A 72089-nucleotide genomic window follows, 5' to 3' on the forward strand; every position below is an offset into this window, starting at 1 on the left:
TGGCTCGCCTCGTCAGTTCGTGCACGACTCAGCGGGCTGTTGGTGACTGAGCCCGAATGGCGCCAGTTGCTTTACCAAACAACATTGGCCCCCAAGAAAGCTTGATTGGTGGAATGTAGTCCGAGGTTTGATTGGTCTGAATGACACATCCAAACGTTGTCTTTATTGGTTCGGTCTCCTTCTTGCCCCGACCAGAGTGAAGCTTCATTAACGTCCGTCTTAATGGGATGAAATATAATTAACTCTTAGCTCGCAGCATTGGCGTTAGCATCCCCTTTACTGTTTGAGCTAACGTTACCAAACTGAGTTGAAACCATTTCATTTTCAACGCTAGCTTGTGCCTAGCTACACTTTTGTTAACCCAAGCCACGCTTTGCATCTTTACTTTCGTCGCGTTTTGTTGTGAAATCCACCACTAAAGTCTTTGTTTTATTATTTTACGTCTACGTCGTTTGAACAACGTCAGAGCTTTGACGTATGCTGGCCAAGCCAAGGGGACCGCAAGGTCATGAGGATGATGTTTCGAGTGGCTTTACGTACAAGGTGCTTCCGATGAAACGGCGTAAAATGCAACCAAATGGGGAATAACGTATTCACAAACTGCAGTTAAGAGAAGGAATGGTGCTTAAAATGTAATGTATTATTATTAATATTTCTACGGGTGTTTTGTTCCAGAAATATTGCACCGTTTCTCCATGATGATCATAAGTAACGTAATACAACCCCAAACAGAAACATGAAGCATAAACCGGATAATTTGTCATAACGGGACAAAATACACTGGGAAGCAATAGTAAATGTGAAATAAAAGGACTAAAATATAACAAAAAAATCAACATAGGCAATAGAAATATATTATGAAATGAGATATAACCTTTATTCGTCTCATGTTGAAGGAATTTCCAATTCACAGCAACAAAGTTATGAAAGAAAAAAGAATCAGAATCATCTTTATTGGCCAATTATGTAAAACATACAAGGAATATGTCCCTGGTAGAACTTGTATCATAATAAAAAGAAGATATGACAAATAAGTATGGAAGGTAATAAGTAGAAAAATATCATATAATCAATAAGATATAGCCCGCTCTTCCCTGACACATTTTAGACTAAAACATTGCGATTCTTATTCTTGGTAAGAAATATGAACTAAAAATAAGAAAAAAAAGACAAAGATTCTAACAAAAACATAAAATATTACAAAATAGACAAAAAATGGAAATACACAAATTGAAAATGTTTTATGTGCTAATTGAAAAAATAAAACACGATTAAACTCAGTAAACGACTGCAATTTACATGTTTTTTTTCTTCCAGCATATCAAGAATGTATGTGAGGTTTATTGTGACATTGTTGCCACTTAGCAGGCTGATGGATTTTTGTATTGTGTGTTAGCATCAAGCTAGCAGATTTTAAGACTTGCAGTCTTTTATGGCTTTACCTGAAGTGTTAGCAGTTTTTCGGTCTGAATATGTGATAAAAGTGAGCAGGTGAAAGTCAGCTTTGCCTTCATAGTGTGTGTTTACCAAAAGGCGCAATCGGCCTCCTGCATGTTTATCTCCAAACACTTCACCGATGCAGGTCATGGGAAGGTCTGTCGTCCGCTGTGACCTTGACAGGTGCCTTTTTTTTTTTCGAATTGGGGGGGGGGGGGTCTTGGGAGTTTTTATTCCTTTTTTCCATCCGGTTTTCATACGTTAGTTTTTTTTCCCATATCTGTGTCTTTTTCGGTCCAATAATAACAAAAGTACTCCACTCGGTAACAAACTACGTCTGCACTCAAAGAAAGGTGGTGAAAAAAAACTAGTCCGCCAGACACCGTTGTGCTGTTCGACCTTGTCCTTCGTTAGCCAAGACTATATGCTGACGAATTTAATGTTCGTGAGGCGAAAAGTTCGTGAGCTCAAGCATTCATAATCCGATGTATCGCTGTACTGTATTTGCCAAACATTACTACAAATCAATTTAAAAAAAAAAAACATAAATATGGAATGCGATGACTGAAATATACAGCTAATATACCAAGAAAATACAAAATAAAATTAAATTATTGCAACAGAAAGAGAGGAAATATCACAGTGGCATTTTGGAAAAGCATCCAAAATATTCAACAGAAAAATAGACAGACCACTCCCCCCCCCCCAAAAAAAAAAAAAAATCAAAAGAAATATTAGATGGAAAAATAGACGAAATGCCACAAAATAAATAAAGAAATGAATGAATGAAGGAATACACGAAAACACAAATACATAAATAAATACATCAATAAATACATACGTAAATACATCAATACAAAAATACATCAATACATAAAAACATACATACATCAATACATAAATATATACATACATAAATACATACATATATAAATACATAAATGAAGAAATAGATTTAGATAGAATAAATAAATGCTTTGCCCAAAATGTTTGAAAAATACTTGTTAATTTCCAAATATTTGGCAAAAACATGATTAAATAATCCAAAATGTTGTCAAAATTGTGCAAGAAGAAAAATAATGTACACAAATCTCCATGTCAGTGGGAAAGTTGTGTGTTAAAGACATTTTTTTTCCTCTCCCTTCCCTCATTTCTGTATCATTGTGAGAATCTCTGCTGATGTAAATTCCACCAACATGAGACGCGCACATGAGCACCGCTTGGCCTCGCTGGCCTGAAGCGAAGGTCACCGCCTTTGAGGTGTGCTCGCCGGCCAACAACGGGCACCATTGTATACTTTGAAAGTTGCTATCAGGAGTCCTGAGTTTTTTTCTTTTCTCTTATTTTTTTTCATCTCCACACTTATGTTTCGTAATCTGCTTCGCCCATTAATGGCCTACGCACTCTAATGTAGCCTTTGATTTTATTGGCTTCCTTTACTCGCTGGAGTGTTCCAACTTATTTTGTTTTTGCGTCATCTCCATTCACGTCTCATTTGGGATTGAATTGGATCCTTTATCTGGCTGTGGCAAATAAGGACAATTGTTGGGTGGAAATAGAGACGAAACAAAATGAGGGGAGGAACGCAATATAACAGACCGATAAATCAATAAACAAAGACTGGAAAATAATTCAAGACAAACAGCCAACCCGGAAGTAAAGAGATAGAAAGATAGCTAGCTAATAATAATACTAATATATTTCATATGTAAGCACCCTTTAAAACTCTCAAAACTAGCTAGCTAGCTAGCTACCAGATAGCCAATAGATTGCTAATGGATAGCCAACAGATAGCCAGCTAACTAGCTAGTAATGCGCCAATAATAATAATAATAATAATACATTTCATTTATAAGCGCCTTTCAAAACTCTCAAGGTCACTTTACAGTCACAGGATCAGTTTTTCTGTGGAGGGGCAGTGGCAGCCACATGCGCCAGCATTCACTTAACCCGGAATAACTAAAAAAGCTAGCTAGCTAGCTAGCTAGCTAATAGATAACCAAGAGACATCCATCTAGCTAGCTAATAGATAACCAACAGCAAAATGTAGAGCTAGCCACCTTAGAGATAGCTTGTAGATCGCAAATATATAGCTAGCTAGATAGTTAGCTAATAGATAGCTCGGTAGGTAGTCATCTAGATCGCTAGCTAGATAGCCACAGCGTACAACAAATTAATTATATAATAATAATACATTTTGTTTATACGCCCCTTTCAAACCTCACAAGGTCACTTTACAGTCACAAGATGAGTTTTTCTGTAGGTGAGAAGCGGCAGCCACACGCGCCAGCGTTCACTCAACCCAGAAGTAACTCAAATAGATAGCAAGCTAAGACATATGGAGCTTACTGCGCAGTTGTGACCGTCTTCTTTGTGTATTTGTGAATACTCGTCCGATATCTTTATCTGCATCTAATATTAGATTATGTACAAAGTCCCCTGAAAATAAATATCGTCCTGCTTTTTTTATTATCTATAAAACGTGTACATATATCTGGATGAGTGCCATGTTGTACCTGCGTCGGCTAGCAAGGATGAATGAGAACGCAAGGACAAAGTGTGCGCGCGCGCGTGCGTGTATCGCGTGCCCCTGTACTTTAAATCATGCGCATGCAACATGCGGCGTCCCGCTCAAGACACCTGCGCCGGCCAATGAATGCTAGGCGCGACTACTTACGTCACTCTCTTCCCGACCAATGGGCGAGCGTGAGAGGCGGGACCACGGGGAGACGTCTAGTTTGACATTGTAAATAAGAGCGCAGACACAAACGGAGTAGCGTGCGGAAGCCAAAGGGACGAAGCGAGAGAGGGGGGGGGGGTAGGTCAGAGTGTAGAGGTCAATCCAAAAGAGGCAAGCTCGTAACCTCTTCGCCACGCCAAATTTTCCCTCCCACTTGACTTTTGTCTTTTTAACGCTTTTCTCTTCCTCTTTTGATTCCCCCTGACCCCTAACGCTACCGCTCAAGGTAACTTAGAGCAGGAAGTTGGCCGTCAGCGCAGGGGGGAGGGGGAGTAAAGGGATGGGCGGTTGACAGACAGGCTCGCTTCGCCAATGAGGCGCCGCTCTCCTTGGTGGGGGAGGCGGGGCCTGGGTGTCACCTAGCAGGCTAGATTGATTGCTGGGCCAGTGTTAAAGGCAAAGCGGTTTGAGTCGGGAGTCGGACTGTGACTGCTCTCTCGAACACCCCCCTCCCGGTTGAGTTTTTTTTCTTTCTCTTTTTCTAATTCGCGAGTTTTCATATGAAATTCGAAAAAGGGATTTAGTGAAAGATTAAAAGAAAAGATGTTTTAATTTCCTCCCGTGACGGAGCGACGATGCCTTTTTGGAAAGAAGTTCTTGCTGCAAGGAGACTCAAACAGCTTCCTGCCCCCCCCCCCCCCCCCCTCCTCCTCTTCCTCCTCCTCCATCAACACGGAAAGGACCATCCACCATGAAGGGCACGGGGTGAGTGTGACCACTAGAAGCAACACAGTTAAGACTAAAAGGGAAACAAGTGACATTTTTTGATACCTTAGCTATTCTTTTTGACGGTCACCTCTTGTAGTCAAGCCGCACTGTCCTGTCCTGTCCTGTCCTTGAGTTGTAGCAGCAGCCTGCTCTCGTCTCCAGGCTCTCACTTGTTGTGTAGTGATGTGATGCCACCCCATGCTTTAGTTTTAGGAATATTATTAAAAAATATAACAAGACACAAAACATGAGAGGAATAAATAGGCCATACACGGCCTTTCACCCAAAGTCAGCTGGGCATTGGCTTTAGCTCCCAGTTGACCCTCAACAGCAGAACATGGATGTAAATACACAAAAAAAAAACAATAAATTAATTAACAAAGTCAAATCAAAGTCAGCTTTATTGTCAAATATGCTAATATGCATGACATACAGCACATATGAAATCACTGTCCTCTCGGACCAAGCGTGCAAGGCACTGAGAATGACTTTAACAAACATAATAAACACGAAAATGCCAATTTGCCGGGAGGGAGAGGGGAGCCGCTGCGTGTTCACGCGCCGCCATCTTGGGGAAAAAAAAACAACAAAAATAATAAGAAATGTTTACAAAGATAAAAAATGGCAGAGAGGATGTCAAAAAATATGTGATAAAAAAGTGACCGAAAATATGGCATGAAAATGCAATGAAAATTGGTGCAAAATATTAGCCATAAAATGCAACAGTTAAAATAAAAATAACTCTTAGAGGACACTAGAAAACAAATGCATAACTCGTATAAAATATCAAATCATTCTGTAAAAAAAATAAATAAACAGGAAAAATATAAAATTTTGCAAAAATACAAAGCATTAAAAATAGTTGGAAACATGTCAGGGAATGTGTATGAACATATAAAAAAAAATAAAACCATATGAAATACAAATCTAATATTGGGCCATCGAAACAAATATAAAAATAGCAGAGTCCAGCACAGCCATGTCTGGACAGTAGGGATATTTATATATATAGGGCCGAAACTACCGGTAAGACTTTAGTTTGCTTACGAAGCTTTTTGGATAAGAAACAAAGCGTCCGACACCTTCAAAGAAGTACAGATGACGGCTGAAGAAACCTTTTCATCGATGGACCATTCCTGTACGACTGAAAGCTTACACAGACGTAAAAATAACAAATACGAAAGACAAACATCCAGAAATATACAAAGCTAGACAGTTCCAATAAAATACCCAGACTGTAAGATTAAAATAAAAAGTAGTTGACAAAAGCTGCCAAGTTGGCTATGTTGTCTCTCTCTGCCTTCCTTTATCGTCATTGTTGTTCCATCAAGCGGCGCCGATAATTACAAGTTGAGTCCGTGGGATATTTCCCCATGTCATGCTGGTTTCTCAGGACCTTCCAGTCGTCTCATGTCCTTGTTTACATGTTAGCATGAGCCGCTGACGCTGGGGCGCCGGCATCCATCTTGAAGGTTGGGGACGAGGGGGGGGGGGGTCTTGCGGGGTTGGAGGTGCAGCTGGTCTCCGTGACCTCCACCCCACATCACCCCAACCCCTTCCCCCCCAATGCTGCCAGCCTTCCAGATGGGCTGTGGAGCGGAGTGGAAAGTGTGTGTTTGTGGGAAAGCAGGGTGGGGGGGTAATCAGAGCAGAGGAGGCCAATGGTCTGATCTGATCTCTTGTGATGGAATCTTTTTGGAGGGCGCTGCTTTTCCTTACTTGTCGTACGTTTTCCCTGTCCTTGTTGAAAGTTTCCACTCTTTTATTTATTTCTTTCTTTTCTGACAGCAGCGAGGAAGACTAAAAATAACCCCTCTTAAGTCAAATCCTCAAATCACAGTTTTTTTTTTTTGGGGGGGGGGGGGGGGGGGGGGATTTGGAGGTTTGCGTCAACAGTGGCGGACCGCAACGGGAAGGTCAGTGCCGGTGCCGTGTCCCTTTGCCCTTGGCAGGTAGCGTAGCTTCAGTCCTCCTCCCTCCTCCTTTTCCCCTCAAAGGTCTCGCATGAGATGAAGGTCACAAGAATGTGAGGAAGTATGTTGGAGGAAGCGAAAGCCTCAAACGAGAGAGGCTCCATTGTGTGCTAGCCGCATGCTAACAAATAGCAATCTGGGTGCTGCGGTGCAAAAACCTGCACCACCTCACCCCCCCCGTATCACTCTCACCTTCCCTCGTTACGTTGTCCTCGTCCTCTGCCAAATGACCTTGACGGAGCAGCGACAAGCACTTCCTGGAGTTTTCTCCAATGCAGCAGCAAGAGCAAAGTTTGAAAATAGAGAATTTTTGTGTCCTAAAATAACCCAGATCCCAAGCAGGATGTCGCAGTTAATCTGTGAAGGCCTCATGGGAACTTGTTTTTCTTTCGGAGTAGATGATTGACCCCCCCTCCCCCCCCCCCATTCCCCCTGCATGTTGGATCGGATCGTCTATTTGTAAAGGACCTTTTCAAGGTCAACGTCATTTGCCAAAGATGGTCGCTTTAGCCCAAAGCTAGGACGCCGATCTCAACTCATTTCACGAGTCGCCATCGGGAAGGTCGACTGGAGGTCGAAGCGCCGCAGGAAGGAAGCCGTCCGTCTTTCGTAAAGAACTTGTCGTCCTTGTAAAAATGCGGCTATTTTCATCGCAGGTTTATACATTTCGCTCGCTTTGGCACTAGTTAGCCAGATCGGAAAATTAAACTCTAAAGGACATCGTCGCGCTCTGATTGTTGTGCTGCAGGTCAGGCTGACAGTTCTTACGCAGCTTAAGACAACTTGACTTGTCCTGACCTAAAAAAAAAAAGACCTTTTGTACCCCATGCTAGTTAGTTGCGTGGTCTTGTATTTAACTCATTCACTGCCGGACAGGGTTTTTGTCATTGTCACTCAAATTTCAGAACCCACAGAATGATAATTGAGTTTTAGGACGACATAAACTTTCAATGCAGCGTAAGAAACCTTAGATTCTCTTCCTAAATGATATGGGTCTGGAGTTATATGAGCTTGAAATGAGGGCGACTGCCCAAAATACAATCCATTACGTACATGGATTGGATTGGGTGTATTGGAGGAAAAATTGGAAAAGCATTTTTAATGTATTTAATAAAAATGAAAACTCCAGTCATTTGGGGATTGGGAAACATGATATTTATTGTGACATATTTATTTATTTCTATTATTATTTATAATTTATTAAGTAAAAATGAAAACTCCAAAGTAAAAAATCATTTGGGGATTGGGAAACATATTTATTGTGACTTCATTCATTCATTCATCATTCATTCATTCTGATTGGATTGGATTGGATTGGATTGGATGTGCCTTTATTCGTCTCGCAGTGGAGAAATTTACATTTCACAGCAGTTATGAAAGGAAGAGGAAAGGAAGAAGTAGAAAAACAAAATACAGGAGCTGCTGGAAAGGCAGCCACTCTCGCGGCGCCATCTTGAAGCCAAAAAAACTAAATAACACGACAAAACAAAGACACAGAGAGTCATTCATTCTTCAGCACTTGAGTACCCTCTTTGTGACATGAAGCAGTTCTAGATGAAAGAGGAGAGGATCAAAGCGCCCTTTTCAGCAGTGGATCAGGGACCTCATGGTGGAATGTGCACGTCTGCTACAAGCTAAATGTTGAGAGCAACCATGCAGCTGTAGCATCCATTGACGAAAATAAATTGCCTCGCATGTCCTGTCCCACATAAATACGCTTCAATTCCAAGCCGCGACAGTTCCACATACGTAGCGGCGCTCTGCGCTTGTCATGGTGGGCTCCTCACACACTCATTAGGAAGCCAATTAGCCGCAAAGCATTTCCCGTACCCCTAGAGCAACTTATTTTTACACCTGATTACAGTCCTCTTATGAAAAGAGTACAGCGCGCCGTACGACTTAGCGTCGTTATCTAGCGTTTGAAAAGAAAAACAAAACCGGACAGGCTAGCATGACACGACGAAAAGAGGCGAGCGAAGTCTCACTCGAAAGCAACATTAGCGCCGGTGCTGATTCAGCGCAAGCGGCATTGACTTTCCTTGGATGAGGGGGTGTCAGGTGAAAGTCGTAAAGGTTGAGGGAAACGTCAGCGGGACAGAAACGTGACACCGTCGTCCGTGGCTTCTGAGCATCCGAAAGGGCCATGATGACACCGTGTGTCCCCTCCACTGCCAGGGTTTTTGTCATTTTCAGTCAAATTGCAGGACACACAGAATATTGAGTTTTAGGACTACATAAACATTCAATGCAGCTTAAGAAACCTTAAAGGACCACCGACAGCATTTTTTTGTTTCCTAACTGACATCAGAAAAACGTTTTATAGCATCTAAAATACCCAAAACACACAGGCTGATATTTTTAGTCAAATGAAAAACACCAATAAAAATGACTTAAAGTGTCCCAAAACTACTTCAAAATGACCTCGGAAATGGGAGTTTCAGAAGGTCCCGCCCCCTTGTTCGTGACGTCACGTCAGGACGTCTTCGCCTTGCTCGAGAATCAAAACAATGGCTTCAGATTCGGAGAAGTTGCTTTCTTGTTACTCATCCAATTATGAATATGATTTAAATAGTTCTGAAGAGGAAAGCATAAATGTTTGCAATCGATTAAAGAAGTCCTTCCGGATCAATTCGATCCGTCAGGACTCCGATGGAGCGTTCCAGAAAATGCACAAGATGGCGCCCAAGCTAAATTGGAAATGGGTTGAAGCCATTGTTTTGATTCTAGAGCGAGGCGAAGACGTCCTGGCGTGACGTCACGAACAAGAGGGCGGGACCTTCTGAAACTCGGAATTTCCAAGGTCATTTTGAAGTAGTTTTGGGACACCAAGTCATTTTTATTGGTGTTTTGCATTTGACTAAAAATATTTTTGGCTATTTTAGATGCAATAAAACGTTTTTCAGATGTCAGTCAGGAAACCAAAAAATGGCGTCGCTTGTCCTTTAAATCAAAGTCCACAGCAATCGCCTGCGAGGAATGTCAAGAAAGTAAAAGTCTTGAACCGCTTTTGCCTTTTATTCCCCCCCGCCGCGTCATTGCCGTGACGTTGAAGTCCAACTCCCGACGCTAATGGGCTCAATTGTTCAGGTTGGGGCGAGTGAGAGCGACTCGCCCCTCCTGGCAAGCACGCTCGGGGACAAGGCCATCTTGTTCCGAGTCAGCACGGGACCACTTGCTGATTTAACCGCCCCCTTGCGCCCCCCCCGCCCCCGACAAACAAACTTGCCTTGTTAAATGTCGGAATCCCGGATGCCGGAAGACGTCGACAAGGATCGGCGGGCTTAGCGTTTCAATCGAGTTTGAAGTGGAGCGGATGAGCGGGCGTGCGCGGCGGGCTATTGTCAAGGTCAATCACTTGACTGTCATGGCAGCTACAAGCGACGCCATTGATCGCTACAGCGGCCTCTCTGTCGTATTCATTCGGACTGCCGCGACGTTCACTTCGGCGAGTCATCGGTCACCCGCAAAAAAAACAAACATTTTGCTGCCACTCAAGGAATCGGTTTTAGTTTTCTGTATTCCAATAATAATAATCAGAATGATTTGGGATGATTATTATTCGGTGATTTATCTTGTTTTTAGAAAATAACCTTTTTTTGGGGGGGTTTTGATAGTGTTATTCAAAATCAAAATTGGGATAATTTCGACCAGTCTCATGAATTCATCCCAGTCTTGGTTCTTGGTTTCTGCTTTCCAGCAATTGTGGCCCACCCGCCATGAAGTCCTATATTTCCGGAATGGTTTTGACCGTTCCTTCACGTCTTGTGTGGCATCATGCCAGACCACAATCCAGACACTCGGTATCTGTGCTTGCCCAGACTTGCCGCCCAGTCTTCACCCCCTCATAGCAGATTCCCGGCATGCCATAGTAACATGCTGGATCCCCTTTCAGACCCCCCCCCCCCACCTCCTACACTCGCCAAAATCTCCTTCAACTTCCTCCTTAGCTAGCTAGCTGCGCTCTACTACATGTTACTTGGTTTGTTTGTGCATGACCACAGTGGCACGACTAGCATCCTAAACACGCTAGGCGAGGAGCTCCAGCTATGTGTAAGATGATGACGTTCCTGGCAGAACCAGAATAGAAGCCCAATCAGGCCTTGGTTTTGAAATGAAGATGATAATAATAGTGTGTGATGGAATATGACCCCGTTGTGTTCGACATACCTGATGCCGCGCTTGGTGTTATATATAATAAGCCACCGAGCGCTTCGGTTCATTCTAGGCCGTCACGGTTTTAGAATGTTTGCGGCGGGATGGCGGCGTCCTCTGCATTCATAGTGTGGCGTCACACCAGTTCAACCGGGAGGAAGGCCAACGCCGTAAACGGCAAGTGAGGACATTTGTCATCTTGACACGAGGTGCTCAATAACAAGGTGACGATAAGCTTTAGTCCCTTTTTAAACTGCCCGTCAATGCTGACTTATTCTTGGGGTCGTTGTTCGGGGGTCTTGGGATTGGAGATGGTGGGTGTGTAGGGGTCAACCTGACCAAGTTGTGGCCTCTAGGTGTTGCGACCAATGCGGTGTCCAAGTATATCCTGAGAAGACAAGGCAGGGAGGCAAAGCTTTAACATCTGGGACCCACTCGGGTTTGTAAAAAGATACCGTCTCTCTTACGTGGACGACGTTTGACAACTTTCCAGGTATTTTTGGAAAGGGACTAACAATCTGGAACGGATTAGCAAAGTTACCTGTCGATTTAGCAGCTTTGGAGGTACTCTGACGGTCCTCCTCGAGAAGAAAATGTCTTTTAGGAGACATTTTGTATTTGGTTCTCGACCAACTGCTCCGGTTGCTAAAAGATGCTAACAAGCATGCTACGAATGGACACCGAACTGTACTTGAAGCACCATTGTTGTCTCCCCGCACAGCTTTCGAGATCATGTCCGCGGATTCGTTTGGCGCCGGCGGCAGCGATGCCCAGCAGGCTCTTCAGTCCTTCTGGCCTCGCGTCATGGAGGAGATCCGGAATCTAACTGTGGTATGTCCGTTTGAACGCACACCTTTTTGACGCTCGCTACGTGCTTGCTTTGTCACTCGCTTAACCCGTTTATTTGATTCCAGAAGGACTTCCGCGTGCAGGAGTTGCCTCTGGCTCGAATCAAGAAAATCATGAAGCTGGATGAGGATGTGAAGGTAAAAAGAGCAGAAGCCATACCGGAGTTTTCTCCAGCCAGCCAAGTGGCCTGGCGATGTATTTCTCTCGTTACCGCCAGATTATCGGCTCGGACCGCTAACGGGCCGAAACCCGTCTCGTGTCAAGAACACCGTCCTCTCTTGTTAAGAGGCGGCTTAAATGCAGTAAAGAGATCAAGAGATCATTGGCGTGGATGCGAGGACAACGAGACCCTTCTGGGAGCCGCAATACAGCGGCTCTTAACTGGTTCTTTAGCCGCTCGCTCACATTAGCAGCGGAGCTACCCAGTAACATAAACATAAACTGGCACAAGACTGACTTGAACACGTGCAAGGAAAGTGGCGAATTGGAGACTATTTACTCGCCTGATAAGAGCTGCTGTTTTGGCTAGCAACTCTTCACAGTCCTTTTGTGAATGACAGCATCTAAGAAGTAAAGGGTTTATTCGTTCTTGAGATAAAGCAGTTTTAAAACCTCGCATGTTTAACACGCAGAGTACAACTCGACTTTTTTTTATGCTGGGTAAGTGCTGCTGTTTTGGTTAGCAACAGAGTTCAAATGCGTTAAGTTAGCATACCCAATGTCCGGTCCGGGGGCCAAATGAGGTCAATTTTGTGAATGTATACATTGGGCAGTAGCGCTGTTACATGTGTCCTGTTAGCCAGCTGGCTAGCGGGCTGGTTATGTGTTAGCTAACTAGTAGAAAGTTTACGTGTGGCTGCCGCTGCTCACCCACAGAAAACCTGATCCAGTGACTGTAATGTGACCTTGAGAGTTTTGAAAGGCGCATAGAAATCAAATGTATTATTATTTTTATTATTAATAATAATAATATTAAGTGCTGCCATCTAGAGGCTCTATTAGGAATAGCATATTAGCATACAAGTATTTAATAGAATGAACCCCATCAATTTTCTAAAATGACGATTTTTCTAATTTTTATTTTTTCTAAAATGGCGACAATCAATAAAATAACATTTACTACTTTTCAACTGTTACAAAAAAAGTTAATTCAAGTGTTATAAAAGTGGAGTTATGTGAATATTCAATTTTTTTCAGTGTCAATTTTAATATGCGTGCATCAAATGAACCAAAACACATAGCTGAAATTAAAATTAAAAAAAGCAAATGTGAAACTCGTTGAAACTACCAATTGTTGAATATTCCTTTGAATAAGAATCCGAATATTATTAAATAATAAGAATATTTCGATGCGTTCAACAGGTGCTGCTGTTTTGGTTAGCAACAGCCTTTAAATGTCCCTTGTCGCTTACTGCGCAGATGATCAGCGCCGAGGCACCGGTGCTGTTTGCCAAGGCGGCGCAGATCTTCATCACGGAGCTCACTCTCAGAGCGTGGATCCACACGGAGGACAACAAACGACGCACGCTACAGGTTAGTTGGACTGTCCTTTATTTTCCCCCTCCCGTTCAGTTATATAGCGCGTTGATCTTTTCTTGACGTAAAAAGTCCGCGTTGCCACTTTGGGTCGTGACGGTGCAAAAGGGGGCCCTCATTCTCTGAGGAATGACCCTACCTTCACTTCTTTCTCCCTCTCCTGGCTCTGAAAGGCAGGCGGGCGTCCCTGACCCACTTTTTCAACGCCCCACGCTGCCATTTGGGTACCAAGTTGAATAAGCCGGACTCCGGGTGGGGGGTGAGAGGCGAAGGTGGAAGTCATGCTTGAAGGGCAGCAAGCAGTTGTGAAGTCGCTTCAGAGCTCGTCTCACCCGGCCGGAGATGTTAAGAAAGGAAAATTGTCAAGCAGAACATGAAAGCTCTTAAGTCCTCTTTATCCATTCACATACCTCGCGGAGATTAGCTAGTTTGCGTGCGCGTGTGCGGGTTTTTTTTTTGTGTGTGTGTGCGAGGTGATGCAGGTAACACCGTTATCACGTTCATCGGCGAGGAGCTGGAAAATGGAAAACTCCAGACCTACTTTGGAAGTCCTGCCCTTTTTTTTGCGCCATTCCTCTCCGTTGTTTTAAAGGGAAACTTAAAGGACAACCGACGCCTTCGGACAAGTTCACTTGAAATGACTTCTACTGAGCGTATTTTACAAAGATTCCACCACATATAGCTATATTTTTTTTACCTTTTAAGACTCGCGCTGAATATTCAGGAAGTCTTGTTTTCGAGTTGGTGACGATTCCAGATGTGACGTCACTGAAGGAACGCCCCTGACCGAGAAACTTGCTGACACACAATGCATTTTGGGTACTTTGTTTGGTGTGAAAACATCGTGTTGATCCGTGTTAATGGTGAAATTAGAAGGAAAAAACAAAAATAACGTGATAGTGAATCGTTGTGTGTGGCACCAAGACTACTATTTGATACTAGTTGACACAAATTCTCAGCAGACAAGTCAGCCCATTTCCAAGGGAGCTTGGGCGCCAGCTTGTGCATTTTCTGGGACGCTATATTGGAGTCCAGACACCTCAAAATGAGACGGAAGGACTCCTGTAATCGATTGCAAACACGTATGCTTTCCTCTTCAGAACTATTTGAATCATATTCATAACTGGATGAGTCACAAGAAAGCATCTTCTCCCAATCTCAAGCCATTGTTTTGATTCTGGAGCAAGGCAAGACGTCATGCCGTGACGTCACGAACAAGGGGGTGGGACCTTCTGAAACTGGCAATTTCCGGGGTCATTTTGAAGTCGTTTTGGGACACTTTAACTCATTATTAACTGTCGGTTGCCCTATAAAGCAAGGGCTAATGATGTAAAAGTCACTTTGACGTCATGGCTACCACAGCACATCTTGAGGGGTGTAGGGTAATGGAAACGTAATAGTCTGCACACCCGGCACAAGATGGCGCTGTGGCTAAAAACTGCCCCAATCGTCAATTTCTTTCACTCCAGATATCAAACCCCTTTCCTTTAAAATTGCTACAGGATTTCCTAGACACACACGGTACAGCGTCCAGGGTCGCCACGGCAACACATCAATGGAACAAAGTGTAGATGTGTGATCCGGTGTGGCCAGATATTAATCAAGTGACTATAAATAGCTCCCCTTACTGCGAGGAGGGTCACAATGGGGGGTGCGGGTGGGGAGGGTCTGACAGTCAATATCCTGTGGAAAATTCCACAGAGGCAGCAGCAGCAGCAGCGACTCTCTCGGCTGTGGACATGGGAAGAGATGTTTGGGAACTGAGGAGAGTTTGAATTAAGTTGGCACAAATTATCGGAAAGAACTTTATTTCTCCGGACAATTACGTTTTCTTTAGTCTGATTTGTGGCTTTCGTAGTCCCCACTGACTCGCACTTGCGCTAACATCCCGTGTCGAATAGCTAAATAGTCATTATTGCCAAATTAGAGATTTTTTCTTGTTGTTGTCGCTATGATTAACCACTTTTCATGTTTCCCAAAGTTATTAGAGGACAGTAATTTCATCTGTGCTGTATGTCATGCATATTAGCATAGTTTTTGTCATTTTCACTCGATTGCAGGAGCCACAGAAGATTGAGTTTTAGCACTACATTGACATTCAATGCAACGTATGAAACCTTAGACTCTCTTATTTCAGCAGAAAAGAAGAGTTAATTCCTAAATTATATGGGTTATCTGAGCTTGAAATGGGGGTAGCTGTACAAAAAGGCAAATACTGTCCCCTTGTGGAAAATTGCCAGAGGTCTAACCAGCGCTTTATCAGCACCCTCCGCAAGAAAAACCAAAACCCGAACAAATTCAGGAATGACACTCCACGTCATATTTTCAATCCCGGAATAAATTTGCGGAAAGCAGTGAATGAGTTAATTTTGACAACAACAGAAAACCTCACACAATTCCCACATTTACAGCGGAACGACATCGCCATGGCGATCACCAAGTTCGACCAGTTTGACTTCCTCATTGACATCGTCCCCCGAGATGACCTGAAGCCCCCAAAACGTCAGGTAGGAGCAAGTTATCTTGATTTACTTTTATTTCATCCGACGTTCCTTCTTATTGGCAACCTGAAGGTGCTGTAAACATCCTTGACTGGAAGCTATCAGTCAGAGAAACAAAAGGCTTTCAGTCGGATGTTTGCAGCGTCTTCTTGCTCCTGACATCACTGACGGCTTCCTCAGCAACCATTATTATTTTTTTTCTTTTTTGGGTGGGCATGGGACGGAGGGTCGGAGGCGGGGATCCAAACGCCTGACGAGAAGACGGACGTGTGAGCTCTTTGCATCTCTGGGCGTGTAAACATCCTACACTCTCAGCTGTGCTGTCATAAGAGCTGGGAGAGGGATGTTTACGCTCCTGGTGACAGCCAGGACACTGCGGTCAGCATCCATTCTGTGTGTTTTTGCTTTTGGGTACTTTACAGGGCTGGATTTGCACCAACGCACTCCCAAGAAGCCTATTTCAAGTCGTTCTATAGTACCAAGTGGTAGTTTGACTGGTCCGAGGAACTCGCACATTAATGAAAGTATGCATTTGTCGGACATTTTGCTTCAAGCGATTAAAAAAAAACACGTTTCCAGTTGCTGTATTTTCCGGTGTTTAAAGGACAATCGACGTCTACGGCCAGGTTGTATCCATAATTTGTAAAATGGCTCCAAATGACTTCTACTGAGAGTATTTTACAAAGATTCCACCGCATATAGCTATATTTCACGTTTTAAGACTCGCGCTGAATATTCCGGAAGTTTTGTTTTTGAGTTGGTGACGAGTCCTCACGTTACGTCACTGAAGGAACGCCCCTGACCGAAAAAAGGACACATTGTAGCAGTCCTTCCATCACGTCAATGCATTCTGCTGTACTTTTTTTGGTCTGAAAACTTCATGTAGCACCAAAAAGAGGAAGAGGAGGGCGACAAAGCTCCGTGTAAGGAATTAATCGGCATGTGGAAACGGGCTAATTCCTTACACGGAGCTTTGTCGCCATTTTCTGCCTATTTTTGGTGCTACATTCCCCCCCCCCCCCCAGATACCTCAAAATGGCACAGAATAAATTCTTTAATCGATTGCAAACTTGTATACTTTCCTCTTCAGAGCTATCCTGAATGAATCATATTCATAACTGGACGAGTATCAAAAAAGCATATTCTCCGAATCTGAAGCCATTGTTTTGATTTTCCAGCAAGGCAAGACGTCTTGGGGTGATACCACGAACAAGGGGGCGGGACCCAAAAAAAATGTTTTTTCTTACTATTGTGCTCATCTTATTCCTGTTTTTTTCTTCCTTTTGTATTTTAGGGCCGGGTCAATTTATACTCCGAAGCGCTTTGTAACCCAGAAAATAAGGTTTAAGAAAACAGTAAATGCAGTGGAGAAAATATATTATTATATAATATATATTGTTACCCTTTTAAACAGCAATGGCATATTGTTATTAGTTATTCATTAGCATAATGTGCTGACCAGCGTCCTTCTCTCCACTGCGTCTCCACACGTGTAGGAGGAGATGCGTCAGACGGTGGCCCCGGCAGAACCGGTGCAGTATTACTTCACGCTGGCGCAGCAACCCGGCGCCGTGCAGGTCCAGGGGGCGCAACCCGCACAGCAGGCCGGCGCGCAGACGGCCGCCACCATCCAACCCGGACAGATCATCATCGCGCAGCCGCAGCAAGGACAGGTACTGAAAAGATAACTGACAAAACAAAAGAGGACAAAAAAAAAAAAACACCTGATCTCCAGCCGGTCCCGGGCATCCTCGTTGCGGTTTGAGAGCAGGGAGAAAGAACTACCTTGCCTTGCCTACCTATTGCCTTTCGAACTTAATTTCACATTAGGTTTCACTTTTAAATAAATGGTTCGGTTGAGGGTTTCATCCTGGTCCTTGTGTGCATCGTCCTCTGTCTGAATCTCTCCCCGCCATCCCTGCTGTTTTTCATACAGAGACTTTGATCGTTGTGATTTTTTTTTTAAATTTAGTTTGCTTCGCATTGTGCCACCCAAAACATGTTGCCGCCTTTCTCACTCACACATTTCCTTTTCTCTCCATTTCCTCATCCCTTTTGTTCCTTTGGCTTGGCTTTTTTTTCCCCGCTTTGTTTGTCCTCCTCCTCATGGGCCGTCAGGTGCTTCAGGGGGCCACCATGCAGCAGTTACAGCAAGTGCAGGTGCAATCACAGAACACGCCCCTGACGGTAAACAGAACATGCACTTAAATATCCCTTCCATCGAGCCCGCATCCGTGCGCCTTCTCCTGGTTCAGCCAAAAAAAAAACACCTCCTTTATCCCCTTTCTGTTCCCCCTTTTACACCTCCATTGACCTTTGTGTGTTTATCTCTCCCCAGAGCGCCCCCGTGGCGATGCAAGTGGGTGACCAGCAGGTGCAGATTGTGCAGGCGGCGGGAACTCAGGCACCGACGGCCCAGGGCCAGACCATGCAGGTCATGCAGCAGATCATCACCAATACCGGCGAGATCCAGCAGATTCCGGTGAGAAAATGTCTACTTAGCTTGACGCTAACAAATAATGCCGGAAAACAGTTAAGCAAAAGCATTGCTAATCGGGTATTGTAACTGTTGTCAAAAATCATACGGACAGGTAATATAACATGACTTGTGTCTTATAATAATAAAAATAATACATTTCATTTATCAACGCCTTTCAAAACTCTCAAAGTCACTTTACAGTCACAGGATCAATTTTTCTGTGGGTGAGCAGCGGCAGCCACACGCGCCAGCGTTCACTCAACCGGGAATAACTCTAATAGATAAAAAACTAGCTAGCTAGCCAATAGATAGATAGCTAGCCAGCTAACTAGAAAGATGTTGCTAGCTAGCTAATAGATAACTAATAGCTAGCTAGATAGATAGTTAGATAGCTAATAGATAGCTAGCTAGGTAGCCAGCAATGGTGACCCCATTTAACCGGGAATAACTCATAGATCAAGTTAGCTAGCTAGCTAATTTTGCTTGAAATGTATGTTTCAGGCATACATAAGTATGTTTAAGGTTTATATATAAGTATGTTGTATTGGTTTGTTCTGAAAAATAAACATTTAATAAAATATATGCTCAATAAAGATATGTACATGTACAACTGGAGAGAATACTACATATGTTACTACAAACATATTCGTATGCACTGTTGTTCGTAACTTGAATGTTCGTAAGTTGGGGAGAGTAGTAGAAAGCATCACACATGAGGCTCACCAATATTATCAGTCTATGCTGGCTACCTAGCTAGCTATCTATTTGCTATCTATTAGCTGTCTAACTAGCTAGCTAGCTGACGATCTATTAGTTAGCTAGCTAGCTTGATCTATTTGAGTAACAGTATTCCCCTTTGAGTGAACGCTGAGAAATGAAATGTATTATTATTAAAAGAAAACCTATGAGCAGAACACTTTGCTTACTTTGACTTAAGCACAAATACAGCAAATATGTGAGTAACATAGATCTGGTTTTCAAAATGTAAATATTGCCATCTAGCAAATGCTAAATCTGGATGAAGCAGTTTTCCCGTCGTTAATCATGATTATCATCACACTGTCCTTATTGACTCTTTGTCTCCCCCCTGTGGTGTCCGCGTTCAGGTGCAGCTCAACACAGGCCAGCTGCAATACATCCGCCTGGCCCAGCCCGTTTCTGGCACACAGGTGGTCCAAGGACAGATTCAAACCATCGCCAACACGCAGCAGGTAGACGCCATTTGGTGTCATTTCTGACCCCATACTGAATATTTCCCCATCTGCTCACCGCACCGTGTTTTTGTGCTTCCAGATCACGCAGACCGAAGTGCAACCGGCACAGCAGCAGTTCAACCAGTTCACCGACGGACAAGTAATGACTCACCAAGTCATCTTAGGGTTTCACATTTTGGGTTTATGAAAGGGTTTGAAGTCTGGCCTGCAAATAAGGACTTTCCCCAGTGCATTAAAAGCCCAATATATCATTTTAAATGATGTTTTCGGGTTTGAAATTCCGTTTTCAAATTGTGGTGAGTGTTTAAAATGACCGCTAGTCATTAGTAAGGGTTTAGGTTTGAAGTTCTAGTTTTTGAGCCAGGGTTGGGGTTTCAAGGTCAGGTTTTAAATATAGGTTTAGGCTTTTATGACAGTATCTTAAACCTGAGTTAAGGTGGTTTTCAGTTTTAAAAATTGGGTCACAGTTTCAATTTGAGAATTCAAATTAGGGTTTCAAGTCTGGGTTTGGCTTTCGTTTTGGGGTTTGAGCCATTATTGGGCATTTAAATGACGTTTTCAAGTCTCCGTACAGGTTTCAAGATTGGGATTGTGAACCTGGTTTAGGGTATTAAAATAAGTTTTTGAATCAGCGTTAGTGTCACGGTGGTGGTGGTGGAGCCCAAAAAAGTCGACAGGAGGAAGGAGCAGGGGTCAGTTTGACAAATTGTCTTAAATAAAGTCGGCAGGAACAAAATCGCAAGAATTAAAACGTCCAAAGTAGCAAACAAAACCATGGATAAAAGGTGACAAGACGAAACAAAGCTGACAGGGTGAAACAAACAATGACCCGACGTTGGATGGTCCTGCCGGGCATCTTTGATTATAAAGACCCACAACTGTGCAGCTACACTGCCACCTATTGGTCATAAACCAAAACGTGACAGTTGCGCTTTCAAACCCAAAGTTAATGTCTCGAATTTTAGTTCTAAGGTCCGGTTTAATAATTTAACCTGTTGGACTTTGGAACAAACGTTAGCCTTTCCATTTTATGTTTGACTTTACCAAAGTTTTGTGCTTCTAAAGTCTCCCTTTTCTCTGTGTGTCCCGGCTATGCAGCAGTTGTATCAGATCCAGCAGGTGACTGTGCCGGCGGGTCAGGATTTGAGCCAGCCCATGTTCATTCAGTCCACCAGCCAAACGGGAGAAACGCAGGTCACGCAGGTCACCAGCGACTGAGCTCCCCGACTGACCACCTCATCCAAAAGCAGGACCCACCTAAGCCCCCCCCCCCTTTTTTTTTTTTGTACAGTAGCGCCCTTTCACACACTTTCAGCTGTGCTCCCAAAATGCATTGTGTGTCACTTTCTCGGTCAGGGGCGTTCCTTCAGTGACGTCACGTCAGGAATCGTCACCAACTCAAAAACAAGACTTCCTGAATATTCAGCGCGAGTCTTAAAACGTAAAACATAGCTATATGCTGTGGAATCTTTGTAAAATACGCTCAGTAGAAGTCATTTGAAGTCATTTTACAAATTATGGACACAACTTGTCCGATGGCGTCGGTTGTCCTTTAAATTTAAGAATTGAGATGTCAGGAGTGTCTAATTCAATTCAGAATTTTAGATAGCCTTGGCACGTAGATGCACGGAGGAGGAGCTTCAGCAGTTACACTTAATACCCTTTTTTTTGGGGGGGGGGGGGTCCTTTTTTTGTGTGGCCCCTCGTGCCTTTAACGGCATTTCATCTTTTTATTTCTTTTGTACAGTAATTATCATCGATTGTCCTTATTTGTTTTTTTTTTTTTGCATGTGGTCCAAACAGCCAGGCAGCATGCATGACGTGGTAAGATAGGTACCATTTTATTTTTTGGGGGGATGTTTTGTAAGCAAACTTTGTTGGCGACCAAAACAAAAAATTAAAAGGAAAACATGTTGTAAGACTCGTACGACTTTTGGATATTGTTCCTTTCAACTACTACCAAACCATGAATGCTTTTTGTTGCTATTTTTTTAGGCCAGTGCGGTGTACTTTTGTACTTGATGAGTGACTAGTGGAGACATTGAAAAGAATCCTGTCATGATCTTCAACTGCGCATAAAGGTACACGATAACATTTTGGTTAGTTACTTCAGATATTTATTTAAAAAAAAATGGGGGAAAAAATAACTGAAGCCGAAGCCTGGAGTTTCGAAAGTCCTGGAATCCTGTGTTCTTTAAAGTGACCACTTGGGGGCAGCATTTATCCAATATTGGACATTGACAGTATCCCAAGTTCCTCGTCACTATTTTTTTTTTCTAATCAATAGAAGTGAAGCGTAATTTCCGCGCTATAAAGTGCACCTTAAAAGCCTTCATTTGTTTCAAAAGCCGACCATACGCCTTGTAATCCAATGTGCCTTATACAGGGTGACCCAAAACCACGCGTACCCAACAACATTCCAATTGTGGCTTTGATTAAAAAGCTATTTATTTCAAATTACAACCACACATTTTTCCGTTTATGGAAGATCATTCACCAGAGTTTCCGCCATTTCTGTCAATTCTGACACTTATCTTTTAATATATTGCAATACAGTGATATCTGTGTTGTCTAAGCAGTGGTCTCAGGCAATAGAAGAGGTCGAAAAACATCTGTTGATTTGAATTAACGAAAAGCGGCTAGCAGGGAACAGTGTGAGTGATGGTATAATCGCCGATAAATCACGGCATCTTCACTCGGATATCAAGAGGCAACTATATCGACTATCACAAAGGTAAATAAAACGACTTTATTATATAGTGCAGTTTATTTCTTTAATTACAATACAATAGCACATGTATTATACATAAAATAAGGTCTATTTTGTGTAGTTTTAAGGCTTATTTAGTAGAAAATGATGTTTTATGGGGATCTGGGAACGGATTATTCTCATTTTAATGGTTTCCTATGGGAAATTAATTTTTGGGATAGACACTTTTCGCCTTACTGGGAACCAATTAAGTTCGTAGGCCAAGGTATCACTGTAGTTATTAATTATCTAGTTTTTACGAGATATTTCAAAGCCTTGGAAATCTTAGCGGTCATACGCAATGGCCTGTGTTCGTCTAACGGTAAAGATGATCTTTTTGCCCTGTTTTCATGTTCCTCCTGATGCAACAACAAGACGCACGGGTTATCCGACAACCCCTTTCAAATTCTCTGCCGAAGGGTTAATGACGTCGCAGCTGATACATGGCCCAAACATAGCTATCTTGTTCCCACCTTGTGACCTCGCGGAGCGCAACGGTAGTCGGCGCAGGCGGCTATTGCGGGTCGGGGGTCGTGGGGTGGGGTTACCGGGCGAAAATGTCGGGCGACTTAAATCTGGCATGAAGCGGGATTGTCGGCCGATGTTAGTCTCGGTCAAGTCTCGCGCTCACATCAAGCCAGCGGACGGTTCGGTCTGGATATCCACCCTCCCCGCCCGCCTGATTCCGGACCATGTGACCGTCCGTGTTGGCAGCTAAGAATGGACTTGTCCGAACAATAATGATGGTTTAGCACCTTAGTCTCCGAAGATCTTGTTTTTCACGGGTGGGCTACTTGCAACCGCTTCGTGCGACTGGAGTATTTTACATTGACTGATACCGTAAAGGTTGGAGTTATCAGCTTATTGATGGCCGCAATTAGCACACCATATCGGTCACGTGTTGCAGTAAAATGATAATATTGATCAAAGTTTAGTCATCTATGGTGGAGTGAGAACATAGTTTGTCACCTCAAATAGCTCCGCAATTTCTTTAGAAAACAAATTGTCAAAATCTTGTAAAAGGAAGGCTAATTTTTCCCTGTTATTCAAATCGTTTTTTTTTTAACATAGCATGTTTTTTGGTGGCTACCTAGCTAGCTATCTATTAGCCACAAATCTATTTAGCTGGCCAGCTATGTAGCTGGCTAGCTATATTGCTAGCTAGGTATATATCTTTCTAGTTAGCTGGCTATCTATTGACTAGCTAGCTAGTTTTCTATCTATTTGAGTTAGTTTAGGGTTGAGTGAACGCTGGCAAGTGTGGCTGCCGCTTCTCACCCACAGAAAAACTTATCATGTGACTGTAAAGTGACCTTGATAGTTTGGAAAGGCGCTTATAAATGAAATGTATTATTGTGATCAACTAAATTTGACCGACCTTGCTTATAGTTTTATGTCACACTTCAATTTTGGTGGCTCCGCTGTATTTTTGTATCGCATGTAGCTGCGTTGTAACGCCACCTCCGGTACCGCAGAGTGACGTCGCGTCTGCTAAACCTTCCAAGTTTAGTGGCTCCAAAAGCAAACGCTGGTAGATTCCAGGTCACAAAGGAACCTTTGATTGGCGCTTGCTTGAATTAAACCCTTACTCTGACTACCAAAAAAATAACACAAAATGGAGTCTACTCTCCAACATCCTGTTTTAGCTTCTCTTCCCTTTTGCGTAGCCACACCTGCTTGTGCATTAGAAGCCCGGTGCGTTTACTTGATCAATGAAAACATTAAACGATCAATCATGGATTAATAATTCATTATTTATTTATTTAGATTGCGGTCAGTTGGCAGGAACCAGTAAGGAACATCTTTAGTCCAAGGTGAAATAATATTCCTGAGATTGTCTGAGTAGCTTGATGTGAATTGATTGATGGAACTGAGAAAAAATAAAGTGCCGCGGAGCTAAATTATAAAATGAATAAAGAACTCAAGTTATAATGTCATCTTGTGAAATTGCATACATGTTATGAGTTATGAAGGAGGCTAATTTCATGTGGCTGAAATGTGTCCAATTTGAGCCTTTTCAAATTGATTTGCAAGTTAAAAAATAAACAAAAGTCAGCATGAAATGAATGAAAAAGCCGTAAAATACAAAATCATAGGAAACATGTGGACAACGTAAAGTGAAACACACCAGGCAGTGACACAACTCTGTATTCACGATACATATGTGCAGTTTTTACTTAAAGGACAACCGACGCCTCCGGACAAGTTGCGTCCATAATTTGTAAAATCACTTGAAATGACTTCTACTGCGCGTATTTGACAAAGATTCCACCGCATATAGTTATATTTTACGTTTTAAAACTCGCGCTGAATATTCAGAAAGTCTTGTTTTCGAGTTGGTGACGATTCCTGACGTGACGTCACGAACAAAGGGGCGGGTCCTTCTGAAACTCGCCATTTCCGTCATTTTGTCGCACTTTTGGGACACTTTAACTCATTTTTATTGCCGTTTTGCATTTGACTAAAAATATCAGCCTGCGTGTTTTGGGTATTTTAAATGCTATAAAACGTTTTTCTGATGTCAGTTAGGAAACAAAAAAAAATGGTGTCGGTTGTCCTTTAAAAACCTTTTTTTTTAATTACATAACTTTGATTTCGATGACTGCCACAGCCTATTTAGTCAGGCGACAAGCCGGGTTTGAATTGCACAATTCGAAACAAGACACACGTGACTTTACAACTTGAGCTTTCCATGTTCTCTGCATCATGTCAGCTGCAGCCCAGCGACAAAATTAGTATTACTCCAGTATTCGCATCTGTCATTTTTTTACTCCCCTTTTGTTTTGATTTCTCCTACCGTCCATTTAGGCCCCAACCCCTTCCAAACACTATGCTAATGGTCCGCCACTGTGCTGTATCAACTCCCCATCACCTCCATCTGAGCTTCTCCAGACACTTTCAGGAACAGAACGTCAAGGAAAAGGTAGTAAAATAAGAACCACGACAGGCCATTAAGTGGCGGGAGAAAAGAAAGAAATAAATAAAAGTTTGTTGAGGGGGGGGGTTGACCGTAATGTGCACATTTGCTGACTGGAGTAGTTAAGTCCCTGTAGACCCCTTTCAGAGTTCCTTTCCCTTTAGTAGCTCCCAGACTGGAGTGGAAAAATAGCAGAGTGGCAGAGAGGGTGTCCCCCTCCACCGTCCCATGCCCCCTCAGGTTCTCCCCAACTGTTATTCCACACCATTTTGTTGATGATGGGGATTAAAAGTCCTCCCGTCTCTATCAGGGAGACCCCTCGGTACCCCTTGTGGGCCCCCATCGGTTGTGGAGGGGGGGGGGGGTCAGAGGGAGGGTAGCTGTCAGCCAACAGAGGCAGGCTTGTAGTAGGAGATTCCCACACCAGGGAGGGTTTGTGTTGACTTTTAAACACTTCTGTTTTTATTTTGCAGTGGTGGGGCGGGGGCATAATTTAATGCGCTGTACTCTACACCAGAGATCCCCAACCCCCGGGCCGCGGACTGGTACCGGGCCGCGCAGAAAGAATAAATAATTGACATAATTTCCGTTTTATTCATTATCTGAGTCCGAACTATCTTTTATTTTGAAAAATGAAAAATTACCAGCTTACATCCGTCTATGATTTACGATTGACGTATTTTTCATGCGCTTTGCACTTGTTTTGTTCTTATTTTGAAGGCACGTTTAAACATTACCATGGTGACCATCGAGCGTTAAGGGGCAGAGACGTTAAATACGTTGTTGTTGGCGCGGTGTTACCGACACTCTGCTAATAAAGTTGTATAAAAATACACGATGGATTCACGTTTATTATTATATTTAAAAGAAAGACAACAAAAAAACAATTTCCAGGCCTGTCGTATCATTTTATTTTGTTGTGTCCGTGAAAATAGTGTCTGACATTAAACTGGTCCGTGGCGCAAAAAAAGGTTGTTGACTACTGCTCTGCACGATTTTCATTGGATAATGCAGTATTTTTAATTTGGACCAGATTCTTAAATTAATGCTGTATTCGTCTAAAGGATTGGCAAAATGTTATTGTATTGGATAATTTACACAAAATTTAAATCAAGGATGTCAAACTAGGGTCCTGAATGTAATTTGTCGTCATGTATTTGTTTCCCCCCGAAGGTTCCTTTTTGCAACACACTTGATTCAAATGGGCCGATGTTCTGGTTAATTTCAATCAGGTGTGTTGCAAAAGGGAGACTTGGAAAACATGCACGACGTCGGATTTTAACAACTGTGGTTTAAATGGTAAAATGCCCAAACACATTACATTTTAGATTACATTTACATTTTGCTGTTTTTTTTTATGTTAAATGTGTATTTTCGGGGTAAATATGTATCCATTTTATCGTATGTAATGATGAATTTATCGTTTCAACATTTTATTTTGGTTTATTTTATGCTCGTCTAGCTTAACTGACTAGTTCTCTTTATGGTTGTTTTTTTTTTTTTTTGTCAAAATGCACTCAATGAAATGACACTATTAGACTAATTATTATCTTCTTTATTTGTTTAAAATAATACTACCAATAACAATAAATCGACCAAAACAGTAGTGTATTCGTAACAGTCTTCTTCTCGTGCTCGTAATCAAATCCGGTGTTGTGTAGTGTATGTATGTGATACTGTCCTCTAGTGGCCAAAGACTGAACAACGGCCACACAATCTAAATTGAATTCATCCATGAAATTGGAATACAAGAATAATTTAATTTTTTGACATTGTGTTGAGTTTTTTTTTTAATTAAAGTTGGGCATTGAAGAGTGATTTTCCAAACAATGAAAACATGCATTTTTCGTCTTTTTTTAAGGGCTGGAAAAAAAATTAATGGCATTTCTCTTCAGTTCAAGGGTCAAAGGTGAAAAATGTTTTTTAACAGATTACCCACGTCAAAATCCGCGCCACAAGCACACTCTGGCAAGATTATAAATCCGGATTTGTAACTTGTGAGAGATTCCAGCCACATTCCCGCATGTCAACTTCATCAATGTGAGCGCCCGGATCCCACCGTGAATGTCGGCGTAGTTCAAGAGCACCTCGTAAAAAAAAGCTTTCACTGTGCTTTTTGATTGCAGGATGAACGACTTGACCTTTGCTGATGTCACCTTTTGGCGGTCAGATGACAAAGTGAGGCTGGTGGGGGAGGGGGGGTAGGCTACACAATACATTCCCCGGAGGCTCACTTGACAGGTCATCTCATGGCGAACAGCATTGAGAAGGTCCTCCAAGCAAACTGTTGTTTTATTCTGTGTGTGTGTGTGTCCCCCACCCCCTACTCTCCATTAATACCCCCAAGATAACCACCCAGCAACTGTTTCTGCTGCTTCTGTCGCAACCAAGCCCATCAAAGTAAAGGTGAAGGTAATGTTCTTTTGATGAGAATAGAAAGCGGGTGATTTTCACATTGCACACCTCATAAACGCGCACCAGATCACTTACTTCAACTAATAAATTACAATCTCATCTATTAATAGTCAAGAGTGACCCCTCCAGTAGGTTTTTCAAACTCCTGCTCCCGAAGTCACTTTCACACGAGAACCTGAAACTTGGGAGGCATGTTTCTCATGCGTTTCCATCCACCCATTAGCCTCACAAAGGCGTTCCGGAGCTTATCCCAGCTGGGTACAACCTGAACTGATTCCCAGCCAATTGCATCGCACACCATTGGGACAACAAGTCAGCCATTTGAAGGCTCGGACCCAGAAAGATTGTCTTTTACTGCCGGCAGGAGACGCAGCCATTCATGACGGACGTCTGAATTCTGCAGCCCTCTGCCAAGATATTAAGAGTATATCCAAACTGAAAGTGATACAAGAGGCAGAATTAAGGATGTAGCTTCAACAATCTAAAAATGTTTGTTTCCTAAAAACATCGTTTTCTTGATTAGAATACCACGCCTCTTGAGTTCTAAGCACAAACAGCTGTAAGCAATAAAACATTGTCTCTTCCATGAACTGATAAATTTGTAACCTGGCTCATGAGCTCTTCCTGTGAAGGACTTTCAAGTCGTCAATTGCTTCAGTGATAAAGGAGTTTCCCAAGTCCTAAATTCTGTCCGAGACCAGATCTCCTCTAGATGAAGATGACAGTTTAACTTGCCGTGTCTGTTGACCTCAGATTGACCCCAGGTTGTCTGTGCTTCAATTGTGTATTTGAGTCACACATGTTGGCGAAGCATGAAACTTTTAAATATGATAACTTCTTATCCTCCATCAGTAGTCCTAAAACTCAATCATCTGTGGGTCCTGGAATTTGAATGACTATGACCAAAACCCTGGACATATTTTTGCACATCATCTGGCAGTGAGTGCGTTAAAGCGCTATAGAAATCAATATGTATGAATTGTATTATATATAATTTCAAAAATTGCAGGAGAGGCGGAGCGACGGCTCCTTCCAACCTCCCCTCCTTCCCTCCCTGTCCTGCACCACCTGGCCTGGACGCCCACTCGCTCCAAAGTGAACCGCAAGCGAGCACCATGAAGTTAGCAGGTCACGTCACGCGTGTCCGGACGCTTCCTTTTGCCACCGTAACTTGACTTCAAGTAGCTGGGAAAGAAAATCAAAACAAACTTTGACGTGTGTTATTTTGTCTTTGTGTTTGGGGTGTGTTTTGTCGACGGAGCGTTTCAGGATGGATCCCAACTTGGCACCCCGGAGAGGTTAATGTTGGGGAGCCCGTCCAACAACGGCGCCGTCCGAATGTTGGGCGCCGCCGCCGCCGCCGCCTCCTACGCCGCCCGCCGGTGACGAGCGGCGGGTTGAGTTCGTGGCGCTCACCGCTGTGCACACGGAGCGTAGCGAGCCTTCCACCCCCGAGCGCGGCTTGCCGTCACACCGCACGGGACTTCTGGGAACGCCGCTACCGGGGGGACCTGGACCTCGCGCCGGTACGTCCCAAACCGGCAAGCGATTCCGCAAGCTCCAGAACTACTTGTACAACGTTCTTGAGCGTCCGCGGGGATGGGCCTTCATCTACCACGTCTTCATGTGAGTCTATTTTTTTACACTTTAAAATATTGAAAAACCAAACAAAACTAAGTAAAAACAGTCACATGTGGTCGGATCAATTGTTCGAGGTATCTTCCAAGTAAGCAGGTGGCGTCACAGCCATACGTCATCTCAGCTGGTGCTTCACTCTTCAATTTGCACTTTATGATGAATTCACTCGGTGGGGAGGATTTTGAAATATAAGTAAGTGTCCAGTCCAGTGCCAGGGTTGTTGTCATTGTCACTCGAATTCCAAGACCCACAGAATGTTGAGTTTTAGGACTACATCAACATTCAATGCAACGTAAGAAACCTAAGACTCTCTTCTTTCATCAGAAAAAAAAAGAGTTAATTCCCAAATTAAATGGGCGTGGAGTTATCTGAACTTGAAATGAGGGTGGCTGTTCAAAATACAATGGAATACATACATATTGGTTTATATTGTGCTTTCACAACAGCTGAAGCTCGTGTGGCTGCCGCTGCTCACCCACTGAAAAAACTTATTTTGTGACTGTAAAGTGACCTTGAGAGTTTTGAAAGGCGCTTATCAATGAAATTTATTATTATTATTATTATTATTATTATTATTATTATTATATATAATATTTGGAAAACGTTGTTTTCATTCAATGAAGGTGTGCCTTATAGACCAGTACGCCTCATATATGGAAAACGTTTGAAAATAAGTTTTCATTTTATTTTTCTACTTCTTTCTTTCTAGCTAGCTAATAGATAACCGGCCAGCTAGATTGCCAATAGATAGCCAGATAGCTAACAGATAGCAAAGAGAGAGCTCGCTAGAAAGACAGCCTGCTCGATAGCCATATAGCTAATAGCCAATAGATAACCCGCCGGCCAGCTAACTAGCTAACAGATAGCCAGATAGCTAGCTACAAAGCCAGCCTGCTAGATAGCCATATAGCTAATAGATAACCAGCTAGATAGCCAGACAGCTAGCTATCTAACAGATAGCCAATAGATAACCCACCAGCCAGATAGCTAGTTAGAAAGCCAGCCTGCCAGATAGCCATATAGCTAATAGATAGCCAGCCAGCCTGCTAGATAGCCATACAGCTAATAGATAGCCAGCAAGCCAACTAGCTAGCTAACAGATAGGCAATAGACATATAGCTAATAGATAGCCAGCTAGCTAGCTAACAGATAGGCAATAGATAACCAGCTAGCTAGCTTGCCAATTTATAGCCAGCCAGATAGCTAACAGATTGCTAGCTAGAAAGCCAGCCAGCTAGCTAGCCGCCCGCCGCCACCTATATGTAGTTACATTAATGTATTAAATTTTTAAATTGCCTTTCCATTGTGAACAACTATATAAAAATCTTGCATTTCACAAAAATATCACCTGTAAGGTGAACATTGTCTTTCAAAAGTGACAAAGTCAGGACCCGAGTCAGTATACGGGCGATAAAGTTGTTTTTCATGTATTTTTTTATTGTCCTTGTCAAATGAAGAACGCCGCATCAGCGGAGCGCCGGCCCAGGTCAAAGGTCACTCGACGCTTATTTATAAAGTGTGTCAGCGTTAGTTTGTCTTTGCCAAGCGAAGGCAACAGTTGTCCTCGGGCCGGCTGCTCTGTTGGGCAAATGACTCGGACCCGCCGTTCATATGCCGACACTCCCTTGGACCGTGCCGTGCCGTGCCGTGCATTTTCCCGCGCGCAGCTGCCGCCTCGTTGATGCCACCGCGCATTTATTTCGCAGGGAAATCCCACACTTGCTTTTGCGGGCACGACGACGCCACGTGTACTCGCCCCGTCCGCATCGGGTTTCACATGCCGGGGATGTGTGTTTTGAGATTTCTGTCAAGTTGTGTCGGAACCACGTGGTGCTTTGGGAGGGGGGGGGGGAGGGGGGTTCTTCATAATAAAGAACCTACTCCTCCTCCTCCTCCTCCTCAACCCTCATTTGAAATTTGTAAACTGGAGAGAAATCCTAATTTAAAGGACAACCGACGCCTCCGGACAAGTTGTGTCCATAATTTGTAAAATCACTTCAAATGAGCGTATTTTACAAATATTCCACCGCATATAGCTATATTTTACCTTTTAAGACTCGCGCTGAATATTCAGGAAGTATTGTTTTCCAGTTGATGACGATCCCTGACGTGACGTCACTGAAGGAACGCCCCTGACCGAGAAAGCGACACACAATGCATTTTGGGTACTTTGTTTGTTCTGAAAACTTCGTGTTGATGGCGAAATTAGAAGGAAAACACATAAATAACGCCATGGTCAATCGTTGTGTGTTGCACCAAGACTACTATTTGATACTAGTTGACACAAATTCCCAGCAGACAAATCAGCCCATTTCCAACGGAGCTTGGGCGCCATCTTGTGCATTTTCTGGGACGCTACATCATGGAGTCCAGATGGCTCGAATTGATATGGGAGGACTTCTTTAATCGATTGCAAACATTGATGCTTTCCTCTTCAGAACTATTTGAATCCTATTCATAAGTGGATGAGTAGCAAAAAAGCATCATCTCCCAATATGAAGCCATTGTTTTGATTCTTGAGCAAAGCATGACGTCCTGGCGTGATGTCACGAACAAGGGGGCGGGACCTTCTGAAACTCTCCATCTCCGAGGTCATTTTGAAGTAGTTTTGGGACACTTTAAGTCATTTTTATTGGTGTTTTTCATTTGACTAAAAATATCAGTTTTGGGTATTTTAGATGCTATAAAATGTTTTGCTAATGTGAGTTAGGAAACAAAAAACAAATGGTGTCGGTTGTCCTTTAAGGCAGCTTTGATCTTTGCTAATTGAAGTGAACCGCATGCTACCGTGGAGGCGCGCAGCGCTAACTTCCTGCTAACTTCAGTTTGTCGCGAGGCGTCTCGGGAACATTTAGATCTGAACTTTTGACCTTTTGGGAAAATGTGAAATGAAAAGCAAGCGATCTCATGGGATCCAATTAGAGGTCAACATTTTCAAATTCAAACCAGGGTGAGCTGGTTTTTATCATAAGCCTTTTTCTTCTTCTTCTTCTTCGGAAAAAAAAACAATTTTTCCATATATAAGGCCGGTGCCTATAAGGCGCACCTTCAATGAATGAATTTTTTTTCTAAAGGTAATATATAAATATATTAAAGGTTTCCAAATATAAGTAAGGCACACCCACATTATAAGGCGCTCTAATAGAATCTAAGGTATTTTGGACAGCCACCCTCATTTCAAGCTTATATAACTCTAGATCCATATAATTTAGGAAATAACTCTTTTGTTTGATGAAAGAAGAGAGTCTAACATTTCTAACGCTGTATTGAATGTTTATGTAGTCCTAAAATTCAATATTCTGTGGGTCGTAGAATTCGAGTGACAATGACAAAAACCACTGGAGTGGACACATTTTTGCACATTGTCTGGCAGTGAATGAGTTAAATTAAATACAAGGAAAAAAACAACCCCAAAAAATAATTTCTACTCATTAAGATGATCTATATAACTTAAAAAAAATGACCTAATTAACATAACAGAAAAAAAAAACTGAAGTTGGGGTGAGTAAAAATTGCGAGCGTGTGTTTGCATAAGTGCGCACACCCTCTTGTAACTGACAATTTGGGTGTTTTTCATTCAAAATTAGCCAATCACATTCAAGCTAAAGGTAAGAAAGACTCTGCACACACCTGCTAGCAAATGAACTTCAGCTGTTGGAGGATGCATTTCAGTTGACTTTGTATTTATCAGTCGTGACATGATTTATTTATGATTATTTTCAATGTCATCAAAACCTGCCATTCGAGCAGGGGTGCGTTGACTTTTTTATATCCACCGTATCCAGTTTAAATCCCCTGAATATCAAAAAGAAAATACTCTTGGGAGGGATTGTTTGTCTTCACCTTTGACCCCCCCCCCCCCCCCCCTCACCCAGGTCTGCATATAGCACGTCACATGCCCCCCAACACCCCCTTGTGGGCCTTCACTGACCGCTAGACGCCAGGCTAAATTCGTCCCGACCAACCCCCCCCCCCCCCCTTTTCTAAAAAGCGCCGGCCGTGGATGAGAAGTGAGTCGTCTTGTGATTGATTGATGGGTGCAAATAGAGCGAGTTATGAATTATTGATTGAGGCAAAATGTGCAGTCCAAAGTATGATTATTAATGGCGACTTTTAACCTTGCTGCCGTGTTAATATGGAGCAAGGTTTGCTTCTGATTCTCAGCAAAATGGGGCGATATGCACAAAATTTCACATTTCTTTAATTTGGGAGACCACAAAAAATGATTTGGTGGGCTGGAAGTCAGCTTCGGTCGTTGGCTCCATGCAAGAAAACATCCCGTCACCTTTTATGGCCCAGACTCCCTCCAGCTACTGTGTGTGCATGTGTGTGTTTTTGTATGACTGGTCTTGTGAGGACCACTAACATTTTATACCATACGTAGTGAGGACATTTTTGACAAGTGAGGACCTTTTGGTCGGTCCTCATTCCTTATCTGGAGTTATCCGGATCTCACAAAACAGGTGTGTGTGTGTGTGTGTGTGTGTGTGTGTGTGTGTGTGTGTGTGTGTGTGTGTGTGTGTGTGTGTGTGTTTGTATGACGAGTCTTGTGAGGACAACTAACATGTTATACCATACGTAGTGAGGACATTTTTGACAAGTGAGGACCTTTTGGTCGGTCCTCACAAGTTTTTCATTCTAAGGTCTTCACAAATTCACCCAAAATCATGTTTTGGTGTGTATTTTCATTTCACTTGAATACACACACTTTTTTATTCACTGTGTGTGTGTGTGTGTGTGTGTGTGTGTGTGTGTGTGTGTGTGTGTGTGTGTGTGTGTGTGTGTGTGTGTGTGTGTGCGTAATTAATGAGAGGAAAAAGTTCATACCACAAAAAGTAAAACGATATTTTTACCAAATTCACTACAAGGGTGAGGACTTTGAATGTACCCATTCAGAAACCTCACTCCTGCTGTTATTTCAGTTTCAAGTCCACTTTTTATTTTTTTTGTTTTTAAAGAAGTTAAAGTGGGAAATGGGGTGACGTTTAGTGTTCAAATGTAACACCAGTTCTTCTCTAAACTTATCAGCAACGGTGGTCCTCACTCCTTATCTGGAGTTATCCGGACCTCACAAAACCATTGATACAGGAGTGTGTGTGTGTGTGTGTGTTGTTTACTTACTTTGTGGATTTGCGTTTTGTAAACAGAGCATATTTTAATTGTATTTGTTATTAGTGTAAATTTTACTCTATTAACAATCCTTTATGAGCTCTTTGTCTCTTTGTCTCTCTGTCTCTCTCTCTCTCTCTCTCTCTCTCTCTCTCTCTCTCTCTCTCTCTCTCTCTCTCTCTCTCTCTCTCTCTCTCTCTCTCTCTCTCTCTCTCTCTCTCTCTCTCTCTCTCTCTCTCTCTCTCTCTCTCTCTCTCTCTCTCTCTCTCTCTCTCTCTCTCTCTCTCTCTCTCTCTCTCTCTCTCACTTGCTCTCACATGCTCACTTGCCCTTCCTGGATCTCTCATTAGCCGGGCTTCCCACTCTCATTGACCCTCCTCCTCCTCCATTCCTCCGCTTTCTACTTCACGGTCTCGCGCCATTCTCCAAAGCTTTGGTTTGAATGCATCAAGTGTGTGTGTGTGGGATTTACTAAGTGGATTATGATCAATTGATATCTTATCGCGAGGGGAATGTCGCTATCTGACTGTGTTTGGAATCAAACAATGACATTCAATCTCGTGGGAGTCAACGCATACCTGCTGAAATTGAAGTGGCCTTGTTAGTAAAACATCAAATACACTTATGTATATATTAAATATATATTAGAATCATGTAACTGCAGTTTTAACTTGCAACAACAAAATATGTTTATATATACAGCGATAGATAGAATAATAATTATATAAGATATAATATTAGATTTTGTTACAGAAGAGAATTTTTTTGTGTTTTACAACAAAAAATTAAATAAAACAAGGCAGTCATATTTTGGAAGTAGCACAACACCACTAGCCTCAAACACACTGATCAAAATAATAATAATAATAATAATAATAATAATAATAATAATAATAATAATAATAAATTTCATTTATAAGCGCCTTTCAAAACTATCAAGGACTTGTTTGTTTATTAGTTTGTTGATTTGGTTATTCATTGGGTTATCCATGTATTTATTCATTTATTTGCTTATCCATGTATTTATTTATTTGCTTGTTTTTTGTATTGTTTATTCGTTCGTTTATTTGGTTATTCATCTATTTATTAATCCGGCTATTTATGTATTTATTTATTTGGTGATTCATTTACTTATTCATCCTACTATTTATTTGTTTGTTTCTTTGTTTTTGGTTATTTTAATATTCATTTATTTATTCATCCGGTTATCTATTTGTTTGTTTGTTTTATTATTATTATTTATTTGTTGTTGTATATTCATTTGTTCATTTGGGTATTCATTTACTTATTGATCCGCTTATTTATTTCTGTATTTATTTATTTATTTATTTGATTGTTTATTAGTCTGGTTATTTGGTTATTGATTTTTTATTTGGTTATTAGTTTATTTATTCATCTACTTGGCTATTTATTTATTTATTGGTGTATTTATTAAATCAAATATGATTTTTTTTTTTACTCTCATCGCCTAACATGTCTCCGCACACATCCAATCCATTTTTCTGACGGGATTAAAGGCTGTCAAGAACTGATCTTGCGAGAATTCCACAGCCTGATTTATGACCACATGAAATTCGAGGAAAGTTTTCCAGGGACGCCAATGTTGCCAAGTAGCCGCGTTGTTGACGTTTCGGCACCCTCGCTCCTTTCAGGGGCAAAAAGTGTCTCGGGGAGACCTTGAACCTCTTTGGAGGAAGTCAATCTGCCGGGTATGCCCCCCCCCCCCGCCCCATCTCATTAATCTGCGGCAATGTGACTTTATGGATTGTCGGTTAAATCGGGCCAACACTCCATTCTAAATTACAAATTATGGGTGTTTGCCTCCTCCAAATTTGTGTCTCGTCATCAATCACCTTTCCGGGGTCTTGCATCGCTGTGGTCAGACTTATGTTCACTTTTTTGACTTTAGGGGTCAAGAGGTCAGATTCAAATGTTTGGAATGGGCTTCTGTGTCGTGTGAATATTGTTTGTTTATTGTTTCCACCACTATGCGTTGTTTGACTATGCGGTGAAAAGTGTGCCAAGCTGTATTTCTGCATCAGCATCTTTGTCTCACTCGCGTATACACACACACACATAAACACACGTACGAGCGCTTCCATTAGAGCATTTTTTTTCCCGCGAAGCTTCCATCAAGAGGCGGCGTCCGCTTTTCTGGCCTTTTAGAGTCGTTTTGCTTGCGCGTCCTACGAAGCCGAAGGCCGCGGTCCAAGCGCCTGGGCCGCTTTGCGCCCACGTGCTTAAAGTGTTGTTGAGATGGCCTTAATTTATGACGGCGCTCACTGTAAACACGCCAGGAAGCGGCACCATGGCGACTGGACTCAAAAACAATCACAATGCGCGCGGGACGGTATTTATAAGGTCTGCTTGGCCTGCCACGTGCCTGTCTGTTTGTCCGTCTGTATGTGAGAGTGAAAGCGTATGCATCTGAGTGATAATGTGTCACTGTGTCTGTATGTGTGTGTTCAGTGACTATGAATTTGAGCATTACTTTGGGAGAGTGTGTGTGTGTGTGTGTGTGTGCGTGCGCGTGTGCATGTATGTGTGAGTGAAAATGTAACCGCAAAACTCTGACTACATGCATGACAGTGAATCTGGATGTGTAGCTTTGTGATACCTTATGACAATGTGTGAGAGTATAACAAACAGTGTGACAGTGTATTTTAAAAGTGAATCCCCATGTGTGCTTTTGTGATACAGTATGTGAAAATGTGTGAGTGCGTGCGTGTGTGTGGGGGTGCGTGTGTGTGTGTGTGTGTGTGTGTGTGTGTGTGTGTGTGTGTGTGTGTGTGTGTGTGTGTGTGTGTGTGTGTGTGTGTGTGCGCGTGTGTGTGAGTGAGAATGTGTACTGCAATGAAATGTGATACTTTATGAAAATGTGTGAGAGTATACCAAACTGTGTGAGAGTGTATGTTAAAAGTGAATCCGCATGCGGGCTTTTGTGATACTATGTGAAAATGTGTGAGAGCATGCAAAAGTGTGTGTGTGCATGCGTGTGTGTGAATGAGAATGTACTGCAAGACAGTGATGTGGATGTGTGCCTATGTGATACTTTATGAAAATGTGTGAGAGTATACCGAACTGTGAGTGTATGTGTAAGTGAATCTGCATGCATGCTTTTGTGATACTGTATGAAAATGTGCGAGAGCGTGCAAAAGTGTGCGCGTGTGCGTGCGTGCATGTGTGTGAATTAATTCCAAATGTGTGAGAGTGTGTTAAAAGTGAATCAGGATGTCTGCCTTTGTGATACTGTGTGTGAAAATAAGTAAGATCCTGCAAAATCTGTGAGTGTGTGTGGTTGTGCGTGTATGAATTAAGTCCAAATGTGTGAGAGTGTCTGTTAAAAGTGAATCTGGATGTGTGCCTTTCTGATACTGTGTGAAAATGTGTGAGAGCATGCAAAAGTGTGTGTGTGTGTGTGTGTGTGTGTGTGTGTGTGTGTGTGTGTGTGTGTGTGTGTGTGTGTGTGTGTGTGTGTTAATGTGAGAATGAATCTGGCTGTGTGCCACTTTGAAACTGAAAATGTGTGAGAGCATGTGAAATTGTGCGGGTGTGGATGTGTGTTTGCGCATGTGTGTGTGTGTGTGTCCAGATTGGCAGGTGCACATTGGGCAAATACGCGTGCTTTCACGGATGCGTGCGTTTCCCCCTTGAAAGTGTCAACAGAAAATGTGGCCGGGCATCCATAGTTCCGCACGCTCAAAATGCTTTTCTTTGCCCAATGAGCCAATCAGTATCACCTTGTTAGGATTCTACTTCTTCCCGTTATTATTACAACATGTATCTGTAAATACACATCAAAATCTAATATCAAAATGTATGCGCAAAGTATTTCCGTATTTTCCCCACTATAAGGCGCACCAAAAGCCTTTAATTTGTTTTCAATAATGCCATACATTTTATAAATGGAAAAAGTCCTTAAAATGTGTAATTCGTAGAAGGCGCGGCTTATAGTCCAGAAAATACGGTAGTTTCATTTACTTAATTGAAAAAAAAGTGCATTCAAATCCAGTGCCCCTTATATATGGAAATAATTTTTAAATGTCATTTATTAAAGGTGCTCCTTATAATCCGGTTTGCTTTATAGTCCAGAGACTTTAATTTATTTTTTTTTAATTGCGCTTTATAATCAATAAAAAGTTATATTTAAACGTTTCATATGCTATTATATTCTATGAGATCTGGCCTTGGACAGAATTTAGGACTTTGGGAAACTCCTTTATCACCGAAGCAATTTACGACATGAAACTCCTTCACAGGAAGAGCTCATTAGCCAGGTTACAAATGTATCAATTCATGGAAGAAACAATGCTTATTGTCTTTATTTTACGCAACTCTCATGTGCCAATTTTGCATCAACGGCGTAAAAAAAATAATTCTGTGTAAAAAGGTATCTCAACGCCAAGCTTGAAACTGCGCGAAAGGGTCTTCGTTTTGGAAAGGAAACACTTTCACACACACGCACACGAATGCTATCCCGCGAGTGTCAGCGACGAAGCCGAAAGCGTCGTTGACATTTATCTGCCGTATTGTTCGGGGCAGGCAGCCAATTAGGTTGGAAAGGGGACCACCTGCCGCTGACATTTTAACCAGCGAGGTGTCATCAGAGAAACGTCTGACGGCGTGAAAACAATAGCGATTACCTTTTTCTTTCACGCAGAGTTTGTAAAAAAGTTTCTACCATCCGAGTTGTAACTGAAAAGCATGTTTTGCAGCGGCAGCTCCAATGACTACCATTAATCGCACACAAATTGTCTGGTTAATTTTTATTTAGTGTGTGTGTGTGTGTGTACCTTTTCTGCGCAAAATTGGCTATCGGTTAGCACGTAGCTTGTTACGCCCATGCCGTGATGCAAAACGCCCACGTTGCACCTTCTCGTGTGAATAAATAATTGATTGAATTCAGGGGAGCTCCCTGCAAAACAAATGATTTTTTTTCATTCTCTTAGTCACGTCAGCAAACAAACATAACAGCACCCCTTTCACACTCCACCTCCTCACCCCCACTTCCTCTCCATCATCCTGGGAGAGAGTGGATAGGCGGAGTGGGGCACTCGAGTCTCTGGATCGCTTAGTCAGGATTTATTTTGAGCACTTAATGTTTCATATTTTTTTGTTTGTGTTGTAATTGCATCACAAGATATGGCATTTATCTCCTTGTGCCTTTCACGCCGCCAATGTAGCATATGTAGCTACAGTGCGCTTTCATATGGTCAAGTTGTCCATCTAGTCTACTGTATTTCTTGTCATTGTTATTCAAACTCTGTAGTTTCATGGTAAACACGTTGAACAACAATGTCTTTCATTAAACCCCTTTCACGCATTCTTGTTCCATCAGGGTCCATACTTTGTAACAGCTGTACCTGCTGTGATGATTTCTCACAGAATATCCGAAATTGCAATCTATTCTATGGGTGTGAACTATTCTATGGGTGAAAAAATAGCTTTTCCTGGCTGTGTGTAATGCTTTTATTGAAACCCCTTTCACGCATCATTTTTACAAAATTAACATCAGAGTACCTTCGCAGAAGAGCAAAAGCGGAATATTGCAGCAAGCGTCACTTCCAGCGCAAGCAGGCTAGAGAAGTTGATTGTTAAACCCCCCCCATCCCCCCCCATCCCGTCCCGCAATCCCCTTTCACGCAGGCTGCGTTCCTCTCTCCTCGCTCACTTGAGTATTTAACGCTTTCATCATTCACGAGTGATTGAATCAAACCTGCACACGCGCTGGTTAATGTCTTGTTATCCGGCAGGAATATTTTCGCGAGGTAACGTGAGAGCAGTTTATGGATGCTGACAGCAAAATGGCGATAAAAGCATGCCTCGGCCCCCTTTCCTAGCCCGCCGTCCATTAAGCAATCAGGTAGCCAAATTGCATTGGAAAAACTTTGTTGTTAAACTTCACGGCCAGATGTCAGATTCAAAAGTCAATACTCGACGGATAAAATTGCAGCAATACAAAAAATGTATGCAGCATATGGAAAAATAAAACACTTCGGTAAGTATAGTAAACCAAATTACACTAGTACTTTGATGGAGAATATGAAGTTATCATATTGGAAAGTTTCATGCTGTTATATGCTTAGTCAACATGTGTGACTCGAATACACAATTGAAGCACAGACAACCTGGGGTCAATCTGAGGTCAACAGACACAGTTTGTTAAACTGTCATCTTCATCTAGGACACAGGTGTCAAAGTCAAGGCCCGCGGGCCAAATCTGGCCCGCCACATCATTTTTTTCGGCCCGCGAAAGCAAATCAAACTTGTTAAATTCCATGATGATTGCTAAAATCTAAGCCAAAATTTCATATTTTTGGATGTCAACCACAATAAAAGTCATTATACTTGACTTCAGATTTGAAAACAAGTTATTCATTAATTTGCTGTGTGCTCTATATGTAATATTTGAAGGGATTTAAACATTCTAATGAGTTCCCCAAATTCAGAACGGCCCTCGAGAGGAAACCATAACTACAATGTGGCCCACGGCAAAAATGACTTTGACACACCTGATCTATGAGATCTGGCCTTGGACAGAATTTAGGACTTGGGAAACTCCTTTATCGCCGAAGCAATTTACGACTTGAAACTCCTTCACAGGAAGAGCGCGTGAGCCAGGTTACAAATGTATCAGTTCATGGAAGAGACAATGTTTTCTTGCTTACAGCTGTTCGTGCTTAGAACTCAAGAGGTGTGGTATTCTAATCAAGAAAACTATGTTTTACTAATGTATCACTTCAATTTGCATATACTCTCAATAAATAGCTTGACAGAGGGCTGCAGAATTCAGGCGTGTGTCATGAATGGCTACGTCTCCTGCAGGCAGTAAAAAAGACAATCTTTCTGGGTTCGAGTCTTTGTCCACAGTGTCCGATCGAACATCTCTGACATACTTTTAGAATGTATTTATTAATTTGTATTTGGAATTAAAACCAGCTCTCAGCCGCCATCTTGTTGTTTACATGAACGTTAGCGAGCCGCCAAGTGGACCACATAATGGAAGCAAAATTTATGCCATGTTATATTCTCTACCTGAAGTGGCCATTACTTCAGTCAAGCACTTTCAACAACTACAATGACGTTTTGGATTATTATTATTATTATTATTATTTTCATTGTTTTATTTTGTGTGTGTTTCAGCTTTCTGCTGGTGTTCAGCTGCTTGGTGCTATCTGTCTTCTCCACTATACCCGAACATCAAGGGGTTGCCAACCAGGGTCTCTTCATACTGGTACACACACACACACGCACACGCACACGCATACCTTGAAGTTTTCCTCTTATACAATTGTTTAGATATCCTTCAAACAAAAGTTGAGTATGATGGAATGTTAAATAAAAAATTGAATAATAATAATAAGAAGAATCCATTTCATTGATAAGCGCCTTTCAAAACTCTCAAGGTCACTTTACAGTCACAGGATAAGTTTTCCTGTGGGCGAGCAGCGGCAGCCACACGCAAATAGATAGAAAGCAAGCTAGCTAGATGATAGATAGTAATAATAATAATAATACAATGCATCTACAAGCGCCCCTTAAAACTCTCAAGGACATAGCTAATAGATAGCTAATAGCTAGCTAGCTAGATAGCAAATAGGTAGCTAGGAAGGTAGCTAGCTAGATAGCTGGGGAGATAGATACATAGCTATCAGTCCTATAATAGCCTGTTTATTGTGAAAAAAAATAAAGATTACTTATGATTACATTTTTAGTCTTATAATAAATAAATAAAATATAGTCAATAATAAATTATTATTATTATTATTATATATTTTATTTGTTTATATATTTATTATACTGCTATATATTGTTTCTTCTATGATAAATCTATATATTTGTTTTATATAATATTAATTATTCTTTATTTATTTTATTAACATTTATTTAGTACTTATTTTTCAATATCCACATCCATATTTCGGTATGAATCCTGGTTAAGCCCAATTGCAAGATTAAAAGCTTAGTATCGCGGTAGAAACTGCTTCAAAAAACGCTTGAAGTTAACATTAAAAAAGGTGCGTCAAGTTCTCACACACACACACACACACACACACACACACACACACACACACACACACACACAATCTAGCGTGGTAATTGTTTGCAAAGCGCCGACTATGCAGCGCGGGGGATTCAGGTGCTGTCGAGAGCAGGAAATCTCAGACACCGTTCACTAATCTAATAGCCATCCCATAATAATCCTCCCCACTGGCTACCGTCACGTGACCTCTTAATGGCCGACGGTCTCACCTCCGGCTGGCCTTCATTGCATTCCCAAGCTCCTCCCAATAATAATAAATAATAATAATAATAATAATAATAATAATAATAATAATAATACATTTGATTTCGAAGCGCCTTTCAAAACTCTCAATGCCACTTTACAATCACAGGATCAGTTTTTCTGTGGGTGAGCAGCGGCAGCCACACGCGTCAACGTTCGCTTAACCCGAAAGTAACTCAAATAGATAGAAAGCTAGCTAGCTAGCTAATAGATATGATTGAGACTTGGTTCATTTTTCTGTCCTTGTGTCCCGTTGTGCAGGAGTTTGTGATGATTGTGGTGTTCGGCCTGGAGTACTTCATCAGGATCTGGGCGGCGGGCTGCTGTTGCCGATATCGCGGCTGGCAAGGACGCCTGCGTTTCGCCCGCAAGCCCTTCTGCGTCATCGGTTGGAGAATATTGGCAAATCCGCATTTGATCTCCCCTTGTCGGCTTTTTAAACATTTCCTCTTTTGTGCATTGTTCCTCGTCAGACTTCATCGTTTTCGTGGCGTCGCTAGCGGTGATCGCAGCGGGCACACAGGGTAACATCTTTGCTACGTCGGCGCTACGCAGCATGCGTTTTCTACAGATTCTACGCATGGTTCGCATGGACCGGCGGGGCGGCACTTGGAAGTTGCTGGGATCGGTCGTCTACGCTCACAGCAAGGTGACGCGATTTTCACTATGGTGTCTTTTTTTTTTTTAAGTCAGGCATTAAAGGACAACCGACGCCACCGGAAAAGTTGTTTCCATAATTTGTAAAATGGCTTCAAATGACTTCTACTGAGCATATTTTACAAAGATTCCACCGCATATAGCTATATTTTGCGTTTTAAGGCTCGCGCTGAATATTCCGGAAGTCTTGTTTTTGAGTTGGTGACGACTCCGTACGTGACGTCACTGAAGGAACGCCCCTGACCCAAAAAAGGACACATTGTAGCAGTCCTTCCATCACGTCAATGCATTTTGCTGTGCTAGTTTGGTCTGAAAACGTCATGTTGCACCAAAAACAGCCAGAAGAGGGCGTCCAAGCTCCATATAAGAAATTTATCAGCCTGTGGAAACGCAATACACTGTCATGTCTCCAAGAGGTCGCCATTTTCTGCCTCTTTTTGGGTGAGACATTTCCCCCCAATGTTGCCTCAAAATGGCACGGAAGGACTTCTTTAATCGATTGCAAACATGTATGCTTTCCTCTTCAGAACTATTTGAATCATATTCATAAGTGGATGTGTAACAAGAAAGCATATTCTCCGAATCTGAAGCCATTGTTTTGATTCTCCAGTAATGCAAGACGCGAACTGGGGGCGGGACTTTCTGAAAATGCCCAATTCGCAGCTCCATTTTTTTTGTTGCAGATTTTGTACACTTTAAGTCATTTTTATTGGTGTTTTGCATTTGACGAAAAATATCATCCTGCGTGTTTTGGCTATTTTAGATGCTATAAAACGTTTTTCTGATGTCAGTTAGGAAACAAAAAAGTGGTGTCGGTTGTCCTTTAAGATCTCCATCATGAACAGCGATGATACGATTATCCCATTGTCGGAAATTCCTAATGGCGACGTAATGAGATAAAAGCTGAAGAATAAGCGATGAGTGGCCATTTTGTGATGACCAAGGGCAAAGTCCACCGAAAGGCTCGTTTGTGCTGAGGCGGAGGAAAGCGCGGCGGAACGCCTCGACGTCGGAAAAAGTGATGAGCGTGGCGTTCCGCCCGGCCATGATGGATGGCCTTCGCTTACTGACTTCCTGTGACTCTCGCAGGAACTGATCACGGCGTGGTACATCGGCTTCCTGGTGCTCATCTTCGCTTCTTTCCTGGTCTACTTGGCCGAGAAGGACAATAGTGACTTCAGCAACTATGCAGACTCCCTCTGGTGGGGAATTGTGAGTAGCGTGCTCGCTTTTTGGGAGGTTGAATAATTCATTTGTCACAAAAGAGCGGCATCACAAGAGCCACATATATGTCATGTTGCCCTTAATGCGTAAGAAAAAGGAACAAGTATTGACTATGACTAGTTTAGTTTTAATTAAAAGTACATTCAAACAGTAAAATGTGAAATGAATTTATTAAGTGTACTGTAGTATATCATATTTTAAAAACCAAATGTCAATTCTGCGACTTTCTTTTTTTTGGGTGTATTATTTTTTGGGGTTCTTTTCTAATTAAATTGTGTGCAAAAAAAAATAAAAAAAAAATATATATATATATATATATATATATATTAAACTATTTCATCTATTATCTGTAATGAAATCAAAAAATATAGTATTTTTCAGGTAACATTTATTTATTTATTCATAATTCGTTTACAATGATGTATGTATTTATGCATGCATGTGTGTTATTCATTTATTTAATTATTTTATTTATGTATTTATTTATTTAGAATAATAATAATACATTTGATTTATAAGCGCCTTTCAAAACTCTCAAGGTCACTTTACAGTCACAGAATGACGTATGTGTGCATTGTTATTTTATTATTTTGTGTATTCATTATTTTATATATTTAGTAATTTTAGTCTTTCATTATTTATTTTTGTGTGTTTATTTTTTATATCTGTGTTCATTTCCTTAATGTAATACAGTGTGTATATATATTTTTATATATAGACACATATGACAAATATATACAATCCAAAAATAATGTTATTATATTTTCACATGATATTTATCTATCTGTTAATTTTTCTATTTATCTATTTATTTGTTTATTTATAACCATGCATTCATATATAAATGCATGTATTTTATTTATTGTGTGTGTTTGTTTTTGTGCATTTGTGTATTTATCTGTATATTTTTCTGTGTATTTATTCATTTATTTGTGCATTAATCTGTATTTTTTCTGTGCACTTTTCTATTTATTTATTTGTTTGTGTGTTTGTTTGTTTGTCTGTTTATGTCTTGACTGAATGTGCTGTTTGTATTTTCCAGATAACGTTGACCACCATCGGTTACGGCGACAAGATCCCTCGCACTTGGCAGGGTCGCCTGCTGGCAGCCGGCTTTGCTCTCTTGGGCGTCTCCTTCTTCGCCCTGCCCGCCGTCAGTGCCACTTATTATTATTATTATTCTCATCAATATTTATTATTTGATGGCTAAAGTCTTCCTATTTGTCTTTCTTCACTTTGTTTCCTTTTAGGGAATTTTGGGCTCAGGCTTTGCCTTGAAGGTTCAGGAGGAGCATCGCCAGAAGCATTTTGAGAAGCGACGCATGCCCGCCGCCAACCTCATCCAGGTACCATCTGCCAAATCCATCACGATAAACTCCGCCCACTTTTACTATATTGCGTGTAATATATGTCAACATGTGGACCAGGCGGCGTGGCGTCTCTACTCGACCGACGCCAAACACTCGTACCTGACGGCCACCTGGTACTTCTACGACAGCATGCTACCTTCCTTCAGGTAACGCTCGTCTTCTGCCATAGCTTGCTCGTCATCGATCGCGTATCTTTAGACGCATTTGTTCGACGGACGCGTGTTGCAGTGTTAGCCGCACGCGCGCACAAAAACACGCGCACACACAGGTACATATATACATATGCCATACATCCTTATCCCGCCGACTCGTGCTTTTAATGATCTCCTCCCTCATAACTGAATTATTTCCCGATGACATCACCTTTTGATTCTATTTTGATTTACTTTGTGACATTGTGCCTGCCCATTCATTTCAATCAAGGAGAGGAACCACAGAGAAGCACCAAATAAATAAATACATAAATAAATAAATAAATCAATACATCAATACCTAAATAAATATATAAATACATAATAATAATAAATAAATACATAAATAAATAAATACATCAATACCTAAATAAATATATAAATACATCATAATAATAAATAAATACATAAATAAATAAATAAATACATAAATACATACATAAATAAAATAAATACATACATACATAAACAAATAAATACATACATAAATAAATATATAAATAAATACATAATACATAATAAAAAAATACAAAATACATATATACATAATAATAAATAAATACATACATAAATAAATATATAAATAAATACATAAATAAATAAATAAATACATAATAAAAAAATACATAATACATATATACATAATAATAAATAAATACATTAGTAAATAAGTAAATACATAAATACATACAGAAATACATAATACATAAATACAATACATAATACATAAATACATAATAATAAATGAATACATAAATAAATAAATAAACACATGCACACATACATACAAAGGTAAATACACACACAAAGGTAATACACACGTACATAGGTAAATACACATTCATACATATGTACATACGTACGTACGTACGTACGTACATACATACACACACATACACACGCACACGCGCACACACACACACACACACACACACACACACACACACACACACACACACACACACACACACACACACACACACACACATGCATGCATATGTAAACAAATAAATAAATAAATACAGCTGTTGTTAAAGCGCAATCAATCTGTATTGTATTGTATTGTAAATATTCACTTGTGAATTCAATGACACGCAAAAAAAAAAACCTCAATAGATATAATTTTTTGTATTGATACTGGGAACCACCTAGTGACTCTTTGAGCAAATTAAGATTCCTTTTAATCATCAACATTGAGCATTTTGTGCTTCCACTGTGTGGTCTTCTCTGTTGTGCATCTCCTTTAGTGCACTAGGACCCTGATTTTGACCTTTTTTTGCCTGTTTTGCTTTTACCTTCTGCATTCCCTGTTGTGTGTGATTTTTTTTTATTTTTTTTAATTTATTTTAATTTTGTATCATTTTGTTGAATTTGTCATGTATTATGTTTATTTTGTGCACGTGGCCGTCAGAGAACTGACACTACTGTTCAGTCACCTCCAGCGGCAGCGGAATGCCGGCAAGAAGGCGCCGCCGCCGCCGCCGTACAGCGTCAACTACAACCACATGCCGCTGTCAGGGCTGAGGCCCTACAGCGCCCCCTATATGTCGGGGGACAGGTACGCAGCTCGCACCACTGCCCACTTGACAGAAACACACACACACACACACACTGGAGCTAGCTAGTGTGTTGTCGTGCGTCTAACAGCGAATTAATGCACTAACTGTGTTGTATGCGCTGCAAAAACTGAGCTAAAAATATAACATATAAATGTCCGATATAATAGCAAATGGGGCCAAAAAACAGTACAGTATGATTCCTTTTTTTGAGGTTTTATCACCGGTTTTACAGAAAGTAAGTTTCCGAAAAAAAATTGTACGTGTAGTAACATAGTAAATAAAGTACTTTGCTTAGTTTTGGGAGCATATACAGCACAATATATTTTACTTGATGGGAATTCTTGGTTGATAAAAAATAGTAGTAAAACAGAAGTTATGGCACCTCAGTTGCCCATATCTAGCTAGCTATGTAGCTAGATAGCTATATAGCTATCTGTCTGTCTATCTATCTACTTATTGATTTATCATTTTATTTTATTTATGATTAATCGATCTAGCTCGGTATCTAGCGATCTAGATAGCTAGCTATCTAGATAGCTAGCTGTCTAGCTATCTAGATGTCTAGCTAGTTGTCTAGCTACCTAGATAGCTAGCTAGATGTCTAGCTAGCTATATAACTATCTGTCTGTCTATCTACTTGATTTATCATTTTATTTTATTTATGATTAATCTATCTATCTTGCCATCTAGCTCGGTATCTAGCGATCTAGATAGCTAGTTATCTAGATAGCTAGACATCTAGCTAGCTGTAATCTATCTATCTAGCTATCCATCGAGTTCGCTATCTAGCTAGCTGTTCAGCTAGCTGTCTAGCTAGCTATCTAGCTAGATAAGTTGAATTGTGTGGGTGATATTTTGCTACAAGTGTAACTAGCATATTTCTTTTAGAGCAGTGCGCATATATATATATATTTTCTTTGTGTGAAATTGTTCTGCTCTATTGGCAGATTATTAAACCATAGTCATGAGTTCTTTATTATTATTTCTCCCCTTGTTCTTGAAGCCCACTTCCCCCCCCCCCCAGTGTATGACGCTGCTAAAAAGGGGAATTAAGGAATTTGAGATGTTCAATCTTAGTGCAGTTTTTGCAGTGACGCCGCATGTTTCCCATCTTTTTTGCGTTCCTTTTCATTCTCATCTTCCTAATCATTGTCCTCACCACTTTTCACTCTTCTGCCCCCCTTTTTTTGTTTCTCTTTGTGGCCACCATCATGACACCCATCCACCCAATTGCACACCTTCTTGTCCCCTCTCCTCAGGAGACCCGAAGAACCACGCAGGTTTGTGCTTCACGTCTTAATTTAAAGGCGGCGGTCTGGCATTGGCGCGTTGTGATTGCATAACATGATGTTGGTGAAAAATAGCCGCGGTTGTTTTTGCCGATGTTTGGTGGAATTGTTGTTGTTGACCTGCATGCTCACCACCTTCTGCTGGTGCACAAAACACAGACAACTCACCAAGCATCTACATTCTCTAAAAATTGCCCTTGTTGGACAAAAATATTAAATATGCCTGGAGAACAGATCTAATGCAAGATTTGAATTGAAAAAAAACAAACAGATTTTAAAAATGTGAAAAGTTAATAAAATTTAAAGGACAACAGACACCATTTTTTTTGTTTCCTAACTGACATCAGAAAAATGTTTTATAGCATCTAAAATAGCCAAAACATGCAGGCTGATATTTTTAGTCACATGCAAAAACCATCAATAAAAATGACTTAGTGTCCCAAAACTACTTCAAAATGACCTCGGAGTTGCCGAGTTTCAGAAGGTCCCGCCCCCTTCTTTGTGATGTCACGCCAGGATGGCTTGCCTTGCTCTAGAATTAAAACAATGGCTTCAGATTAGGAGAAGATGCCTTCTTATTACTCATCCAGTTATGAATAGGATTCAAATAGTTCCGAAGTGGAAAGCATAAATGTTTGCAATTGATTAAAGGAGTCCTCCCGTATCAATTCGAGATGTCAATGACAGAAGTGTAGCACCCAGAAAATGCACAAGATGGCGCCCAAGCTCCATTGGAAATGGGCTGATTTGTCTGCTGGGAATTTGTGTCAATTAGTATCAAATAGTAGTCTTGGTGCAACGCACAACGATTCACCATCACGTTATTTATGTGTTTTCCTTCTAATTTCACCATCAACACGGATCAACACGAAGTTTTGAGACCAAACAAAGTACCGCAAAATGCATTATGTGTCGCTTTCTTGGTCAGGGGCGTTCCCTCCGTGACGTCAGGAATCGTCACCAACTGAAAAACAAGACTTCCTGAATATTCACCACGAGTCTTAAAAGCTAAAATATAGCTATATGCGGTGGAATCTTTGTAAAATACGCTCAGTAGAAGTCATTTGAAGTGATTTTACACATTACGGACGCAACTTGTCCGGAGGTGTCGGTTGTCCTTTAAATATACAGGTCAGCTGTACCTAATGAAGTGGCTAATGACCCTATTTTCGGCAGTTTTAAGATAATTTGGAATATTGCGACTTCCCCAGTCCCTGACTTGCCACCTCACCTGCATCCTCCCCCACGCTTCCTCCACCCCCTTCCTCACCCACTCTGCCATGTGTGTCTTCTCCTCCAGTCAAGTCCTTGCAAAAAAGCGAGGTCTCTTCCGGATTCATGCCGGACGCAAGCAGAGGTATCCTTGCACACCACCACTTTTGACCTTTTGACCTCTTACCCGCCTTGCCTGTTGCACCTTGTTTTTGGCGGACCGGAGCTGTTAGTTACCCTTTGTAGTTAAAAAAAACGAAATTAAATGTTTTAATATATTCATCAAGTTGTCATATTAATTCTAAAAAAAAAAAATCAATCAAATTAACTCATTCACTGCCATTCACGAATTTATTTGGGAATTGAAAATGTGACGTAGAGCGCCATTCCTGAATTTGTTCGGGTTTTTTTTTCATGCTTGAGTGCTGATAAAGCGCTAGCCATGGCCTCTGGCAATGTTTTTTCTTTTCCACAAAGGGGCAGAATTTCCCTTTTTTTCCATGTTAGCGCTTTGCTCCAATCTCAGCTGTTGTTCAAGCGCTATGGAAACCAATATTGTATTGTATTTTGGACAGCCGCCCTCATTTCAAGCTCATATAACTCCAGACCCGTAAAATTTAGGAATTAACTGTTTTTTATGAAAGAAGAGAGTACGATTTTTGACGCTGTATTGAATGTTTATGTCGTCCTAAAACTCAATATTCTGTGGGTCCTGGAATTCAAGTGACAATGACAAAAACCCTGGTACTGGAGTAGAAACATTTTTGCACATGTCTGGCAGTGAATTAAGTTAATTTTGATGTGAAAATTGTGATTTTTTTTTTTTTTTCATATCACAAAAAGCAAATATTTGAACAGGGCTACATGACCTTTTTAAGGACCTACCTGCATTTGTGTGGCAATGTTGGAATTTTTGACTGACTTTCACAACCTCTTCAAGACAATTATACACACACATTCCTGTTTCAAAGTTTTTGTGAGGTCCGGATAACTCCAGATAAGGAGTGAGGACCACCGTTGCTGATAAGTTTAGAGAAGAACTAGTGTTACATTTAAACACTAAATGTCACTCCATTTCCCACTAAAACAAAGAAATAAAAAGTGGACTTTAAACGGAAATAACAGCTGGAGTGAGGTCCTCACCCCTGTAGTGAATTTGGTTAAAATATCGTTTTACTTTTTGTGGTATGAACTTTCTCCTCTCATTAAACACGCTCACACACACAGTGAGTAAAAAGTGTGTGTATCCAAGTGAAATGAAAATACACACCAAAAAATAATGTTAGGTCTATTCGTGAGGACCTTTCTGAAACTTTAACAGATGCATATACAGACCCTCTAGAAGCGTATGTCATAGTTTCATCCAGTATAATGCGTGCATCTGCGAAAATGTATGTTGCAAGTGGACGGATGCCTGTTGGCATTTACGGAATGTCACGAGTTAACATTTTTTGTTGATTCCCTATGATTTTTTTTTTATGAAAGCGTATGTTTGTGCTGGTTCATTTTTGGTGTATGCACTTTGAAGTGGATTTGAATGCTTAATCCCTTCTGCTATGCGATTAAGAGAGGGTGTTTTTTATTCTGTTGGGATTTTCCAGTTTCTGCTGAGTCATGTTGAAATCAATTGGGCACGGTGACTGTTTTTTTTTGGGGGGGGATGATGATGTGTGTTGGCTATGTTCCCATCGCTCCCAGTTTATTCATGATAATTAAACAAAATAATTGTGAAATGAAAGGAAGCTAAAAGATGATTTCGAATTATGTCATAAGAATTCATGGACAAAATATAATAAACATTAGTCTGTGATTCAGATATTTTTAGGCCAGCAGAGAAGCCCTTTAAAGGACAACCGACGCCTCCGGACAAGTTGTGCACATAATTTATAAAATCACTTCAAATGACTTCTACTGAGCGTATTTGACAAAGATCCCAGCGTATATAGCTATATTTTACCTTTTACGACTCGCGCTGAATATTCAGTAAGTCGTGTTTTCGAGTTGTTGACGATGCTTGACGTGACGTCACGGAGGGAACGCCCCTGACCGAGAAAGCGACACACAATGCATTTTGCGGTACTTTGTTTGGTCTGAAAACTTTGTTGATGGCGAAATTAGAAGGAAAACACATAAATAACGTGATGGTGAATCGTTGTGTGTTGCACCAAGACTACTATTTGATACTAGTTGACACAAATTCCCAGCAGACAAATCAGCCCATTTCCAACGGAGCTCGGGCGCCATCTTTTGCATTTTCTGGGCGCTACATTGGAGTCCAGACGCTTCAAAATAATTCAGAAGGACTTCTTTATTTGATTGCAAACATGTATGCTTTCCTCTTCAGAACTATTTGAATCATATTCATAACTGGATGAGTAACAAGAAAGCATCTTCTCCGAATCTGAAGCCATGGTTTTGATTCTCGAGCAAGGCGAAGACGTCCTGGCGTGATGTCACGAACAAGGGGGCGGGACCTTTGGAAACTGGCCACTTCCGGTTTCATTTTGAAGTCGTTTTTGGACACTTCAAGTCATTTTTATTGGTATTTTTCATTTCATTAAAAATATCAGCCTGCGTGTTTTGGGTATTTTAGATGCTATAAAACGTTTTTCACAAAAAATGGTGTTGATTGTCCTTTAACGAATGACTAAATAATGATATTATTGCTCGCATTAAGCATTTCCTGTTTGGAAGCCAACTTGCATCCTTGTTATTGTCAGCATGGACATCCCAATCCCGAAAGGTGGTAGTGTGGAGCACCAAAATGGAAAAACCAACGCTTACTTAATTTTTTTTCCCCCAATGTTGATCCCCAGCAGTAAACTCGGCTTCCGGGACCGCATCCGGATGAACAACTCCCGTTCGGCGCAGGTGATCCGGAACAAGGCACCGCCCCAAGCGCCCGCCCTGGCCGTGAGACACTCGCCCAGCCAGGAAAACGTCCCTGACGGCGCCAGTCCAGGGAAGGTGCAGAAGAGCTGGAGCTTCAATGACCGCACTCGCTTTCGGACGTCGTTGCGACTCAAAGCCAGGCCTCCCGTTGACGGTAGTGCCCGAATTAACGCCTCTTGCGATTCCGTCCGCGTACAAACTGATGGGAATGCGTCCCCAGTGGAAGGTCTGAGCGAGGACGGCGCGGACGACAGAGGCTACTGCGACGTTGCCATGGACGAAGTCATTCCCGCCGTCAAGACGCTCATACGAGCTGTCAGGTTAGTTGAATTAAAAAAAAAATCAACTTTGGAGGCTTCGCTAGCCCAACACAATACAAGAAAGGCCTTTAAACTGATTTCAGTTCTTGACCATAATCAGGTGTGAAAATGTGAGTGAAAAATGACAAAAACCTTGGCACTGGAGTGGACACATAGTCTGGCAGTGAGTGAGTTAAGATTCATATTTGAACATAGCGACATTCTGGTGTTGATGATGTCATCAAAAAATCATATCAAAGGGTAAAACAAAAAATTGAGCTTTAAACTAGATTCACTAGTTTAGATCTGATCCAGGTTGTGTGTGTTTACATTGGACAAATTTAGTTTGGATCCAGATCTTGGTTGTGTGTGTGTTTACATTGGACAAATTTAGTTTGGATCCAGATCTTGGTTGTGTGTGTGTTTACATTGGACACATTTCGTTTGGATCCAGAGAATATGCAGGTTGTGTGTGTTTACATTGGATACATTTCATTTGGATCCAGAGCTGATCCAGGTTTTGTGTGTGTTTACATTGGATAATTTTCGTTTGGATCCAGATCTGATCTATGTTGTGTGTGTGTGTGTTTACATTGGACACATTTCGTTTGGATCCAGAGCATATCCAGGTTGTGTGTGTTTACATTGGACACACTTTGTTTGGATCCAAATCTGATCCCAGTTGTGTTTTTACATTGGACATATTTCGTTTGGATCCAGATCTGATCCAGGTTGTGTGTGTTTACATCAGACACAATTCGTTTGGAATCTTTGGAAAATAGGCTCAGTAGAAGTCATTTGATGTGATTTTACAAATTATGGACTCAACTTGTCCTTTAAGAGGCGGGGCTTTTATTGTTTAATTGCGAGCGTTCGAGAGAGGGCGGGGCAGGAAGCTCCCAAACGCTTCTGTTTGCTCTTTGGAAGGATTTTCAAATTCCTTGTGGCCAAAAGGAAGTTCAAGGAGACGCTTCGTCCGTACGACGTAAAGGACGTCATCGAGCAGTATTCGGCGGGACACTTGGACATGCTAGGACGCATCAAGAGCCTGCAGATGCGGTAGGATGTGAGAATGTTCATCACGATCACCCCCAAAAAAAAAAAAAAAATGAGAAATTTCATGATGATGTGGACCAGGGTGGACCAGATCATCGGACGAGGCGCCGTCCAGGTTGATAAGAAGGCGCGACCAGAAAAAAGCGAGAAGACGCCGGCGGAACTGGAGTCTCTGGATGAGCTGAGCATGATGGGACGTGTGGTCAAAGTGGAGAAACAGGTACGCTGATTTTTTGTCATCGTTGCATCTGATCAAATTTTAATTGGTTACACTATTGTCACCATAATAATGGAATATAATATCGCGGGGGTGTCCACATTTTTGCAAAAGGGCCTGATTTTGTGTGTTAAAAATGTAGGGAAGGGCCAACCTTGGCGGATGTTCATTACATATAACTGCAAATAATTTTAATACATTTCAGCGAGCCATTTTGCTTTTTTACTTTAATTTCAGCTATCTTAAAGGACAACCGACACCAAAACATTTTATAGCATCTAAATTACCCAAAACACGCTGACTGATATTTTTAGTCAAATGCAAAACACCAATAAAAATGACTTAAAGTCTCCCAAAACGACTTTAAAATGACCAATCCAGTTATGAATATGATTCAAATAGTTCCGAAGAGGAAAGCATAAATGTTTGCAATCGATTAACGAAGTCCTTCCGTATCAATTCTAGCTGTCAAACTCCAATGTAGCGTCCCAGAAAGTGCACAAGATGGCGCCCAAGCTCCGTTGGAAATGGGCTGATTTGTCAACTAGTATCAAATAGTAGTCTTGGTGCAACACACAACGATTCACCGTCGCATTATTTATGTTTTCCTTCTAATTTTGCTATCAACACAAAGTTTTCAGACCAAACAAAGTACCCAAAATGCATTGCATCAGCATAACTAAACCTATGTTGCCTAAGCAGTCTGTTGTACGAACGATCCAAATTGAACCTCACCCCACCATGGCGGTTTAGTGAGGGATTTTGCCGGTTTATGAAAATAGCTTCTTTTTACTCTCCTTTCAAAGCATCTCTTTTCTTTCGCTAATATTTTAACCTCATTATCGTCAAATGAGCGGTTGCTAGCTTTTAGCTGCATATGTACTGCCGATTGAGGCCCACTAGTATTATCCCTGCGATGTTGATACGTGTCTTTTCTACAAAACACCCCAAACGTCCGCTCCGCTTTTCCTTTTTCCAGATTCAGTCCATCGAGAACAAGCTGGACCTTCTGCTCAACTTGTACTCGTCTTGCCTGAAAAAAGGCTCGTCGTCTCAGTTGACGCTGTCTTCGTTGCTACTGGACGCTGATCTGACGTCGGACTATCACAGCTCAACGGACCAAAGAGACCTCTTCCCTTCCGCTAATACCCTCTCACAGTCCGATAGCGCTACCTTGGAGTGCTAGCCACACTCTTTGAGGGTTTCTTTTTAGGGGGGGGTGGAGTGGGAGTGGAGGAACCCTCCAGAGGGCTCTGCTGCTGGTCCCAGAGCCACCCATGCACGTCTCTTGAGGATCAACACTAGCTTGCAAAATAGGAGTCCCACCCAATCCCTCAAGGTACCCTGAATGGAAATTGCACAGGTATGGTCTCAAGGGTATCAAAATAAAGGTACTTTTTTATTTTTTAACAAAGGTACCTTTTTTTTTAAAAGGACAACCGACGCCTCCGGACAAGTTGTGTCCATAATTTGTAAAATGACTTCAAATGACTTCTACTGAGCGTATTTTACGAAGATTCCATGTCATATAGATATATTTTACGTTTTAAGACTCGCGCTGAATATTCAGGAAGTCTTGTTTTCGAGTTGGTGACGATTCCTGACGTGACGTCACTGAGAGAACGCCCCTGACCGAGAAAGCGACACACAATGCATTTTAGGTACTTTGTTTGGTCTGAAAACTTTGTTGATGGCGAAATTAGAAGGAAAACACATAAATCACGCCATGGTGAATCGTTGTGTGTTGCACCAAGACTACTATTTGATACTAGTTGACACAAATTCCCAGCAGACAAATCAGCCCATTTCCAATGGAGCTCGGGCGCCATCTTGTGCATTTTCTGGGACGCGACATTGGAATTTGATAGCGAGAATTGATACGGAAGGACTCCTTTCATCAATTGCAAACATTTATGCTTTCCTCTTCAGAACTATTTGAATCATATTCATAACAAGAAAGCATCTTCTCCCAATCTGAAGCCATTGTTTTGATTCTAGAGCAAGGCAAGACGTCTTGGCGTGACGTCACGAACAAGGGGGCGGGACCTTCTGAAACTCGCCATCTCCGAGGTCATTTTGAAGTAGTTTTGGGACACTTTCACTCATTTTTAATTGGTTTTTTGCATTTGACTAAAAATATCAGACTACGCGTTTTGGGTATTTTAGATGCTATACAACGTTTTTCTGGTGTCAGTTAGGAAACAAAAAAAATGGTGTCGGTTGTCCTTTAAGCATACTGTGATGAATGTCAGGCTCTAAGCCCACATGCAAAAAAATGAAGAAAAAAAAACATCACTCCAATTTTTGGCCTCATGCACGCCGAAGCCATGTTTACGTATTTGCGGCATTATGCACGTGACCATGTTGCATGTGGTAGATGAAGTGGTGTCAAAGTCATCTTCCACCCGCGGGCCACGTTGTAGTTCCGGTTGTCCTCTCGGGGGGGCCGTTGTGAACCATTAGCAGGTTTCCTGTCCTCTACATATAACATCTAGAGTGAACAATAAATGAATGAATAAGTAGTTTTCAAATTTGAAGTCAAAAGTACTTACTGTTATTTTGGTTTAAATATGACAATTTGCCATTTTAGTTCGAATTTTAGCAAGCGTGGTGGAATTTCACAAGTTTAATTTGATTTCGCGGGCCGAATAAAGTGATATAGGGGGCCAAATTTGGCCCCCGGGCCTTGACTTTGACACCGGTGTGGTAGATAAAGGCCCCTCTAAGGACCTACGTGTCGATGTTATGTCTGGTAAAAATGAAGGAAATGTAAAAAAAAAAAATCTTAACAGATCAAGAAACACCAATTGATTTTTTTCCAATGGTGATTTGAGGCACACCTGCACTGTTTGGTTTTCGAGATCCATTAAAATAATTCTGCCATTACAACCATCATGTTGAGTCAATGAATACCTCGAGCATATTTCAGGAATCAAGGCAGGACTATTTTATTGGATCTCGTCATGTTATTATCGCACAGGTGTGCCTCAAGAATAGATTGGACATCACCGGGCATGGCGCAACTACCTCTAAGGCCACTGGGGGGCACTAAAAGCGTGTGAGAGCGAGTGATTGCCTGCCTGCCTGAAAACGTTTGCATGTCTTTCTCGCTTTCTTTTATTTTCCTGTTCTTTCTCTTTCTGTACGTTTTTTTTTGTTCATCACATAAACCAAACCCCCCCCCCCTCTCCCCCTTCCTCACTCGACATTCCAGCTTCACGCCCCCCCCCCCCCCCCCCCCCGAGTAGCGATCAGACACCTAAAGAAAGCAATAAAATGCTAAGCTAGCGATGCTAGGCTAACAGTCTTCCACCTTGGGGCGATGTAGCCGATGATGATGATGATGATGATGATGATGGTGTGCGTCTGCCGAGAGTAGTAATAGTTCACGTGACTAACTTATTAATTTATTTGTTTCAATAAAAGATCTTTAGACTGTATGTTGTCTAAGGTCTGTTTTCTTAAAATAACATGTTTGAAAAATGTTGTCAGTAAGACAGTGACCAAATGACACGAAATTCGCAACGTGTGTTCTTTGTGACCGGATCATCAAAATGGCTGTTTGGTTTATTTATTTATGTATTTATTTATTTATTTATTTCGTGTTTGTTTATGTATTTGTTTATTCATTTATTTTTATTTACCCATTTGTTTTTTTTATTTAGTTATTTTTTAGTTGTTTATTTGCTCCTTTGGTTATTTATTTATGTAGTTTTTATTTATTTATTTATTTATTTATTTAACCATTCACTATTTCTGTATTTATTTGTTAGTTTGTTTTATTCATTCTTTATTTATTTACTCATTTATTTACTTATTTGTTGTTTATTTACTCATGTAGTTATTTATTTATTTAGCTATTTGTTGAGTTATTTATTTATAGTCCTTTGTTTGTTTACTCATTCTTTATTTGTCTACTTGTTTATTTACCCACCGATTTGTTTATTTACCCATTGATTTAGTTATTAGTTTAGTTGTTTATTTACTCATGTAGTTATTTACCTCTTTGTTTATATATTACTTTATTTACTCATTTATTTGTTTGTTTATTTATTTATTCATTCACTATTTATGTCAGTATTTGTTAGTTTATTTTGTACATTCTTTATTTACTCATTTATTTACTTTTTTTACTTGATTATTTACTCATGTAGTTATCTATTTTTAGGTATTTGTTTATTAATTTTAGTCCTTTATTGTTTGTTTGTTTACTCATTCTTTATTTATTTGTTTATTTATCCACTTATTTGTTTATTTACTCGTTTATTTAGTTATTTGTTGAGTTGTTTATTTGCTCATTTGATTATTTATTTATTTAGCTCTGTGTATTTATGTATTATTACTTTATTTATTTATTTACTCATTTATTTGTTTATTTACCTGTTTATTTAGTTCTTTCCTTAGTTGTTTATTTACTCAGTTATTTATGTAGCTATTTGTTTATTTATTTATTTATTTATTTGATGTTTATGTGTGGTTCCTCTCCTTTAAAGCAAATTACTGAAATGAATGGGCGGGCATTCATTTACTTCGGGTGGGATTCAAAACTTTTTCAGTATTTTCCCCAGAACTCCTCCCAGGAATTCGCCGGACCTGGACCAGATTTGACGTCGGCAAAGTCCCCAAATGTGCAATGGTTGCTTTTGAAAATGGTGAGTTTTTGATCTTAGGCGAATGCAAGTCATTTGGTACAGTACTGAAAGTAGCCTTTCTACACAAAGGATAAAGAATATATGAATGTGTCCACCTTAATGTCAATGTTTTTTCAACCCTTCAAATGTTAAGATAAAAAAAAAATGGCTAAAAACTGTTGGGTTTTAATTAGCTTTAGCATTAAGCTAGCAGACGAAAAGTCTAGCTGTTTAAAATACACCGTGTCATTTGAATTGTTTTCTGTTTAGATTTCGAGTGAAATTGACCAATGAGTGGCACTCAAGTTTGAGCATTCAAGTAAGTCAAAGTTGTATTTATTTAAATTCTGAGCGCAAGTGCAACTAATGTTTTGTCCTGTGTGTGTGTGTGTTACTACCGCGTGGGACCGATGAGTGTCTCCAGCTGTTATAACGTCAGGGGAATTCTGGGAAAAAAAAGAGAAACAACACTTAAATTACATTGAGGAGTCAACACGGTCACTTAGAAGTTTACGCGTAGATGTGAGGTGGCTGAACTTGATTGTTTCCTGCAGGATCACCTGATAGGTTGCTGATCTCAGCGGGCGGGAATGCTGGAAGAACACAACAGGAAGCGAGTGATAACATGGCCGACAAGCAGAGGGCGGCCTTTGGATGCTTTTGTAGCGCCTGCTTGAAGCGGATCTGTCGGGTTGGTCAACCTTCAGGTGGCTTTTGTCCTTTCCTCACATTCGGGTGGCATTGAAATGAGCATGTGTCTGTTTACTGTCACGTTTCAGTATCAGAATCAGAAAAGCTTTATTCGTCCCACAATGGGGACATTTTGTTTTTTTGACACGCTTTTTGATGCGCGGATGCAATCTTCCACTTGACAATCCGGAAAATTCACCTTATTTTCAAATTCAATTGTTTGTTTTACCCGACCAAAAAACAAACAAACAATGCAATCCAATATGAAGTTGCAAAGTTCAAATTAAAATTAGTCAACTGATTAATTAAGCAAATAATTAATTTGTGAATTAATTTCCTAATAAATAAAAACATATAAATACAAATACAAACAAAAATAAAAATAAAGGTAGAAATACAAATAAAAATAAATGAAATACAATACGTAAAAGAACACAAATACAAAAACAAATATTACCAACAATAAAAATGAAATCAAAGTACAAATAAAAGTACAAATCAAAATGAAATGAATAAAACTAATAAAACTAAAACAAATAATACCAATAATACAAAGAAGAATACAAAAAATACAACAAAAAAAATACAACAAAAAACCAAAAATAATACAAAAAAATAAAAATAGCAGTAGAAGTAAACAAATAAATACCCGCATAGATAAATAAAATAAATACATACATACATAAATAACTAAATAAATAAATTTAACTTCATTCTCAGTTGAACACATCTCTGTTCACTATAATTGGCTCGAAAAAAAAAATCATACAAAATATAACATTTTTCAATGTTGTGCTGTGATTGGCTGATCTCAATTTTTAGGCTGGAGACTTGGTAACTTATGACAAATCCACATTTTTTTACTTCCATAAAGTCATCCTTAGCGCCGCTGTCCATTCCACTCTTGACATTTCTACCTCCTTCTTCAAATCACAACTGTTTGTCCCATATCTTTCCCAGTCACCATGGTAACCGTATCGGTCACATGACACGAATGCATGACAGCCCAGTAGGAATTCCGCACCTTGGCCTGCCCAAACGCTAACAAACCCGGCGGATGTCTGTTAGTAGCGCACGCGTGTTTTCCTAGTTAGGACAAACAAACAAACAAACAGACGCTGACGTCAAAATGGACATAAAAAGGGCTTCCTCCGCTAGCGAATCAAGTTGACGTCATTCTTGCCAAATGTGCTTTTGAGGGGATAAAGTGCTAAAATTAGAACAGGGGGGGGGGGGAAATGACTCAGAATAGCTGAAGTTTAACTACAAGTGACTCAGTGACGAGTCACACAAGTTAAACGCAATAATCAGTATCAATATCATGCCATATTTATTTGACGGAATTGGGTAGAGAGGAAGACAACCATTGATACTTTGATACTTTGGGAGAAAAACACGATGTGGTTTGATGAATCGTCATCCAATTAAACGTGCAGACAGTAGCGGGTGACAAGTATTGAGCGAGGGTCCTCAAACTAAAACCCACCCGAGGCCGGCTGTCCCATTTGGGAGATGGGGTCAGGGGGGGGGGGGTGCGGAGGAAGTGCCCGACGTTGGGGAAGTGAGGCGGAAGCACCACCTGAGGCCTATTGATCGGCGTCTGACGCTTAAAATGGAGCGGGATGACATTGTGATTGAATGCTTTTTTTTTTCAGGATAAAAAAAATGGTGCTTATTGAAGTGAAAATAAAAGTAGAAATAACAATTAAAATAGAAATAAAAATGAAGATAAAATAAAACTAAAAATAAAAGTAGAAATAACAATTAAAATTAAAATAGAATTAACTAGAAAGAAATAAAAAATAAATGAAAATAAAAATGAAGATAAAAATAAAAGTAGAAATAATTAAAATTAAAATGAAAAATAACAATAAAATAGAAATAAAAATTAAAATACATGAAAAAAAATACAATAAAATAGACCTGAGAAAAAAATGTGTGCTTATTGCCTAATAAAATGACAATTAAAATGAAGATTAAAATACAAATAAAAGTCGAAATAAAAATTAAAATTAAAATGAAGAACAACAATATACTAGAAATAACAATAAAAATAATTGAAAATAAAAATGAAGCTAAAAATAAAAGTAGAAATAACAATTAAAATAAAAATACAAAAATTGAAATAAAATAGACCTGCTAAAAACATGTGCTTATTGCCTAATAAAAATGTAAAAAATACAAAATAAAAATAAAAATGAAGATAAAAATAAAAATAGAAAAATAAAATGAAAACGGAAAATAGCAAAAAAATAGAAATAAAAATAAAAATGAAGATAAAAATAAAAGGAGAAATAACAATTAAAATTAAAATAATAAAATTGAAATAAAATAGACCTGAGAAAAAAATGTCCTTTTATTGCCTAATAAAAATGAAATAAATACAAAATAAAAATAAAAATGGAAATAAAAAAGATCAAAATAGAAATATAGAAATAACAATTAACATTAAAAAAATAGAAATAAAATACAAGTAGAAGTAGAAATAGAAATTGAAGCAAAAATTAAAATAAACGCATAGATAAATAAAATAAATACACTCCTCTTTCTGCCCCCACCACCACCACAGAAATAGTTCAGCCTTGTTCCCGTCCATCATTTATCTTCAATTTAGCATGATACTGTGTGACGACTCTGAGTCATCCATAATTTGCTGACATGGTGTCACATTTTTGTCCACTTCTGACAAAAAAAAAAAAAATATCGGAGACTGCGATGACGAATCTGTCGCCTCTCGTTTCAGCGAGTATATTGATTGTGAAATGGAAGGTTTTGCAACCGATATGAATCAAAGGTGACAGGCAGGAGTCAAGTCAAATATATAAAAAAAACATCATCTCCCTCTGGATTTTTTTTAATTTTCTAACCTAAAAATATTTCACACGTTTTCTTGCCTTTCTTCTAAAACATCACCAAACCAAAGACACAGCTACGCTCTCAAGACAACAATCTAGCATTTTTTTCTGCTCTGGGAGGGGGGGGGGGGGGCATCTTCCACCATCTGTGCAGACAGTCTCAAACAAATCGGGAAAATAAGGGCACAGGCATAAAAAAAAAATGTTTTGTCTCAGAGATAAGCCATTGTTTTCTTTACGAGAAATGTGAGAAGAACGGAGTATTACGGAGAGAATAGTGAAGGTGGGACAATGTATTTATTGTGTATGTCGTATCGGTTATCTTCTTTAAAAAAAATGCCTCGTTCAAACATACAATAACACTGCTGTAGCTATAAATACAGCATGTATTTTTGTATACAGTAGCTTCTTTATTGCAATATGATATCACAAATAAGTCTATTGTATCGTTTTAAAGGACAACCGACGTCTCCGGACAAGTTGTGTCCGTAATTTGTAAAATGGCTTCAAATGACTTCTACTAGATGTGCAAAATGTGTCCACTCCAGTGCCAGGGTTTTTGTCATTTTCACTCAAATTGGAGGACCCACAGAATATTGAGTTTTAGGACTATATCGCCATTCAATTCAGCGTAAGAAACCTTCGAGTCTCTTCTTTCAATCAGGAAAAAAAAAAAAGAGTTAAACCCTAAGTCATATGGGTCTTGAGTTATCTGGGCTTGAAATGGGGGCGTCTGTACAAAATAGAACCCTCTTCTGGCTCATTTTGGTGCAACATGACGTTTTCAGACCAAACAAGTACAGCAAAATATATTGATGTGATGGAATGTGTCCTTTTTTTTTTCGGTCAGGGGCGTTCCTTCAGTGACGTCACGGACGTAAAATATAGCTATATGCGGTGGAGTCTTTTTAAAATATGCTCAGTAGAAATCATTTGAAGCCATTTTACAAATTATGGACACAACTTGTCCGGAGACGTCAGTTGTCCTTTCAAACGAGTTATTCGGCAATTAGTTTTGCGATCTACAATGCGGACGTTGCCAAAAATGAGTTTGACACCTATGACCTACGAGATGATCCATCAACAATAACTGTCTCGTGATACCATGTTGCTAGTACAGTACGGCGGTTTCTGCCCCTGCAGGATAATATTTGATGTTTGATGAGTCGCCAGTCAATGTCAGGAAAACACGAGCATTCCTTCCTAAACGTCTGCGCTTCTCATCAACATGTGGGCGTCGTGTTATAGCGCACACCTCGAGCTAAACATGTAAACACGGATGAAGCCTGTTGTTGTCGTCATTGCCTTGGCTTTCGCAACGTCCTTGGAACGTAGCGGCGAGCGATACGAGAAACGCCACTCCTCGGAAACGCGAGAGCTGACGCCCTCAAAGCATCATGGGAGGTTGGGATGAAAGAAAGGATTGTTTCACTGCAATTGTGTGCTCGTAGAACCCACGCAAGAGTGTCGTCGCTACATTCTTACATAGTGTACATGGACGGGCCTCCGCTAAGTCCAAACTAGGCATTAGTTTTGAGCACGATCTACTTTCTGCTTATTGAAATTGAAATTGACGTTACATAACTGTCCGCCATTTTGATTCAATGTTTCCATCTTTGTTTAAAAAGTCACTTTAGTCATTTTGAATTGTGAAACATAGCAAATCGTCAGCCAAATGGCATAGTTTGGCAAAGTTCTTGTTCCACTATCAATGAAAACCAAAAAAAAAAATGTAGACTGTATTATCCAGCTTCCGATGATCCGCAACGGTTGAGTCAAAGCAGCTGGATTTTCTCATTTTGATAAAACGTTCAAAAATGGTGTTCGCAATTCCGCTATCAGGCTACGCTGTGTACTTTCTTGAACTAGAAATATATTGCTGATAATAAATAAATGTATATATAAATGAATACATACATACGTACAGACAATACATAAATTAATAAATAAAATTAATGAATAAATAAATACTTCAATAAATAAATACTTAAATAAATATAGCTAAATAAATAAATAAATAGACACATGCTAACCTGCTAACTGTTAGCTTGTCTTTTTATTACATGGTTCTTCTTTTTTTAAAGTCTATACTTAGTTTTTGTATAAATATAATTTGAGTTTATATTTCTATAAACTCAAATCAAAGCATTTTATTATTTATTTCAGACTCATTTTTTAAGGATGCGGAATTGGAATCCATTTTAGCTCAGAGTTTATCCGTCCGCCATTCAGCGATACATTAATTTAATTCTTAAATGAGGTACGTTAACATTTCAGCACACCATAATAATACCATCTCCTTCAAATGGGATACGTTAATCCAGAGAATTAAAAAAAATATCCATTTTCTGGTGACAGAATGCAAGTTGAGTCCACTGGATGGTGCTGTTCCTCATTCTCCATGTCACCATTTGACCTTTCAAGTGAGACCAGACCGGGAATGCTGTTGCTGTTTTCCAGCTAAGTGAATTCAAAAACAAATACACTGCGCTCACACTTCGATAAGCGATAGGAAAGATGCGGGAGTGAAGGGAAACATCGAAAAAAAAAAAAGGGGGGTACGCGGAGGTCCGAGGCAACAGATTAGGCAAAGCAGGGTTCTAGTGAAGAAGGGGTGGGAAAAGGGGAATTACGGGCCGGGGAGGGGGTGTGGTTATCCCTGCTGTCTGGCTCTTATATAGATAGAGAACACTCAAGTGCTGCTCCACACATCCTCTTCGACACACGCATGCACAAAGAAAGACCCTTGACCTCAACTAGCGTCATACTTTTGCTTTCGGATTAAAAAGAAAGAAGTTTTGGAGGGGGGCAAAAAGGTAAATAGACACACACACACACACACACACACACACACACATTTTCCATTGTACTAACACACACACACTCACATTTTCAATTGTTCTAAAGGCTCCAAGATGATCTGTTCTAGGAAATGGTTCATCAAATCTTTTCATTTTGTATATTAGGGATACAGTACGTGTATTAGGTTTAGGATAATGTGCTTTTAACGTTGCCATATGCTCTGTTGTAAATAAAAAGCTTTGGAAATGGAAAAATGATGCCAAATATATTTGTATTTTTTTATTTTTTGAATATTTATATTTTCTGTCATTGATTGCATCTATGTGAAAATATAGTACTTCAAAAATTCACATTTTCAGTTTAAAGATGCATGTATATTGACATGAATTCATCTCTCCTTCCACCTTTATTTTCTTCATATATATCTATATATGTGTGTGTGTGTGTGCGTGTGTGTGTGTGTGTGCGTGTGTGCGCGTGTGTGTATGCGCGTGTGTGTGTGTGTATATATATATATATATATATATATATATATATATATATATAGGTGTGTGTATATAAGTGTGTTTGTGTATATATATATATAGGTGTGTGTGTGTGTGTATATATATTTTTTTTTATATATGTGTGTGTGTGTGTATACTATATGTATGTGTGTATATATATGTGTGTGTGTATATACTATATGTATGTGTGTATATATATGTGTGTATACATGTATACATGTATAAACATATACATGTATGTGTATGTATATGTATGTATATATTCTTTAGATAAAATTCTTCCTATATTTGGTTTTGTTTTGATCAATGACCAGTTGATCAAAAATACTAATCTCAAAATGAACTCTCTATTCGTTCTGAATATTTATTTGTCCTGATTTTATTTTAGGATGAAGTACAACTATGATTTTAATAACCCAGGTGGTTTCCCCGCCCCCTGTCCAAGAGGTTACTGAGTCCACCGTGTGTGTGTGTGTGTGTGTGTGTGTGTGTGTGTGTGTGTGTGTGTGTGTGTGTGTGTGTGTGTGTGTGTGTGTGTGTGTGTGTGTGTGTGTGTGTGTGTGTGTGTGTGTGTGTGTGTGTGTCCGTCCGCGTGCGCAACTGGCCATTGTAGCTGACAGCACTACAATAGAAACGTCACCTGCGCTAAATCTCCTCCACTTCCTCAATTGAACGGATGTATTTTGCACTCATATGGCCATTTATCCACCAACGTAAGAATGTCGGACTCATTGTGCGTCCTGTACAACGTGATTCAAAGTCCATGCGTTGAGGTCAGAGGTCATCTGGAAGCACGTAAACCAGCTATAATGAAAGCTAATTGCTCTGTTACAATCAGCTCAAATACTTGAAGGAATGCATTGTACTTCCAGTCAAAAGCAGGATTTTATCTTGTAAATATATATAAAATATATAGAATATATTATCTCAAATATATTGCTCGTTTAAATACTTTAAATCAAGGGTGTCAAACTTATTTTTGTCGTAGGCCACATTATAGTTACAGGATCAGTTTTTCTGTGGGTGAGTAGCGGAAGCCACACGCGCCAGCGTTCATTCACCCGGAAGTAACTCAAAAAGATAGAAAGCTAGCTAATAGAATGCTAGATAGCTAATATGTTTCCTGACTCAATTAGCTAGCTAGCCAGCTATATAGCCAATAGATAGCTAATAGTTCGTCAATGGCATTTTGCATTGTTGGGTAACAAAGTTTCGAAAGTGTTTTTTTTTTTTTGATACAGAAGTTAGGAAAGTTAGCAATGTTGGAATCCAAATGCAACACAAACGATGCTAAATAAGGAGATTTAGGCAAATGGGCGGTAGGGGCGGAGGGCAATGCGGAAAATGCTTCTTTCCCTGGGAAGTGGCCTTCCGCCATGATGCATCACTCTTCATTTGGAGAAGTTTTCCATCCCCACGACGTTTAAACGGAGCGTCGTATTTAGCTGTTGTTTGTCTTGGCAACGTCATTTAATTCCATCTTTTATCCCTCGATGGCAGACTCATCATGAAAGTGTTCGTGTTGGGGGCGCTGCTCCTAGTGGCGGCGGAAGGAAGCGCGACGAGAAGTCAGTGGAGGAGGTCCAAGAGGGAACTGGCGGCCCCGCTCCACACGGGCGGAATTCGCGATCCGTTGGGTTCGTACTGCCAGCGGCGAGGCGGTTGCTGCCCCGGACGCGATGACCTTTGCACCGTGCCCTATTTGGACACCATTTGCTATTGCGACCTCTTCTGCAACCGCACGGTGTCCGACTGCTGCCCTGACTTTTGGGGGCACTGTTTGGGCGTGGAGCCCCCGTTCATTGGTATGTATCGTGGGGGTCGGGGGTCATGGGGGGGCTGTGCACTTTATTTCTTTTTCTAGGTGCAGCACAGTTATCCTTGTTGTTGTTGGTTTTTTTTTTCACAATTCCACACAAAATATCACATCTGGAGGATGTTTGTTCAAACAGAAATTACATTTTATATATTACAGAAACTGCCTCTTATAATACCCACTGTCACCCAATTATTATGTTTTTATTATTATTTTTTTACTATACAGTCGATACAGTGTTGTATTCAACCATATATATATATATACAGTAAAGTCTCGTTATATCGATATCGGATATATCGATAGTCCCGGTTATATCAATATTTTTTCGGACTCCCTTGAATATCGATATAACGAGACTTTATATATATATATATATATATATATATATATATATATATATATATATATATATATATACAATATATATAATTCAACCACAAATTCACACAGTCAACAACAAAAAGTAAATGCATAAATAAATATGTCCTGTACAGCAAAAAAAAAAATCCACCTGAGAACAGAAGGCTTCTTATCGCGACACAGCACGAAGGTGAAAGGTCGGGACAAAGAATGTTGCCTTGTGACGGTGTGGGTGGGGGGGGCACATAGAGGCCATTGGCCTTGCAGCTCAGGAGCTGTAAGAAAAAGCTACTTCCTTTTCTCTAATTTTTCTTGATGAGTCATCATTGGAGTTCCGACTAAAATGTTGTCAAATAGCCTTGACAAGCTCAGCGCTGCCAAACGCCCCTCGCACCTGTCGAGGAAACTTTGCTCACCTTGTAAATTCTCCCCCACGGCTCATTCCGAGACAGGCAATTGCTTCAACTTCAAGACTAATCAGTGACATTCCCCTACGAAAGAATGTTACAAACATTCCGACGGGAGATTACGGGACGGGACGACTTTGTATCCCGGCTTTTGAAGGGTTACCTGCGTGACTCCGCAGTCTCCGCTTTTAAGAGTTCTAAATTCTTCCTCCTGATTCATTCAAAAAAATACAGTGATACCTTGGCTTATGAACTTAATTCGTTCCCAGACAGAATGTGTAAGGCGAAAAGTGTGTATCCCAAAAATTAATTTCCCATAGGAAACCTTTAAAATGAGACTAATCCGTTCCCAGGTCCCCATAAAACATCATTTTCTAATTTTCTAAGCCTTAAAACTACACAAAATATACCTTATTTTCTGTATAATAAATGTGCTATGGTATTATAATTAAAGAAATAAACAGTACTGTATAATAAAGTCATTTTATTGACCTTTGTGATGGTCATTGATGGCTTGGAGTGGAGTGGTCGGTTTCCTCAGCATTAAACACTTGATGAGAAACGTAACCTTCTTCGTTCACCATCTTGAGAAATGATCCCTTGTAGGTGCGATAATTTTATCTAGTTCCTCATCAATTGTGTTCTGTTTAGCTGGCTTGATAGCTTTTTGCATCAAGTGTACAGATGGCTTGCGCGAGTTGTTTGTGGATGTTACCTGTGTTTGTTTATTTATTTATAAAACGAACCAATGCATTCGATATGTTGTTTTCTGAGTTTGATGCGGTTTTAGTCAGATATTCGCCGATGGAATCAGTTCTTTTGCAAGCGCAAGTAAGAAGCCGGAAGAGAAGCAAACAGCACATTCCTTCACTGGATTACCGGAGCTCAGTGCTCCTTAACCTTCCTCTCGGCCTGAAAACAATACTTACACATCAAACTATTGTGATAGCAAAGTTTGTGTCTCTAGATTTCACCGATGAAGGTTTTTTCTCTCTTCTTCTTTCAGGGTCGTGTGAAAGAAACGGCAACAAGTTTCTTTCAGGACAAACATACAAGGACAACTGCAACTTGTGGTATGTAAAAAAATACAAAATAAAATGTACCCTTCACTTCTTTCAACATAAACGTTATCTGTTATTGACCCTTTCCCAACTTAGACGCCTCTCAAGGCAACTTGGAGGGAATTCAAACAAGAAAGATCCAGAGAAGTAAGAATAGAAGTTGATGGATAACGACAGACGAGCAAACACAGACGCCCGGATGCTAAAAATAGTGTGAAAAACGTCATGTACGTTGTGGAACCACAAAGGCGCCTTGTTCGTGTTCTGCCAAAAATCGACACAACTCCGACTTACTCTCGCCATCATTTCCCAAAGGCGTATCCTCCCATGCCGCGTCAATCACAACAGCCAGGGAGGAAGACTTGGCGCCCGCCGCTACTTCCTCATTAGCGGCTTTTGAGGCCATGCCAGTGCTTATCGGGGCCTTCCGCGCTGATTTAGATTTATTTCAGCCAATTTTTTTATCGAGTCAGTATATTTATCATTCCATCCTGTGAGTAACAAATGACAAACAAGGAGAGGAGAAAAATATGGCTCAGATTTTTCGTTATAGTTCAGCCAATTGGGGCAGTTAAGATGGCGCCCTCTGAAGTCTGCCTAGCAACAAGTATTCAAACTTAAAAATAATAATACGTTTAATTTAAAGCGGCTTTCAGAACACACAAGATCACTTTACAATTAAATGAACAATACACAGACCAATAAAACCACAAATAAATGATAAATAATAAAATAGCTGATTAAACTAAACCGTGAAACAGTGGCTATAAATTGCAAGCGAGTAGCGACAGCCAAAACGTGCCAGCGTACGCTCGACTCGGAAGTCTACATTGTATTATTTTAATATTATTATTTAATATGTACTCTAGCAAAAAACCTTCTAATGCCAATTGTGGTTTTTCTATTTATTTGAGAGCAGTTGAATTAACTGATGAATTCTGCCTGGCAACAAATGATGTCACCAAGAAATAATAATAATGATACTAATAATGATGATAATGATAATGATTATGATAATTATTATTAACAAGGTAAATTGTAATTTTTTTGCATTTTGTTTTGGATATTTTCTAGCACATGTGGCACCACTGGACGTTGGGAGTGTGAACAGAACGCCTGTCTGATGGACGGCAATATGATCCAGTCTGTCAACAGAGGGAATTATGGGTAAGACAGTGTGTACAGTACGTTTGGTGCTATTTTTATGGGGATGGTGTGTTGTGTTATATTGATGGAGAATAAGAAGTTATCCTATTTCAAAGTTTCATGCTGTTATATGCTTAGTCAACATGTGTGACTCGAATACACAATTGAAGCACAGACAACCTGGGGTCAATCTGAGGTCAACAGACACAGCAAGTTAAAATGTCATCTTCATCTAGGAGGATCAAGAATTTAGGACTTGGGAAAACTCCTTTATCACCGAAGCAATTTACGACTTGAAACTCCTTCACAGGAAGAGCTCGTTAGCCAGGTTACAAATGTATCAGTTCATAGAAGAGACAATGTTTTATTGCTTAGAGCTGTTCGTGCTTAGAACTCAAGAGGTGTGGTATTCTAATCAAGAAAACTATGTTTTACTAATGTATCACTTTAATGTGCATATCCTCTCAATAAATAGCTTGGCAGAGGGCTGCAGAATTCAGGCATCTGTCATGAATAGCTACGTCTCCTGCCGGCAGTAAAAAAGACAATCTTTCTGGGTTCGAGTCTTTGTCCTCAAAGTCCGATCGAACATCTCTGACATATCTCTAGATATTTTTTTTTTAAATAAAGCGTCATGGCTCATCAACGCTTGGTTAATACGCTTGCGTCGTACACGGTGGGACCTAATCTTGTGGCTTTAACCAGGTGGAGGGCCGCTAACTACACCCAGTTATACGGCATGACGCTAGACGAAGGCATCCGCTACCGACTGGGCACGCAGAGACCTTCCAAAACCACGCTGAACATGAACGAGATCCAGGTGAGCGACAATCACGTCAGAGGATTTTGTAACTGAGATCAAAACGTCATCAAGCTAGCAGGTCGCGGTGCATTACGTAAGCTCCTGATTAAAACACGGAATGGATGGTCTGTGACTTTGCTCCAGCGCACCCACCCCCATTATACCCCGCCTCCTTCTAAGCAGCATTCCATTCCGCCTTCTTCCGTTTTCAAATCACCGCAACGCCCCCTCCTCACGTTTTTGTCATCGTTAACGTGCCGCTACCTGCACTAGTGTCGCCATCAAAACTGTTTGCGAAAGACCGCTTAACCCAATCCAAGTCGCTTGGTAATAAAGACGT

General features: G+C 40.6%; 3 protein-coding genes across 7 annotated transcripts in view; all 3 read left to right on the forward strand.

The window, feature by feature from the left end:
* Positions 1-3644: 3644 nt before the first annotated feature.
* On the forward strand, positions 3645-21666 carry nfyc (nuclear transcription factor Y, gamma). 5 transcript variants are annotated; one of them, XM_089022912.1, is made up of 12 exons: positions 3645-4882; positions 11732-11841; positions 11925-11996; positions 13279-13392; positions 15807-15902; positions 17393-17569; positions 18015-18083; positions 18235-18378; positions 19482-19586; positions 19669-19728; positions 20688-20792; positions 21585-21666. In XM_089022912.1, the coding sequence occupies exons 2-12, from the start codon at positions 11743-11745 to the stop codon at positions 21609-21611; spliced, it is 1068 nt and encodes a 355-aa protein (XP_088879038.1). In that variant the 5' UTR covers positions 3645-4882; positions 11732-11742; the 3' UTR covers positions 21612-21666. The 5 variants fall into 5 exon arrangements, with proteins under 5 accessions (XP_088879038.1, XP_088879040.1, XP_088879039.1 ...); XM_089022914.1 differs by lacking the exon at positions 21585-21666 and having other exon boundaries at positions 3646-4882; positions 11928-11996; positions 20688-21516; XM_089022913.1 differs by lacking the exon at positions 21585-21666 and having other exon boundaries at positions 3651-4882; positions 20688-21516.
* kcnq4 (potassium voltage-gated channel, KQT-like subfamily, member 4) lies at positions 21652-58104 on the forward strand. Its single transcript, XM_089022911.1, is given in 21 exon segments — positions 21652-21670; positions 27186-27295; positions 27382-27496; positions 27603-27667; positions 28680-29014; positions 29016-29296; positions 41561-41651; positions 42966-43092; positions 43178-43353; positions 44451-44573; positions 45628-45738; positions 45836-45931; positions 46013-46101; positions 47558-47704; positions 48965-48985; positions 50295-50351; positions 53023-53252; positions 53319-53418; positions 54325-54456; positions 54535-54673; positions 55650-58104. Coding segments are annotated over 17 exon segments (2169 nt in total). The 5' UTR covers positions 21652-21670; positions 27186-27295; positions 27382-27496; positions 27603-27667; positions 28680-28972; the 3' UTR covers positions 55857-58104.
* A 7412-nt stretch (positions 58105-65516) lies between these two features.
* tinagl1 (tubulointerstitial nephritis antigen-like 1) overlaps positions 65517-72089 on the forward strand; it is a 16362-nt gene continuing 9789 nt past the window's right edge. The window contains exons 1-5 of the mRNA XM_089023388.1: positions 65517-65662; positions 67655-67959; positions 69747-69813; positions 70876-70968; positions 71653-71767. Coding sequence (XP_088879514.1) covers positions 67662-67959; positions 69747-69813; positions 70876-70968; positions 71653-71767 — 573 coding nt within the window. The 5' untranslated portion in view covers positions 65517-65662; positions 67655-67661. The remainder of the gene's footprint in view (positions 65663-67654; positions 67960-69746; positions 69814-70875; positions 70969-71652; positions 71768-72089) is intronic.

The sequence above is a fragment of the Hippocampus bargibanti genome, linkage group LG20 (genome assembly GCF_051943395.1).
Source record: "Hippocampus bargibanti isolate YZ-2025 linkage group LG20, ASM5194339v1, whole genome shotgun sequence".
Classification (NCBI taxonomy): domain Eukaryota; kingdom Metazoa; phylum Chordata; class Actinopteri; order Syngnathiformes; family Syngnathidae; genus Hippocampus; species Hippocampus bargibanti.

What these genes read in the sequence shown, in the direction of transcription:
- nfyc (XM_089022912.1), top strand. Translation starts at nt 11,743, where the DNA reads ATGTCCGCGGATTCGTTTGGCGCCGGCGGCAGCGATGCCCAGCAGGCT. An exon ending in ACAAACGACGCACGCTACAG is followed by an intron (nt 13,393 to 15,806) that starts GTTAGTTGGACT and finishes CCACATTTACAG; the next exon opens with CGGAACGACATCGCCATGGC. An exon ending in GCGAGATCCAGCAGATTCCG is followed by an intron (nt 18,379 to 19,481) that starts GTGAGAAAATGT and finishes GTCCGCGTTCAG; the next exon opens with GTGCAGCTCAACACAGGCCA.